At 39.1% G+C, this 62,595-nt stretch overlaps 1 long non-coding RNA gene across 1 annotated transcript; it reads left to right on the forward strand.

Annotated features, from left to right (window-relative positions):
- The first annotated feature begins 15,113 nt into the window (after positions 1 to 15,113).
- On the forward strand, positions 15,114 to 54,081 carry LOC136701821 (uncharacterized). The gene is made up of 3 exons (XR_010803869.1): positions 15,114 to 15,164; positions 19,931 to 20,091; positions 53,948 to 54,081. It is a non-coding gene; the product is annotated as an uncharacterized lncRNA (long non-coding RNA).
- The last annotated feature ends 8,514 nt before the right edge of the window (positions 54,082 to 62,595 follow it).

Below are 62,595 nucleotides of genomic sequence, written 5' to 3' on the forward strand. Positions count from 1 at the left end.
TCCCAGTAGACGGACACTTGCAGTTACCTCCCCTGCTCCCCAGAGGCTCCCTCACTCTTTGTCGGAAATGCTTGCGAGTGTCACAAAGAGCATGTGGGGTGAATGTAGGCATTGATTCACTGGGTGTGAAGCCTGGGTGCTAATCAGGTTTTGGGTGATATGATTCTGACCTTTTCCCTTAATAACAAATTTATGCACAGCTTAATCCCCTAACTTCCCTCCCTCTCTCTCCTTCCCTCTCACTTCCACAGACACACTATAATCCTTTGTTTCTGATTGCATTAATTATGATAGATAGCTCTGCTCTAATTTGAGGTTAGTGGGGAGGGGGAGGGGTTCTTGCTCTGATATTCTGTTGTGTCTGACTATGGCAGGGTTTTACAAAGCCATGAGAATCTCAGCTGCAGTTTACTGTATTTTTTCTTTTTTTTAACATGTGAAGTGGAAAACGCTAACATTAAGCACACATACTCCACATATGCATTTCATTTCAATTCGTCTAAGCTGTTCTGGCACCTACAAGCGTTCCCTTAATTTCAGTAATTACATTAATCATGCCTTTAATTTGAATATGAATCACGCTCAGAAGTGCTTCAGTTCCGTTCCCTTTTTCAGACTGCAGCCTGCGTTTTACCACAAACCTGCTGTCGTGTCCGCTCGTTACCGTGGTTACAGGCTTGGAAAATTGTTTTCCATTCAAAAAGGCCCTTTGCTGCTCTGACCAGTGATTATTGATCAGCAATGGAACCAAAGCCTTTCTTGTCCCACCCCCAATCCTTCACACTCAAAAACCTCAATACACCTGCGCACAGCACCAGCATTCCTCCATCCCTTCCACATTCCTAGAACTGTCTAGAACACAGCTACCCAAAAACAACAGCGGCCCAATTACAACAATAACAAATAGTATATTCATGAGCCCCCCCCCCCCCCCTTATTCATAATGGATCATTCAATAATTCATCTGTGATTAAAGTCTGATTAGCATTGGAGCGGAGCAGGATAAAGAGAAAATGCGAAGGTCAGAGAGGACCTGAAGGAGAGCGGTTGGGTCTAGAGTTGCTCTCATCGGAAGGCAGTGCAGTGTCTCGTGAAGTCTGCACATGCTCCTAATGAGGATATAATGCAATCGGAAAGTGCCTGAAGGTCAACATGGGGCTTAGAAAAAAATATATTTTTCTTCACATAGCTATTGTTCCTACTGCCAAACAGAGTGAAATCCAATTAGATGTGCTGTAATCAGAGGTCAGTTAAAGGCCTTAGATGGAAAAGCCATGCAGGAATGAGAAAAATAAAACGGAGGTGGAAGCATCTGGGTAAAGAATACAACTGAATGTACAGAGTTCTAGTCTTTTAACAAATTCACTCCAGGGCTATGAAGTGAGAGAATCTGACCTGCTGAACCATGAAGACGACTGACTGTGAAGGAAAATATCCTGTGTTATGTGGCAAGTTGGTGGGAACACATTCGATAATAGTGAACATTCGTTGTTACAGATTTCCAATGACTGGATTTACAACTCATGTTTGGTTTCCGGGAGGGGTTAAAAGTGTTTTTACATCTTCCAACATGGCAAAGGAAAATATCAAATGAACCAAACTCAGGGTACATGAGCTCGTTTATAATTGTGTGCATGATAGAAGTGGGGAGATGAAGAAAAGTGAGAAACTGCACGAGCGATGTTATACAAAGGAGAAATGCCTCAAAACTGGTAATAAATCCTGCAGCAGAGTGCAGGGAAAATGAAAGATTTAGCCTGATGCTGCTGGTCTGATAGAGGTCAACACAAATCCTGTAGCAGAGACAGATACAGTATCAACCAGCAATCGCCCAGCACCCAGGCCAATATTACTGTGTAATAGAACGTTCTACACTACAGGAGCATGTTCTCATAGGCAATGCAGAGATGTAGAGATACATACAATTACACTGTTTAACAACAAAAACAAGGTGGTACAAATGGTTCTTTGGTATGAAGAGTACTTGTTTATTTATTAAGACGTTTATTTCGAAGAGTGTAATGCAGAATTCTGAAAATGTAAGAAGCTATTCTTTATTAATTGACTTGGGGAAACTCCATATTTCAATGCTCCATGAACATACATATTCACCCATGACTGCTGAGGGAAGAGCATAGAAAGTGCATCTACTTTTTGTTACTCTCCCAGCCACTAATTTTCCTACTGGTCCAAAGGAATCGAACTCTTATTACACGACCTGTAACATGTACACAAAGTTAGACCTAAATGACCAATTCCTTCAAACTTGTTTCTAAGTTACAGTATGTACATATCAGGTAATAATACCAGTAATGAGGGCAACTGCTGTAGTGTGTGGTTGGTGTATTAGGTAAAGCCACTGCCACTGGTTGGTGTATTAGGTAAACAATAAGAAAGTGGTTCAGTTAAAGTAGGGTGACCAGACGTCTTCTTTTCGCGGGACCTACAAAATGCGTCTGGCCGGGATTTCTCCAAAACTGTCCGGAATTTTTGGCGTCCACAGTCTTCCCCCTGTCCCAATTATTACAATAAGCCCTAATCCATTTCTTGAAGTGTGCACTTCGATGACGTATGATGACGTTGTTATATGTGATCAATTGTTTAAGGGGTTGGAGCTCAGAGCAGATATGGGACACACTTCGCTGCGCGCACCCTCATGTGCTTACGTCACTTTCAGCCGACATCACAGTGTTTTATTGGAGCCTCGAACATAAATGTATTGAAAATTGTTAAGGTAATTTATCAGTCTTTTCTTCGTATTTGGAAGCGTTTCTGTGTCACACGAGCCTTTCACTTTCTGCTCTTTATTTTACAAAGCTGAAAATCGTCACTTCTGTCCCTGTAACGACACAAATACACGGACACTCCTGACCGTTACTCAGCTCCTGACGAGTTAATCAAGTTACATCTGCGCAGTTTTTCTGTTTAACATTAACTTTAGAAGAAAACAGGCCAACTCTCCGGATCATTAAAGCAGGGACTAAATTACAGCTCTCACATACAGCACGTTTTATCAGCCACACCTTATAAAATATGAAATATAGCTAAGTATTTTTACACAATGTCTGGATCCCAGCGATGTTCTAATCATTTATCAAGTCTGTATTACTTCTGGTTGATCAAATGTGGTGCTTGCTTTTAGTAAAATTTTAATTACATAGTTAAAAAATAAACTCGTCAGTTTCTGTCACGATCATGAGTTTTCTGCTGTAAAAAAAGTCGCTTTAATACAGGGCTTCAGTTTTGAAGTTTGGTATTAACAGAAAATAACAGGTTTTCAATGATAATAAACTGTCTAGAAATGAAAGAAATGACAAAAATATAATTTTTTTATTTTTCCTTAGGACCAAATGTTGAATGGAAAGTAATCTGTCCAAAAGGCATTTGTTATTTATCTTGTTAAAAGGTATCTGTTTATGTATTAAATTTCAGCAGCATAATTGCATGGTTATGGAAGGATTTGTGCTGCCAACCCGCCCCATGTGTCCTCTTTTTTAAAAACTCAAATATGGTCGCCCTAGGTAAAGCACAGCACAAAATCATGCCCAGATCAGTAAGTACTCACACTGTAAAATCTAATTAGTTAACCTTACTTAAAAAAAGCATTCGGTTTTTTTAAGCAAAAACCGATTGCCTTAAAAAAACTAAGTAAATTGAAATAGGGACTGTATCTTGTATTAACAAATGCTTATTTAGTATGGTTTACTTACACTTCGGTTTAATTAACTTAAAAAAAACTGAATATACTACTTAATAATATGTTTCATATGTACTTCAGATTTAGTATAGCCTACTCAGAATTACTATTTCAAACAGCTAAATAACTTCAATTAAAATGTACTATGTGTATATTCAAAATAACTCATTAATCAAAGTTGGGCTAACTACAGTGACATTTTCTGCAACTTAGAATTTGTCAGTTGTGTTTACTTGAACAGCAATCTGAATTACTTATTAAAACCATGCAAACCGATTGCCTTAAAAAGACCAAGTAAGTATTACTTGTGTAACTTAAGTACTTTACACATACATAAAACATGAATGAAAAGCAGATTCCGTACACTTTAAAATAAGCCCATTTACACAATAAATCAAGGTACTGAGATTTTAAAGTTCAATTATACATGTTTTTATTTGTTTTTGTTTTTTTAGAATAAGAACAAAGGCTTAAAATAGGATTGGCATTGTTTTACAAGATGACAAGATGTGTACATACATGCCAGCAATTCAATAAATAAAATAAAACTACAAAATTAACATATACAGACATAAACATAAATTGCTGGTAAACCCAGGGCTGTTTATTTGAAAGGAGAGCCTTAATTTAGTTTAAACATTAGAAAAAAAAGAATCCACTTAAGTGAGCTGTCCTAGACTCACACTTGATTAGCCATTTAACTCAAGAGGAGATTTTTAAGAGTTTGCAGCTTAGGTGGAAGTTTGTTCTCTCCCAAGCCAAGCATCACTCTTTGAATGAAATTGAACGTGTTTTTCATGGCTTTAGGGTAATCTAAGTGCAAAGCATATGCCAACCCAAACAAGAGGCACATGGCTTGAGGCAGATTTTGTAAATTGTCCATTACAATATCTCCCTCAACAATGATGGCAGTAGACACTGAGTCAAGGTGGAGATGATTTGGAGAGGGAGGCATATCTTCACTGATGACAGTCAGCACCCCAACAGACACTTGTGCCTAGGCCTCATCACTGTCAGAATCCTGTATAAAAAAAACCAAACAAAAAATAACATTACATCAGGGAAATGTTGATAGGCATAGCCATTTCTCAAAATATAAACTGCCCTGCCTATACAGCCTTCCAGCCTTTCCCATGAAGTTGTCATAAGCAACAAAAAACAAATGTGAGGAAAGTATACCTGGTCATTTGTTTATTAAAGAAATTGATCCAATATATATTTAACATAAAGTGGCAACTGTATTTGAGCATTTATTTTCAGTGGTATGACCCCCTTGTGCAAATCTGATGGTAGTTTAGGTGAAATTTTTGTCCGGAAATTCTAAAAGGTTCAATCTTACCTTCAGTGTGATATGGCCAACTTCAAACCAGCTTTTCAGTGAATAGCTCACCAACAACTGCCACATCCACTTCTGAGAAGGACAGAAAATGTTTTGGTTAAAACACACCACTTGTAGTGTTGTAATTTGTAGATTAGTAGAAATTTGTAGAAACATTCCTTGATATGTGCATGTTTTAAAAGTGATAGTGAAAAATAAATGTTTTGATATGAATGTATATTTTTTAAAATATCTATTCATGGTCATAAAAAAATTTAAAGTAGCATTTCACTTGTTTCACCAGTACACAAAAGTAACAGTTCAGGGAAAAAAGCAACATAAAAGTTAAAAATTAAACTTTTTATTTACATTTCAGATGCTAATTACGACCTTGCGACGCAGGTCGTAGATTACAGGAGAACTTTGGAAGTGTGGCTAACCAGTTTTAAGGTGGAACCCCCCGTACAGTAACTATTCGGGACGAATACACGTTGCGTTGTGAATAACTCTGAATACGTTGTGAAAAAACATTGCACCTCCCCATGGAAAACTCATTGAGCTTAAGCCTTACAGGTCTTCTCAGTCTATTTCCCTTGGCATATCTATAAGACCTGCTGTTGAAACTAAATTCAATACTGAAACTAAAATGTTTTTCATAGCTAAACGTACTCTAATCAGTGGCGGAGGGCGGCGGGTAAACAAGTTATAGGCGGCTAACGTTTAGTCAATTTACTATCACTAAGTCGCATATGTGACAGCTTAAATTGTTTCGCTTTATAATGTACAATATTCAATAATTTCCTAAAATATAGTAGATCTTATGTGAATAAGCGGATGTTGGAATCTAGTCTGTAAAGAATTTTAAAACAGTTAAAAAAATGACCAACTTCACACAGTCTGGGGGAAGTTTTCCTTTAAATTTGGCTAAATTTATTCTCCGACTAGACTCCAGCATCTTCTTATTCACAGGCAATCTACTATACTTAACTTTAAAATGTGTATTTTCCGTTTTATATTCTAAAGTGCGACGATATGCTAGCTAACACATCCACGACTAGCTAGATAGAGCTATGGGAGTATTCAGAAATAAAGTCACACAATTTTATTTCATTAAATAAATGAAAATAAAATACATTTAAATTCGTTGCTTGCTTGACAACTTACCTTACTTCAAAAGACAAAAGCAGGCTCCACCGAAGTCATCCACCGGCCATTAAACCAGTTCTGGGCGGGAGACTGAACGTTGAGTCCTGCGCATGCTCACATCGCAGACTTTATTACTACTTGATTGTTTTAAGCTGTCTGCACTCAATAAATTAATTGTTTTTTTGTCTCTACAATTAACGGTAACTTACAAAAAACTAGTAAGAAGTGCATTATCTTCATAACCAAGTAAAGTTAACTAATTAATTTAAGTCATCACGGCTATTACATTTTACAGTGCAGGATTAAGGTTTGATTCCCTGCTCAGGAAATAACTATGATCACGTGATGTGAGATGCAGTAGCTATTAGTGTATCACACTGTATAATTTACAGAAAAAAACAGGCCAAAAACAAAGCAGAAACAAGTGAATGTTATTCTAGTACCATTAAAGCCCAGCTGAACTACAGCACTTCTTTTGGGAAAAGGCTGACATTACAACAATTGTTGCATGTGCAATAAATAAATGATTATTATTTACACCAGGAAATCTAAAAATTACCACGGCTCATGAAATTGGGTCTTCCTCAAACCTTCATGCCTTGAAGGTTTCATTAAACTACTCACTCAAAGGAAATTTATAAAAAGCAGTCTTTTAAGAACAACTCAAACTTTTCACAAAACCACATTTAATAGCATCACTCCAAAGGACCTTCTTGGACCTTTAAGTGTGTACCAAGCTTCATTTCCAGTAAATGTAATGCAGAGTCTCAGTTTGAGATAAGACTGGCTAATTTGGACACATACTGAAGACATTAGAAGCTAAAAGCATTTCTACAGCATAAAGATATATTAAAAAGCAAGAGCAGTGCAAGAAAAAATTGAGTTAGAAAAAGTTTTCACTGATTCATGCACGCATGCAGAAGCGCACACACTCACCCACCTACACATAAGCACACACTCGCACACAAACATCCCAGTTCTCCCAGCCTAATTATGAGGCCATGTAAATGCACTCCTTGGGGAGATTATATTGCTTGATTTCTGACAGGTAGAAATTAGATGCCTAATGGAATGGAAGCTTTCTATGGAGGGTGAAAAAATGAAATGCACTTTTTAATTTAGCAGCCCCTTAAATTAGATTTTAATTTGGAGAGCACCATGAAGGAGCTAATAGACTAAATCCGCTTGGTTTTAGCTCAGTTTGAATGTGTTTGTGTGGAGGATGGAGGGGAAGGGGTTAGAGTGTAATACCACCACTGTGAGCCCATTTAGGTTTGTAATTTAGGCATAATTACAATGAGTTCGCGATAGTAATCATCAGCCTCAACCATTAAACCAACTTTCAGATTACTTACAGAGCACAGAGGTCAAATGTCATCCTGTGGCCTTAGAGCATGAAGTAATTTCTTCTGGTAACCAGTGACATTTTATGCTCAACCCCTTGGTTATTTCTATTAAATGAATTACAGTTTTATTAATATGTAACTACATCAGTATAGTTTAACTGTATTTTTGTAAAGGTCAGATATGACCTGTTAAAACTGAAGCCAAAATGTGGCTGAAAATGCAGATTTATCATAGTCATAAAAAGGGGTGGTTAGTTCCTTAGGGCTATGGCGTAACACACCACCAAAAGGAAAATGGGGGACTTTTTATTTCTTTCATTCTATTACAGTAAAAACCCATAGCTCTGTATTGACCAAGCTCTGCCAGACAGTTTGTCCTCTAAGGATCACAGTCCAATCAGCATTAGTTTTTGTTCCGTACAGTCCCACCTCTTTTTTGCGCAATTTCAAAATTGCCCCATACTCCTCTCATAACCTTTCATGTTCAAACTCTAAAAAGGCCAAATACCAAATCAGCCAAAATACAATTTTTTACATATCTTTATTGTAAAATATACATTATTTCACTGTTGAACACACAAACCATTAGGGACGGTACAAGTGTCCAAGGACTGGGAGGAGCTGAGACTCATTAAGGAGCTCCCAGCATCCTTTGCTTCTCCATATTTTCTGTGATTTTCAGAGTTTCTATGTTTTTTTCTGTCTTTGAGACTTATTGATTTTGGGTTGCATTGGGGTGATCACTGCGTGTGTTTGTGTTTTTGTGCATATTATGTCGAGACGTGTGTTGGTCAGGAAAGTTCACCATCAGCCTGTGTTCTGTGTGTGGCACCCAGATACCGAACATTTCTTTAGTGCTTTCAGCAATATCTCCTTTTAAGGTCTGAATACAGGATGCAGTTTGGCTATATCTAAATATATCTGTCTCCTTTCTCTAATTTGTCACACAATTTACAAGTTAATTTTTTAGCAAAACAATGTTTCTTTGTTTTTACAGTGTATATCTGTTTTTTTAACAGAAATGTACTGTAACAAATAGTCCTTAAATGTAAAATTTATGATTGCCAAAAACGTGACCGTATATTTTCTGGCAAATTCTGGCAAACACAGCTGCCAGTGTTTTACCGTAAATTTTACGGATTTTTTCTACAGTGTGGAGCAGCCAGGGCTGTGTAGAGAGCAGCTAGTGATCTGGTCAGTGTGACTTCCATAATCTTCAATATACTCTTTATTCTGGAACTCCTGCACCGAAAGTAAAATATATGAAGAGAGAAAATTCTTTAGAATTTTGTGATAATTTATAGATTAGTGATAAAGCTAGTCTTTCTTCAAAACATCTGTGAGTGTGACTCAATGGCAATTTACTTGTTTATGACCACAATTGATTGTCACTAATTCAATGTAGAGGCAAGGTAACTTTAATAAAGAAGACCTTTATAATGAACTCCTCAAATACTGCACAGTATGTAGATAAAGAGAAAGCTTTATGAATCTAGTGATTACTGGTGGTATTTGTACATGAGGTGACCACAGAAATAAAACTCTTCAACATTAGATGACACTTTCAAGTTAAATTCTTGATTCATTTGTACAGTGAAATGTTCCAACTGTCTAGATGGCTAGCTCTTGAGTTTTGGCAGGAACTGGTTGTAAATATACAGTGGATTTCAACCTGTGGGCCACGGGCCCCCAGTCAGCCTCTGTAGTACTGCAAGGGGCCATTGGCCGATTTTTTCCAGTGTTTACAAAGTAAAAGTCCTTCTAATACACCTCATCAAACATATAATAAGAAACATTAATTCAATCATTAGCAAAAATAAAAGTCATGGGTAAAACTCCTTGATTGGTCTGGCATAGTACACACACACATGGCAGACAAAGCTAGTAATAGTATAGTGAGTAATAGTAGTAAGTGAGAATAAAAATTTCTTATTGTGTTTTACACTCTTAAAAATAAAGGTGCTACAAAGAGTTCTTTGAGTGATGCCATAGCAGAACCACTTTTGGGTCAATCAAAAACATTTTTGCTAATAACTTTAATGGGTAAAAAACCTTTAGATCGTTAAACCTTTAAACATTTCTTCACACTTACATCTCAAACAAACAAGCTTCTTAAATTGGGTTGCTATGGTTGTAGGAAAATGCTGTTTTCTGGTGTATGTTGAGAAGCTCTGTATCTTAAGGAGGAACGGTATGTTTAAGGGGAAAAAAATACGTTACATTTAATTTGTCTGTAAGTTTTTATTCACTGTTTAAATCACCACAGAAACATATTTGTAACTTGAGTTGAGTAAGCTGAGTTTTTCAGCAATTTCAGTAATGCAGTTTGCTGTCTCGTTTTGGAGACATTTCCTCTTTAAGCAATTTGAAGAAACAAAAATAAGTCAATATTTGTCACACTTTTGTTCTGTCTAGTGTGTTCCTGCTTTGTCTGTGTCCCCCTTGTTCCCTTGTTAACGCTTTGTCTCTCTGTCTTTTGATCCTCATGTGATGTTTTGCCACAACTCCTTCTTGGTCATGCGACTGATTTTCACAGGCGTCTCTTCTGATCTCCTGATGCTCCCCCTCGTTTGTGTCATGTGACTCTTCTTCTTAGGTGTATCTCCTTTCCCTGTATGTGTATATAAGCCCTGTTCCTTAGCCTTTGCCTCATTGGTCATTTTATGCATTTATCTTTCTCTCTGTTTCTATCTAGAGTCTTGTTTATGTGTATCTTGATCTGATTCCTGCTTAGTCTTGTTTAGAGTTTATTCTCTGCCTTAGTCCTCTGTTTGTTTCTAGTTTCTCCTCTGTCTTTTGTTTAGTGTTTTTTTTATTATCTCTGTTTGGTAGTAGTTTAATGTTGTTGTATCATGTCCCTTCATTCCACACCACTTATTGTGACAATATTACCCACATACGTAGCAGAAATGGAGCAATATCCTCATCCCACTTTGTACTTTTCAAAGTTCTCTTCATTGTCTAAAACCTCTACATGCCACCACCATGAGGAGAGAGAAACCCATTTAGACACTGGAGCTTTGTAAACAAATTAAAGCACTTTTTGAGCACACAAACTGACTGGAGAGCAGCAAATGGTGAGGAATTGTATAAGAAGTATTTTTTTCGCCCCCTCCAGGGTGTATTCCTGCCTTGCGCCCAATGATTCCAGGTAGGCTCTGGACCCACCACGACCCCGAACTGGATAAGCGGTTACAGATAATGATGATGAAGATGATCAGTATTTTTTTCATTAAAATTGTGAATGACATCTTTAATGGAACCAAAAGTGCTTCTATGGCTTTGCTCAAAGAGACTTTTGTAGCACCTTTATTGTTATGACTGTAGCTAAATAGTTAAGATCCTATCATATCCAGTCATAACAAAAACGAAATAAAAACAGCAGCGGATACCTAGGGCTAGGGTTCACATGCACTGGAACAGAAATTAACAACCACCCCTTGTGTGCTCAGATGATGTGTTGAATAACGATTTGAAGCCAAATCTGTTAGTTTCCCCTTGGAGACTGAATGCAGCAAGTATGCATCTAACCCTAAAAAGGTTACATTGCTTTCGATTATATTTTCACATAAGCAGTGGAATGCTTGGTTGGGGGTTAAGTGGGGTGCCAGTTGCAAAAGTTTGGGAAACTCTGAACTACACAGAGCCAAAACTTCAGTGACTTCTGCTCATCCAACATTTCTTGTGAAATGAAGGGTCTTAAAGAGTCACCCCTCCACCCCATCACTGCATTAGACTGTATTAACAGCAGAAATTTAACTATATTCAGTTACGTAAACAAAGACGTAGGGCTGAATGATTATTCATTCATTCATTCATTGTCTGTAACTACATATCCAGTTAATTGTCGCAGTGGGTCCACAGCCTACCCGGAATCATTGGGCACAAAGCAGGAACACACCTTGGAGGGGGCTCCAGTCCTTCAAAGGGCAACACAACAACACACACACAATCACAACAACACCAACGCGTGTTTTTGGACTGTGGGAGGAAACCAGAGCACCCGGAGGAAACCCATGCTGACACGGGGAGAACACCTGGATGATCAGCTCCAGCTTATCACATACTTGTTTGCTGGAACTCAAATACTCCAGAGAATACAGTTTCGCATTCCAGTGCTGCGGTGTTTTGTACTCTAGCCTGACATTGGGTGTGGTAACGTATGGCTCACATGAGGCTCCAGCAGTTTATTCCTGAGATTACACAAGCTGCTGTAGCAGTATTTACAAATCCACCTGAAGACCTATGCTAAAAGTTTACAAAGAATTAGGCTATAGGTTGAATGTTTGGAATCTTGCTTTCCAGTAGAAGAATTACATATTTTGTTTATTTTTTCCCCAAAAATACCAAGAAATTGCAACATGTTTTTCAACTGAATCAATAAAAAGGCCTTGAGGAGATATGAGAGCAGAAGGCAATTGTGTGGCCAGTATCTGTGAAAAGGGGAGAAAAGAAAGGATCTGAGAAGAGGAAGTAATAGGAGGGAAGTGGAGAGTCATAATATCAAGAACTTTGTGTCTGCGGTCAAACTCACATTATTCCACTCAGAAAATAACTACAAGACAATCACACAGACACAGTTCAATAAAGGACAAAGCAATTGCTTGCTTGTGTGATGTTTGTGTATTACTGTCTCTTGTGTAATGATGTGTGTGTTTATCTGTCCAATGTTTTACAAACAAGCAGTGTGATACTTATTCGAATGAGTAAAAAACATCCAATTACTTTGTGAGAGAATGCCATGTTCATTCACTCCAATCAGCAAACCCAAACACTCTGCCCTGTCTCAATCCATCCTGTAAAACTTTTTTTATTTTAACCAGGCAAGCCATTAAGAATATATTCTTATTTTCAGTGACAACCTGGCACGACAGATAAAATATAAAACATTTGCAATTTGTACAACAAATTTGTGAAACAAATGGAACAGAATTAAGACAAAGCATCAAGACAACATAATTTAAAGGAACAAACAAATTTTCACCAGTGATTCATCTTCATGATGTGAACACTTAAGCTCTGAATTGAACCTGTGCCAGCAACACATTGACGCAAAATCTACGCCATAGGCTACGGTATAGCCTGACATGCACATCTCCAGAAATGAACAGGTGCTATCTCAATAAATTAGAATATCATCAAAAACTCCATTTATTTCAGTAATTCAATTCAAAAAGTGAAACTCACATATTTTATAGATTCTTTACAAATAGAGTGATCTATTTAAAGTTTTTATTGATTTTATTGTTTATGATTATGGCTTACAGCCAGTGAAAACCCAGAAGTCATTATCTCTGAAAATTAGAATAATCAACACACAACACCTGCAAAGGTTTCTGAAGTCTGGTTCAGTATGCTACACAATCAGGACACTGCTGACTTGACAGATGTCCAGAAGGCAATTATTGACACCCTCCTGCTCTATCCAAGCATATTAATGGAAAGTTAAGTGGAAGAAAAATGAGTGGTAGAAAAGCATGCACAAGCAACAGGGATAACCACAGCATTGAAAGGACTGTCTAGAAAAGTCCATTCAAAAATTTGTGGGAGATTCACAAGGAGTGGACTGCTGCTGGAGTCAGTGCTTCAAGAGCCACCACACAGATGTATCCAGGACACAGGCTACAACTGTTGCATTCCTTGTGTCAGGCCACTCATGACCTAGAGACAATGCCAGAAGCATCTTACCTAGGCCAAGGAGAAAAAGACTGGACTGTTGCTCAGTGGTCTAAAGTCTTGTTTTCAGGTGAAAGTCAATTTTGCATTTAATTTAGAAATCAAAGTCCCATAGTCTGAAGGAAGAGTGGAAAGGCACCTGAGTCTAGTGTGTCTAGTCAAGTTTCCACAATCAGTGATGGTTTGGGAAACCATATCATCAGCTGGTGTTGGGCCACTGTGTCATATCAAGTCCAAAGTCAGTACAGCCATCTACCAGGAAATTTTAGAGTATTTCATGCTTCCTTCTGCTGACCCCCGCCCCCGCCCCAATTGGATAAATGAATATGAGAAAAGGGTTTCATCGCTAATGAAATGAGTCCATCATAATAACAGCAGGCTAAAATTATCTGTAGCTATTAATAACTTGGCTTGGAAATTAACTGCACAACCAACTGTACTCAGTTTTCTTACATTGATGTTTTATCACAGAGCAAGGCGGGTAGATTCATACCTACGGACACTTTTGAGTCACCAATCTACCTACCAACGTGTGTTTTTTTGGTCTGTGGGAGGAAACTCATGCGGACACTGGGAGAACACACCAAACTCCTCACAGACAGTCACCAAGAGCAGGATTGAACCCACAACCTCCAGGTCCCTGGAGCTGTGTGACTGCGACACTGCTGCACCACTACTACTGCTAATACAAATCTTTCCACAAAATGATGAGATAAGGACTTAAAATGAATACACACAATGAAAAACTAGTGAAGAATTTTAGATTAATTTTAACTAGCTGCCTGTTCAGTTTAGAGTTGTGGTGGGTCTGTAACTAGAATTACTGGACACAAGGATGGACACTCTACTGGAGCACCCAGAGGAACACACCAACTAGAACTATCTATCTAGCACTATTACACACACAGCTGTGTCTGTTGCTCAGCGTCTGTTGAGAAGGATGCCACAATATCCTTGAGTTTCATAAAGTGTGACACTACTAACTAGCCTAATTTATTTGGACTGGCTGACAAAGAAAAATTATATGAAGACAAATCCTGTTCACAATATGAAAGGAGAAGCCCCTCTGGGGTCACTGATGTATGTGTGGTGTGTGTGTGTGTGTATGTGTTTGTATATGTGTGTGTGTGATGTTTTATGATAGGAGAAGGGGGGATGCACTCTAATAGTTTTAAAAGCCCAGCAATTAAAAGTGTAGCAGCATGGTGCCTGTTTACACAGTAAAAGAGAAATTTTAATGCAGTGTCTGACTGTGTTTGAAAGTAGACTTCAGGACAATAGAGCAATGAGGAAAAGACAATAGTCTGATCTGTCAATCCAGCCAAAAAAACATAGATATAGACAGATTCACACACAGCATGACACCCCAGTCACACGCCACACTCATTCAGCCAACACTCAATGACCATTTACAGATCCACTTACCCTGTACACACACTTTGCTGTTCCACAAATCCCTGCATACTTTATCCCTTTATCACCATGTTCTTAAAATGACCCACTACCAGAAAACCACAGGAGAAGTATCACTTTGATCATAGTGTTAGTTTAAGTTCTGGTATAATGGGGTGGGTCTGACAGTGCTGCTGGATTCTAGAGGGGCCAGTCTTCATTCCCCAAGCACATTAAGGCACCCCCTGTCGGCAGTTCACCGACTATGTTTCTTTGGCCTAGTTATTTTTAAGGTAGTAAGCCCTGCGCACTGAGAACACCCACAAGATCTGCATTTTTATGGAAATTCTCTGACTCAATCAGTATGGCCATCACAATTTGGCCCTTGGCTGTGTTGCTCAGAGCCGTACACTTGCTTTCTGCATAACAGTCCACATATTCACATATGCCACTGTAACAAGACAGGTTCAGTTTATTTATGTAATATATATATTTTCATTCATTCATTCATTCATTCATTGTCTGTGTCTGCTCGTCCAGTTCAGGGTCGCCGTGGGTCCCGAGACTACCCAGAATCACTGGGTGCAAGGTGGGATTATATATTTTTTTTAATCTAAAATATATCAAAACAAATAATAAATCAATAATTTCAAACTTTTGACCAGTAATTCTAAATGATCCTGTTATAGTGCGCATTAGAATGTTATGTATGTTTTCTGAATATAGTAATATCCTCTAAACTAGTCTTGTACATTTCTTGTGTACTTCAGGATTATGTTTTGAATTTGTTTTCACCAGATAACTTTCTGGTTAACTCAGTACCTCAGCTAATACTCAGTAAATTAAAAAGAATCTGTTGTGTAGCACATATGAAAGTTCAGATCAGTTTGTCTTATGAGGCAAGCTGCAAAGTTGATGTCTAGCTGCTATTGTATTTCCCAACCACATGCACAGAGGGATTCATTATTTATAGAAATCACAACACAACTATAACACAGGTTATTTGCAGGTTATTCAGGCAGGTAACTATCTATTCTTCCATTCATCAAGATCCATTGTATGTATGTATTTATGTATGTACAAACCAGATTCCAAAAAAGTCGGGACACTAAACAAATTGTGAATAAAAACTGAATGCAATGATGTGGAGGTCCCAACATCTATTATTTTATTCAGAATAGAACACAATTCACAGATCAAAAGTTTAAACTGAGAGAATGTATCATTTTAAGGGAAAAATATGTTGTTTCAAAATTTCATGGCATCAACAAATCCTAAAAAAGTTGGTACAAAGCCATGTTTTACCACTGTGTGGCATCCCCCCTTCTTCTTACAACACTCAACAGATGTCTGGGGACAGAGGAGACCAGTTTCTCAAGTTTAGAAATAGGAATGCTCTTCCATTCATGTCTAATACAGGCCTCTAACTGTTCAATCGTCTTGGGCCTTCTTTGTCGCACCTTCCTCTTTATGATGCGCCAAATGTTCTCTGTAGGTGAAAGATCTGGACTGCAGGCTGCCATTTCAGTACCCGGATCCTTCTCCTACGTAGCCATGATGTTGTGATTGCTGCAGAATGTGGTCTGGCATCATCTTGTTGAAAAATGCAGGGTCTTCCCTGAAAGAGATGACGTCTAGATGGGAGCATATGTTGTTCTAGAACCTGAACATAGTTCTCTGCATTAATGGTGCCTTTCCAGACATGCAAGCTGCTCATGCCACAAGCACTCATGCAACCCCATACCATCAGTGATGCAGGCTTCTGAACGGAGCGTTGATAACAACTTGGGTTATCCTTGTCCTCTCTGGTCCGGATGACATGGTGTCCCAGTGTTCCATAAAGAACTTCAAATCGTGACTCATCTGACCACAGAACAGTCTTCCATTTTGCCACACTTCATTTTAAAAGACCCCTGTCCCAGTGCAAACGTCTGAGCTTGTGGAGCTTGCTTAGAAATGGCTTCCTCTTTACACTGTAGAGTTTCAGCTGGCAACGGCGGATGGCACGGTGGATTGTGTTCACTGACAATGCTTTCTGGAAGTATTCCTGAGCCCATTCTGTTATCTCCTTGACAGTGGCATTCCTGTTTGAGGTGCAGTGACGTTTAAGGGCCCGGAGATCACGAGCATCCAGTAGAGTTTTACGGCCTTGAACCTTACACACAGCAATTGTTCCAGATTCTCTGAATCTTTTGATGATGTTATGCACGGTTGATGATGATAACTTAAAAGTCTTTGCTATTTTACGCTGGGTAACACCATTCTGGTATTGCACTATCTTTCTGCACAACAATGGTGGAATTGATGATCCTCTTATCATCTTGGCTTCAGAGAGACACTGACACTCTGAGAAGCTCTTTTTATACCCAATCATGTTGTCAATTGACCTAATTAGTGTTAATTGGTCTTCCAGCTGTTCGTTATATGCTCAATTTTCTTTTTCCAGCCACTTATTGCTACTTGTCCCAACTTTTTGGGGATTTGTTGACACTGTGAAATTTTAAATCAACATATTTTTCCTTTAAAATGTTACATTTACTCAGATTAAACTTTTGATCTGTCATCTATGTTCTATTATGAATAAAATATTGACATTTGCCATCTCCACATCATTGCATTCAGTTTTTATTCACAATTTGTTTAGTGTCCCAGCTTTTTTGGAATCCGGTTTGTATATGCACATGTGTATTTCAAACACACCTATATCTTTTTCTTAGCCTTATACAATCACTGCACACCATGTCCATGTTACTACATTGCTAAGAATCCACCACCCAAAACCTGCTCTGTGGGGGTTCTGACCATTGAAGATTCATGATTGTACCTTTAATTGCAGTTAATCAACATCAGTGTTGAGAACAGTTATCTGTGATGAGCATGCACTATATACAATAATGAACCAGAGAGGAAGACAGTTGTCAGTCGTTAGTGTGGATGAGCTGCCTATGTCAAATCAGCAATCTTCATTTGTTCTGCAAACTTCATAAATGTATTCATTTAATTTAATGAGCATATAGTCATTTATCATTCAATTATATAAAGTTGCAAAGTTAAACTTCATAAACATCAATGTACACTAGCGTTCAAAAGTTGGAAATCATGGCTCATTAATAATTGCTTTTCAGTCATAACTTTGTAGATTGAAATGTTATAAACTAGACAACAAAACATAATGCAGAGGTTTATTCACAGTTTACAAGGGTTTTGGGAGGCAATATGTTTTCAGCCAAATTAATTCATGCAGTAAAGCAAACAAGAATGAGCAAGAGAGAAACAGGGAATGTGACTAAGCAAATTTAGACAGGAGAAAATAGAATAGAGAGAAGAAGAAAAAACAAAAGAGCAGGGAAAGAAAGAATGAGAGTGTAAGGGGGGTGGGGGGACAGTACAAGAGACAGAGCAACAAGGTCTTAGAGCTCAGAGCCAGAAAGAGTGGGTGAGAACAAAGCTTGGATTTCTTTGTAGTTCCACAGCTCTGACATCCCTCAGGAAGAACTATGAGCTTTGCTTAGTAGAATATTGCTTCAGTAGAGGCCCGCTGCCACTGGCCAGTCAAAAGTGACCACAGACAAAAACCCACTTCTATGCAGCTGTCTTGCAAACAATACCAAACAGAGCAGGGCTTTAGCAGCCTCAGAATACCAGAGTCAGTGAGTCTTAACGTAAAAGAACTTGATAAATCATCCATTCATTATCTGTAACCGCTTATCCAGTTCAGACGGGAATACACTCTGGAGGGGGCGCCAGTCTTTCACAGGGCAACACACACACACACGCACTTTTGAGTCACCAATCCACCTACAAACGTGTGTTTTTGGACAGTGGGAGGAAACTGGAGCACCCGGAGGAAACCCACGCGGACAACACACCAACTCTGAAGCAGGACTCGAACCCACAACCTCCAGGCCCCTGGAGCTGTGGGACTATGACACTACCTGCTGCGCCACCATGCCACCCCTGCATTACTCAGGTGTCATTAATTTTCTCCAAAGATTCTCCTTATACTGAAAATTAGGCTTTGCCCAGGCTGCTGACAAATGGGATCTGTTTCTCAAATCTGATCTTTTTCACAACTGCCCACACTTTCGCAAGGGATCAGAATGGACATGTGTGTCTAGACATCAAACGACCAGAGCAACTTATGCTAATGATAGGCATCAGTACATAACTAAGCTGGTAATTTGGGAGGGGAAAGGTTGAGGCACATCATCCCACACTAGAATCAAGTCCAGACCATCAAATAAATCTGGATACAACCTAGATGTAACAAAATCAGATTTAACTGACTTATGTTCTCCTCCAAGTGTGTAGACCTATGCAGTAACATTATGCTAGCAGATGTTTGAAAAGTGCTAATCGGCTTCATGTGTCTTTGAGAAAGCATGTCCTCACCCACCCAGCCTGTGTGACTGGGGCAACCTTAGCTAATGGGTGGAACTGGTAATGAGTAAACTGAGTAAAATAATAAAATAAAAAGCTCCTTTAACAATAGACTTTCTCCCACTGAACATCCTTAATGCTTCCATTACAGTAAAGTACATATTAAACAGCAGCATGCAGCTCAGCTAATGAAAACGGAAAGTGAATCTGTGTGAAATGGATTATCATCTCCTCATAAATATGAGAAGTGTGTCCTTTTACAACAGTGCAGGAAAATATTAATATCCTGATTACAAGACAGCACTAGTTACATTCTAATGCTGCTATTTTTAAATCCTGACATATTCTAGATTTTCTATTTTTTTTTTAACTATTTTTAATATTCTGAAACCTGACTTATGACAAAAATATTTCACATATACACCATTCCTAAAGTATTTATATTCATTTTTCTAGATTAATGGTATTTATTTAAAAAAATATTTGGCATCTAATGCTGTTATTCCTTTCAAATATTTCATTTTAACTCTTTTTCTAAGTCTTTTTAGGCATTTAATTATATTGAAATTGCTATAAAGCGTGGCATGGTGGTGCAGCAGGTGGTGTCACAGTCACACAGCTCCAGGGACCTGGAGGTTCTGGTTTCAAGCGCCGCTCCTGGTGACTGTCTGGGAGAGTTTGGTGTGTTCTCCCAGTGTCCGCGTGGGTTTCCTCCAGGTGCTCCGGTGTCCTCCCACGGTCCAAAAACACATGTTGGTAGGTGGATTGGCGACTCAAATGTGTCCGTGTGTGAGTGAATGTGTGAGTGTGCGTGTCGCTCTGTGAAGGACTGGCACCCCCTCCAGGGTGTATTCCCGCCTTACGCCCAGTGATTCCGGATAGGCTTCTGGACCCACCATGACCCTGAATCGGATCATTTCAGACAATGAATGAATAAATTGCTATAAAAATGAAGTTTGTTTTCTTTATTCACAGATTGTTCATGCAAGCAGCCTTTAAGCCCGCCACCATTCACCACACTCCTTCATGATTCTGTGGCCTAAATTCTGCTGGTTTTCAAAATGATGGGCATAGTATTTGAAGGTTCAGTAACTGCAGACTGGACATTTATGGATACATGTAATGGATACAGATGGGTAAGTTACAGATAAGTTCATTCATTCCTCCATTTTCAGTAACCACTATCCTATTCAAGGTCATTGTGGGTCCAGAGCTTAACTGGAATCATTGGGAGCAAGGCAGGAACACACCCTGGACAGTGTGCCAGTTCATCACAGGCATTCACTTAAAGGCATTCTAGCCAAGTTTGAATGAACAGTTTAGTGAGTGGACACCCACTTGAAAGAAAGATCAAGGTATTGAAACACTGATGTGAGTATGTTATAGCAAAGAGTGAGGTGAGATACTGATTTAGGGTGACCACTCCAGTTCCATTGGATAAAGCTCCAACACTCCAAAGAGAAATTTTTGTGAGGTGCCCCTGTGTCCCACAGATCCTCTGATCCCTATCCCAGTGTTGAGCTTTATACCTAACTTGCTGACAATTGGCATTAGGCATGAGGAACTGAGGCTCCTCATCTGCAGCTGTCCTCATTTCACTGGCAACGTAAACTGTGTACACATCATAATAGCTGTGTCAGCAATTGCTGTGTATTAAAGTATCAGATATTACTCAATAGATGCAGTGTTGACAGATAATTGTCCTCAATATATGACAAAACACAGACTAATCATCTGAGATCTGTCTGGGTGTGACTTAATATTCTAATGAGCAGGCTTGATTGATATCTGTCCAACACTGGACACAAAGGCACACATACAAAGATAGGGAGTGTATATAAAACAGACAAGCCCAAAAAAAAAAGAAGCTTAGTTATGCTTGCTTTGTTCAGAGAGTGAAGCTTATGCAGCTTTAACCAAGATTAGGGAGCCCCCTCCCTCAAGCCCCACAAATTTACATTGAAAGGCGAGAAATTCTTGCAATCTGTCATTGGACAGTGAAAAGTTATTCATAAAAGCTACTTACGTTGTAAGTATACAAATTGATGGCAAGGTTTGAGGCACCTCTGATTCAGGGTTGTGGTGGGTCTGGAGCCTACTTGGAATCACTGGGTGCAAGGCAGGAGGACCACAGCACCTGGAGGAAACCCACACAGACACAGGGAGAACACACCAAACTCTTCACAGACACTGACCCAAGGCAGGGATTAAACCCAGAACCCTAGAGGTGTGTGACAGTGACTACCTGTTATCCACCATGCTGCCTCACATTGTGTTTAATTCAAAATAAGCAATCACTGCTTGTTAAAGCATGCAGATTTCTGTTATATATTCACTCAGAAAATCAACAAATCAATATAAGTTATAAATGTTTCAAACGGTGCATGAACTGACTGCACTGTGCCCACAAGACAGATTAAACTGATTAGAAAGAAGCCATGTGATTGGCTTCATCTGGGGCTTAAATTCAGCAGTGTTGTTCCTCAGTGAAAAGTGTTGTAACGTGGTAAAAGGTAGTCAGAAGTGAAGTTTTTTACATTTTTAGATTTATTTTTATAAAGGCACTAGAATGCATGTGCACTCTGTTGCTTGAGAGTGAAAGAGTGTGTGTGTGTGTGTGTGTGGGGGGGGGGGGGGTCAGGATAAAAGGACTGAACACTAATTCACAGAAATAGCAGCAGTGAGCCTGCAGTTAATTAAACTGATAAAAGTGTCTGCTTCATTACTGAAAAACACCATGTCGTGCTCCTGGTGCTATTGATCAGCCCTGCCACCAGCCCCACACAAATATGTAACCACACCTTAAACACTCTCAAACCTGCTCCCACACTTCCTGCATTGTCCCTCCAAAACATCCCGCATCTCACATGGCCTTTGCCTCTCACTCTCTCCTCCGTGGGCACCCTCTCTTTCTTAGCCACAAACTTTTGACAGCACATTCATCACCTCCTCTATTTTTAGAGCTTTAATTAGCTCTGCACTTAAATCTGCTGTCACTGGGCCTTGGCTGTGCACGGTGCTCATGTCAAGAGGCGCTCATGCGTAAGAGCAGATCCGAGTGGGGTGGGTGGGCAAGTATGTGGGCCTGTATGTATGTGTGTGCATGAGAGAGAGAGAGAGAGAGAGAGAGAGAGAGAGAGAGAGGGTAACTTTCAGCAGGATTGGGGGCAAGGGTGAAACCTACTTAACTTTTCTATCCCCAACATTCTTTCCTGCCTCACACAATGGGACACAGGGGCACCTCACAAAATTTCTCAGTAAATTGGAAATTCAAACCTTCTTTGATACTTTTCCTGGAAAGTCAGTTATCATTAGGCAAATGTGCCAAAATGTGCAATTTGCCCTCTTTACCCAGGAAAGCCTGGTTAACCTGGACATCATAGCAATAAGCAGAGACTAACTGCCATAAACATGTCATTATCATCAAACTCTGACAAAGCATCAGTGAGAAATCTACCACATTACCCAAAATTATGGACATGATACATATTATAGAAACAAACACTCTTAAATCAGTGTAACCGCCCCCGGCAAATTAGCCAGTTATGCAATTTAATAAAAGTGACACAATTGCTCTCAAAACCAGGCTTCATAAGTCAGGACAGGGTTAGAGAACACAAAGTCAGAGTGAGTGGAACTTATACAGATGGAGAGAGAGAGAGAGAGAGAGAGAGAGAGAGAGAGAGAGAGAGAAAGTGAACATGAGCAAGAGAGAAAAGCTCCCTTCACACTTTACCTGGAGTGCTGCATCCCAAACGTAACCCAGATTTTATCTTATAGCCCTAGTACATATCTGGCTAAAGTCCAAGTGTGTGCATGTTTGAATATAACAACTAAAGTTCTGGAGAGTCCTGCCATATCTCATGCACAGATGTGGCCCCATGCCTAAAGAATATATCTAACATGGAACATTTCCAGCAATAAACTACATGTGTGAATGGACCTGTGAATGGACTATTCCAGAGATCATATGAAAAGAGGTAATGGGAAACATGCTTTAATTAGGGAGTTATCAGGAGTTTAGTGACTTGCTCAAGGCCAATTCAGCCATGGGTATTAAAGGAGCAATCTGTAAAATATTTACTGTACTTAGTTATACAGTGTCCAGGGTGTATGATCATAGATTAAAAAAAACAGGCAAATGTAAAACACAGCTGCCTCTAATAGCATTACTGAAGCAGTATATTCTCTTTGAGAAGTGCCCAGTCCAGAGCAGAGCTCCTGTGAGCCGCCCTCCGAGGTCCTGCCTGTCATCCCGCCCTCTGTCCAATCATTTACAGTCCAAACCAACAGTGTGGCCAGGTCTACAAACAGTGTCTTGCAGCCATGAAATGACCAAGTAAATACAGTTAATGTTATATTTTACCGGACTCAAAAAGCCCCACTGCCCTTCTAAAAATCTCCATGACCAGAGACGGAGTAAAATGAGAGGGAATATTGGCCCTGTGTTTGAAAAGTGGAGACAGACAAGCAGCAACACTACAGAACAGAGCCAGAGCTGGTTAATTTCCTCCTAAGCAGGTAACAGCGAATAATTTCTGAAAAAATATAGAAGTACATAGATTAAACATACATATTACATATATAGTTTATAGATTCAAAGTAGTAAACGCCATAGGTTGTGTCTTATATAAAATGAAGCATGGCGACGTTTGAAAGGTTTGAAAACAGGACTGTGTTTAGTGCTTTATACGAAGAAGGTGAGTAACAACATGATTGAAAAGTGTAAATACCATTTTTGTTTGTTTTAAAGAATTTGAAGCAGATTCATGCGTTTCTCTGTGGTGTGTGTGTGTTTTAAACAAATTAAGGAGTAAAAATTGTGTTTGAAAAGCTTCGCGTATGCACTTATTTAAGGTGGAATGAAGAAATCAAGCTTGGTAGTACACAGCAAATATAAGCGTTTCTCTAGTAGGTAGATGTTTTAGTGACATGATGTACAATTGGGCGTGTGTTTTAAATGGAGAAAATGGGAATAAGATGTGATTCAAAACGTGTTTTTTTTTAATACGAAAATTATGAATAAAAAGCAAGGATCTTGTAAAATGACATTTATTCATTCATTCATTATCTGTAACCGCTTATCCAGTTCAGGGTTGCGGTGGGTCCAGAGCCTACCTGGAATCACTGGGCACAAGGCGGGAATACACCCTGGAGGGGGCACCAGTCCTTCACAGGGCATCACACACTCACACAATCACTCACATACTCACACCTACATACACACACTTTTTTTTTTAAATCGCCAATCCACCTACCAATGTGTGTTTTTGGACTGTGGGAGGAAACCGACACTCCTGGAGGAAACCCACGAGGACACGGGGAGAACACACCGTGCTGCCTTAAATGACATTTATGGTTGAATGGAAAATAACATCGGCCTTGTGTAATCTAACATTTTAAGGTGGTTTAGACAGTACCTTCTTGTAAATGCAGGGGAAACCGTGGTGGCTTTTCCCATTTACGCCTTTCACTGAAGTAGGCAAAAGTTTAGTGAAATCACATATAATTGGTTAAAGTGGAATAACAGAGGTGGAACAGAGAATTCAGTAAGCTGGCAAATAATGCTAATGAATGCTCGTGAACTGACAATTAAGGTGGAGTGAAATGTTTGACTATGAAAAATGTGAATAAGAAGCAAATATCAGCCTCCTAAATGACATTTATGGTGAAAGGGAAAATCCATATGTAACACCAGCTTTGTCTAGTTGAAATATTTAAAATGGGTTTAATCAGTAAAGACTTGTAAATGCAGGGAAATGCTGACTGCTCATTCGCTCTTTTGTCTTTTTCTTGTGTAAGTAAATGTTTTAGTGAAACAATGAACACTTTTCTTTGTAAATATGTTTATTATGGTACATTCCTCTTAGTTATTGTGGTCCAGGTTCTTAAACTCATCTCTTGCTTGTTTGTTCAGTTTTCCTCAAACTGGCAACCTGTTCGAGCTTCACGTCTGGGGAGGAGGCAGACAGCTCTGTCCACTGTTTTGAAACTGTATTATAGTTTTGATTTTAAACACTTGGTGTCAGTGTTACAGATTGCTTCTTTAAGGGAGGAGAAAACTGTTAATTCACTGCTTTCAGCCGTATTGTTCATGGTCCAAGCTGTTTCCCATCAAATCTGGTGGAAATGTGGACCAGATCATCGCTAAAGAACACAAGTTCCAAAAGTCCTGAATTAAACCAGTTCAAGATCAAGGTTTTTTTTTGTTTTTGTTTTGTTTTTACAATTTTACCTCATGGAAGGTTGATAAATGATATTTCAGTAATATTCATTCATTCATTATCAATAACCGCTTATCCAATTCAGGGTCGCAGGGGTCCAGAGCCTACCTGGAAGCATTGGGCGCAAGGCGGGAATACACCCTGGAGGGGGCGCCAGTCCTTCACAGGGCAACACAGACACACACATTCACACCTACGGACACTTTTGAGTCACCAATCCACCTACCAGCGTGTGTTTTTGGACTGTGGGAGGAAACCGGAGCACCCGGAGGAAACCCACACAGACACGGGGAGAACACACCAACTCCTCACAGACAGTCACCCGGAGTGGGAATCGAACCCACAACCTCCAGGTCCCTGGAGCTGTGTGACTGCGACACTACCTGCTGAAAAATATAACATGAGATATCTGCACTTGGGTACTAATTACTTCATCATTTAATCACTGTAGTAATGTAGTAACAGTGTGAAAACTATATCTCACTGTTCATAGTTAAAGGATCAGGTGAACTAAACTTCTGGATGATAGAAAGACAGATGGACAGTGATGTGAATGAGAAGGGCAGCTAGAATTCACCATCTGAATGGCTACATTCGGCTATATGTGAAGTTTCAGTTTTGTACTTTATACAGTTAATCCTTTAAGCCATCTGGCTGTCTGAGAAACATTGATTTATGACAGAGATACATGTAGTGAACAACTTTAGTGCCTATGCTAGACCCCTGAGTTTCTCTCCTTTTAATTATTACTCTCCCTCTCATCCCTCACTCAAGCCCATAAACTCTGACATGTCTCCTCATGTCTGACTATGCAAAAGCAAGCTGACTGGTGGACGGTGAGGATGGTTTGTTTGTGTGCACAAGGCGAGAACAGAACTGGAGCGTCCCGCTGTGCCTGCGAGCTGGAGAGGAACAGCAGAAGAAAAGAAAAAGGAAAGGAATGAAAAGCTGAGTGGAGCTTGTTTACGCAGCTGGCATATGCCTCCTTTACAAGACCAGAGCAAGACTGGAAATTCAGACACTGCTGCGCAGTTCCACTGACACATTCACAGCTACAGAGCCACTCGACTGGAGCTTTGCAGATGCAATTTAATTAACTTAAGTTTGGACAGCAACTTGTTTTTCTTAGCTTTTAGTTCATTACGGGATTAATCTGTCACCCACCCACACAGACAATATGAGCAAACCTGTAATCACAACCTACATTGTGTAAGATCAGCTAGAACAACCATTTATAAGCTTCATGCAATATGCATTGATCAGCCACAAAATTATACCACTTCCTTGTTTCTATATTCCTGTCCATTTTATCTGCTTCACTTACCATACGGGTGCACTTTGTAGTTCTACAATTAAACTGTACTCCATCTGTTGCTATGCATTCTTGGTTACCTTCCTTTCACCTTGTTCTTCATGGCCAGTATCATTTGTGTGGTGGATCATTCTTAGCACTGCAGTAACACTGATAGTGTAGTGGGGCGTTAGTGTATCTGACACAGTAGTGCTGCTGAAGTTTTTAAACCCCTCGGTGTCACTCCTGGACTGAGAAAAATCCACCAACCAAGGAAACCCAGCCAATGACATCCTGTGACCAGACTATAGACAAATGGACAGCTAAAACACTGCAGAAACAGAAGGGCTGTTGTCTGACTTTATAGCTACAAGGTGGACCAACAAAGTAGGTATGTTTATTGAGGGGCAGTTAGTGGATACAGTGTTTGAGACTCCAGCAGCACTACTGTGACTGATCCACTCATACCAGCAAAACACTCCAATCACATTTGTGTCAATGCAGCGCTGAAGAACAGGGTAAAAAAGGGGCTATCAAAGCATACAGAGTAATAGATTCGCTACTGTGCTCATTGACATTTAGCCTGGTGACATGAGCTTGAAGGACAGGGTAAAAGGGGACTAACAAAGTATGCAGAGCAACAGATTGACTTCAGTGTAATTGTAGAATTATGAGGTTCACACATACTGACAGATGGAAAAATAAGTGTAGAAACAAGGAGGTGGCTTTAATGATTTGGCTGATGAGTGTATGTCCAAAAATATTAAATCACCAGTTGAAGCAGATGAATTCACTGCTACCCACCTTGTATATTCTACCAACTGAATGGGACACTGTCGAGCCTAAATTCACTGTGAACAATGGAAAAAGTTTTCGACATGAATATAAAGCCCTCTATGGAGTGATGAGGCTCTGTTCAACTAACCACTGGGATGAGCTGGAGTGACATGTGTGATCAAGAAACATCAATCAACATCAGCACTTGACCCTCTGTGACTTAATTAAATGACAGCAATGCTCCCCCATTTAAGGAATATCGTCCATGATTCCATGGCCTGAAAATCATAAATTTAAGCAGTTAAAAAAAATAATAAAATTAAAAAATTGTGCATTTATAAAAAGAAAAGCCATTAATGAAACCACCTTAAAGGAGCCGTTTCAATGCAGTGGAGTGTAGAAAGATCCCACAGTCCTGTATCTGTATCTACCATGAATAGTAAAACAGTGATGAAGCCTGGATTTTGGCAGCAACAAATAGGTCAATTGCATACAAAAGAGCTGTATTAATTGCCGGGGCTGAAAGTGTTTGATCAGCCAGTGAATCATTTTCTCCATATCACCTGACTATCACCCTCCTCTAGAATAAAAGAGTCCACCAATCAGCTTTTATCATGGAATGATGAAGTTTTTAAAAATTATTATTAATGTATGCACTCATTTTCCTAAATGAGATTCTCAGACTTGCACTAAACACACAATTGGGCCCCACACACACACACAAACACACAATGGATGGGACTGAACGCATGACTCACTGCCGCGGTGTAATTAATCTCTGCATTGTGCCTAATTGGTTGGCGTGCTCGTTAAGCATGAATGGAGGGCGAACCATTATCAGATCGCATTGGGATTGGAGTGTAAATAAGTCCTCTCAGATCCACTCTAATTGTTCTAGAAATTACTTGATTGTTTTTTCCTTATGTCCTTTACCGCTGAATCTCCCCCTAAATGCCATGTTTGAAATACCAACCATATCATACTTGCTTAACACGAAGAGAAATCAAATCCACTTCTGTCTCAATTGATTCAATGCACTTCTGTAAATTAAGGCCACCACTTTCAAAAAAGTTAAGAGAACTGAGAACTGACAGAGATTATTTTAACCACTGAGCTATGTATCAGCATCTTTAAAAAAAAGTACAAAAATTAAATGTTAACACTTTTTATATCCAATGGGACCATATGCAGTGCTGCAGTTCAGTCACTCACTATCATAGTTCATGACCTACAGACTAGATTCTGAGCAGATTTTGAATGGCAAGTTGTAAGGTGACTCAAGTTAGAATACGGAGTATGGAATTTTAGTTTGTTTAGTTTGTTTGTTATCCCTTTTTTAAATTAAACTAATTAAAACATATTTGTGTTTCTCTCAAAGTGTCACATGTTTTTAATAAATAATCCAACTACCTATAGGTTACTCAATCTCATAACACATAAAAGGAAACCCATAAAATAATTTGTTGCTGTCAGAAATAAATTCACTACATGTCCAAAAGTATGTAAACACCACAGCTGCACAATATATATTATTTCAGCCTCCCCACTGAAATGTGCAGGGCTCAATGTTATGTAAGGCAAATCAAACAAATCATACTACTACTCTTTGCTTCTTGATAGTAAATTAAATCTTGCATCATTCTCATTTTTCAAAATATTAAAGAAAAGTCTGTCTGATATTTTCTTAGAATTAATCCTTCTTTGATATACTGCGGATATGTGTTAAAAGCCTTAAAATAAGTTAATTTTTTGTTGCAGAAGCATAATCTCACTCTGGAAAAATTTAGAAAAAAGCAACCTTCAACTCAGGCAAAAAAATAAAAAATAAAGAAAAAAATCCTGACTAAGAAATTATTATTTCCCATAAAATGACCTGTTCCACAATTACTGGCACCCTTAACAATTTCTTGGAAATAAATGTATTTGAACCATTTATGTTGTTTCTATTGTAGTGTATAAAGTGGATCAAAGTATCTAAGAACCTGTAATTAGTAATTCAGCACATCCTGTTTCCCTGAGGACATTCATAAATCAGGGAATGGTTACAAGAAAATAGCCACTCACCTGCAGATGCCCTTATTTACATTCAGAGCAATCATCAAAAAGTTCAAAACAACTTTTGTGACGAACAAGCCTGGAAGAGGACGCAAGTGTATCTTGCTACCACACACAGTGAGAAAGATGGTAAGAGAAGTCCTCTAAAGCTCACTGTAAGAGAATTTAATCAAATGGTAGCATCTTGGGGTTACGAGGTCTCCCAAACAACCATCAGGTGGTATCTACATGCCAACATGCTGTTTGGGAGGCATGCACGGAGAAAGTCTTTTCTGAGTTATACTCATAAGCGTAAACGGGTGGAGTTTGCAGAGAGGTACTGGATTTTAATTGGGACCGTGTGCTTTGGTCATAAGTGGGTCTGGCATAACACCAAGGATGAGTACGCAGAAAATCTCCTTATGCCCACTGTTAAGTATGGGGGAGGATTGGTGATGCTGTGGGTCTGTTTCTCCTCCAAAGGATCTGGGAACCTTGTAAGGATACATGGGATCATGAACTCTTTGAAATATCAGGACATTTTGAATCAGAATCTGGTGACCTCTGCCCGAAAGCTGAAGATGGGTCGTCACTGGGACTTTCAGCAAGATAATGACCATAAACATGTAGCCAAATCTACTCAAAAATGGTTCACAAGGCACAAAATCAAGCTCCTCTCATGGCCATCTCAGTCCCCAGACCTCAACCCAAAAGAAAACCTGTGGGGCGAGCTGAAGAGGAGAGTGCATAGGAGAAGACCCAGGACTGTGGAAGATTTAGAGAGGTTGTGCAAAGAGGAACTCAACGCATAGCAAATGCCCAATCATGATAATTCTTGATTAGTTGTCATTAGCTTGGGTTGATTCCCACATGGCTTCCCACTCACACCAGTGGACACTTTCACACAGCCAATACACATACCATGTCTTACACCCAGAGAGAACAAACTCCTCACAGGCAGTTACCTAAAGCAGTGATTGAATCCACAACCCCAGGACCCTGGAGCTGTGTAATAGTGACTTTACCTGTTACATCACTGTGCCACCCTCATTTCATTTCCCAGTCATTCTATAATGCTTCAACATTTCCAAGTAAAGCTATTCAGGGGCAGAAATCTTATATATTTTTCATATTGCAATATATACTGCTATGGCACCCTCAGTTTGTTCCAGCATTGTTCAGCAGTAAACAACAATTATATTGAGTGAATTCAGCTGGTGAACCCATTGTGACAGACATTCAGCTGTGTACACAGTCTGTATAATCCCCATAGAATGTTTAATTACCTCTGTTCAAAAGAATTGTAGCTGCTCTAAACAGTGTTTTATTGGTTCAAAACCTTTGTCCCACATCTTCCACACTGCCAGTGCTACAGCAATACCAACAATTTCTTTTCTAATCACCTTCAACTAGTAAGAAACGTCTACTTGAAACCATGAACCTACAACTATGCACCTACACATTCTTTACAGTATTATAGATCCTCTGTAACATAATGCTGATTGACATAGTTGCAAAATTGTACAGTATTATGTTTCATCCATTTTGTCCAAGCCTGGTTTATTTAAAAAATCTCTTTGGTTCCAAGTGAAATTTGTGTTCTATGTCCATTCATAAATATAAGTTTTAACTTTAACTTTAAATTAACTTAACTAATAACTTTTGGCACTGTGGCGCAGCAGGTAGTGTCGCAGTCACACAGCTCCAGGGACCTGGAGGTTGTGGGTTAAATTCCTGCTCCGGGTGACTGTCTGTGAGGAGTTGGTGTGTTCTCCCCGTGTCCACGTGGGTTTCCTCCAGGTGCTCTGATTTCCTCCCACAGTCCAAAAACACATGTTGGTAGGTGGATTGGCAACTCAAAAGTGTCCGTAGGTGTGTGTGAATGTGTGTCTGTGTTGCCCTGTGAAGGACTGGTGCCCCCTCCAGGGTGTATTCCAATGTGACTATATATACAGGGTCAAAATTGTATGTATTTAATATGCTACATGACCACCTTAACCATTGGAAAACTTGCCCTTGAACTAATATGGCGGATTTCAAAATGGCAAAATGTTCCAGACATAACCTAAAAGACATAATCCTCTCACCCATTACTTGCTGGGATATTCCGATAAAAGTGTGTCTTGCGACTCAGGCTCAACTTACTACAGAATATCCCCCAGTGAAAGTCAAAGAAAGTGGCTGAAACAAAGTAAAAACTCAGGAGTTGTCTCTCAGAATATTTCTCAGTGTTTACATAGTCAGGACTTTAGCACTCAGGTTTAGCTGATAATACAGACACTGCTCATTATAAAGTGTGAAAACATCAACATTATTTTAAACTCTGTCTTGATTAAATGCCTCAATGGCTGATAACATTTGAGGAAACACCTTTTGTTTTTATTACAGGTAGGCTTTAATAAAAAGGTTTACACCAGAATTACCTGACTTTCCTAAACCTCGTCAGGCTGAATTTAATCAAACCTGCAAAGAAACGTTACCAATGAAGTTCAAATTCTTCCCAGAAGAGTAGAGTAGAATAGAGCTATTAAGGCAACAAAGGTGAAATACTTAATACCATTGATTTCAGAGGAATATTTAATAAGCAGGTGACCACATGTTTGACTGTACACCTTACCAGAGGAAAAACTTGACTCAGTGAAGTGCTCAGTAATGAACATGGAAGGAATAAATGACAATGACTTGGTGAGTGTAATGTGACAATTATAGAGATTGCAGATATGGCTAAATAGTCCATGAGTTAGCTGACGTCCAGTCTAACTGTGTAGAGTCAGTAGAAACTAGAGTATTCTATTTTGGAATGACTGCTTAAACAAATCCTATTTTGAGTCATCTGACCATAACTGCCATGAAGTTGGAATGAGTGGCAGGTCATATTCTGGAAAAAGGAAAGAAAAACGTGGGATCCCCAAGCAGTCTGTTTTATATTCATAAATCCTGTGATTCATTAGACTCAATGGTTTCACCCAAATGCTCCGTCACAAAGGATGTATAGATGTTATATAGTGATATAAACAGCACAAAATAAGATCCTACAGTATAAACACACTTAACAGCAGAGAACAAAAGCATGTCAAGATCTTTTGTGACGAATATTTCAGACAACAGCTGTAGAAATACAGCTGTTAAAATTATTGCTTTGGTGTTGCAACTTGGAAGTGGACAGAGGTAACATTTGATTGTGCTGTTGTGAAACACACTTATCAATATTTTTCCAATGTTTGTGCTATTTTACCACATACATTTAAATGTATCATTGCTTTCACTGCTGGCTAGTGATAATCACTGTAACCTCCTACTTCCACCACCAACCACCATTAACACTCATTACAAAAAAACATTAGAATGTCTGGAAGGAGGTTTAGGGCCGCAGTAGGACCCAAATCTTTCAGTGGCATAGAATTGCAGGCAAATGTTCAGACAACTCTATTTATATTACATATTCTGTTAAAGTACAGACAAATGTAAAACATATTCAATGAACAAATTTAAAAAGGCATGATATGTCAGCTATTTTTAAAGAAAGTTAATGATTTTGCTGAGATTAACACTAGGAAAAAATGTGAACAAGTCTGTACTCGAGATGCTGCTTGGATGAAATCAGCCTGCATGGTTTTGTGTCACCAGCTAATTATCTTTCAAGCCTTCATTTAGGAATTATTCTCCAATGTCCTTTGCAGAATGCTACAGACATGAAGATGTGGGTTGCTACTGGAAAAGATGCAGCAGTGCTGGCCCAATGTAAGTAACAGCAAACTATATGTAAACCAAAGGAGCCCCATGTATTTTTTTTAAAAAGGCAAATTTTGCCCACATGTCAAAAAAATAAGGTCTGGCCCACTTCTGGCAAACGTATGCCTGTGCTGGCCATGACAAACCAAAAGTAAGCTAAAGAAGGCCCAAGAAGTGACTTTTAGCAACACTGTGGCAAGCAGAAGCGGTGGCAACCGCTTATCCAGTCCAGGGTCACAGTGGGTACAGAGCCTACTTGGAATCATTGGGCACAAGGCGGGATCACACCCTGGTGGGTACGCCAGTCCTTCACAGGGCAACACACATGCACACATTCATTCACACCTACGGATGCTTTTGAGTTGCCAGTCCACCTACCAATGTAAGTTTTTGGACCGTGGGAGGAAGCCAGTGCACACGGTGGAAACCCACACAGACACGGGGAGAACACACCAAACACCTAAACACTTAAACCCACAACCTCCAGGTCCCATGTACAACATTTGAATACTTTCACTAATATTCAAGTATGAGGACAGTGGGCAATCCAAATCTTATATTTTATTTCTTTTTATGTTGATAGGTTACTTAGATATTTATATCAAATATCTTTAGTTTTTTTTAAAATGAGAGAATATTAGCATTTCAGGTTTGCTGACTTTTAGCACAATTCTCCTTGATGACCACGATCCTTCAATCCTTTTGTCAGGATTAGTAACTTCTGTAGTGGTACACAAATCTCAGTTTAATGTCTAATTAGACGCTAATGAGCCCTCACACACAGCTGAAAGGATCTGAAAACTCATGCACACTTCACATGTGAAGTATAATTTGACAATAATTTCACTTAAGACTTATTTAAATCAACATAAATTAAATAGATTCATTCTGGCACATTTTTTTAAACAACAACAAGAAGCTCAAAAATGAGAAAAGGAAACATTGCACTGTATTACAATACCTCCTACCACTCTGTATTGAATTGTATTTTCCTACACATTTCCCTGTATTCCTCTAGTTGGTGAACCTTCAGTGCATGAACTACCAAGGTCCTGAGATGATTGACAGGTAACAAAAAACTATTATCCTGCAACCCTGTATCACAGTAATACTGTCCAGACCCCACTGAAAACAAATTACCCCCAAATTAATATGAATGTCTGTCAAAACAGTGTAGTGGAAGGGAAGTAGTTAGTGATATTCAGAGAAAAAGACCAGAAGGGTAAAGCAACTCGGAGAGTGGGGGAGAATATGATAACCAGAACAAGAAAGAGAAACAAAGGAGGACAGAAAAGGGGAGAAATTGGAGGAGGGGCAGAGTAAGATGGAGAGAGGACAGACAAATATATAGGCAGAGAAAGTGAGACAAAATAAAAAAACTATGAGAAAGGGAAAGAGGTGGGAACTGGAGAAAGAAAGTTGAAGGGATTGATACTGAAACATCTATATAAACAAAAATAAAGAGAATATTTATGGGAAAAATATTCAGCTATAGGGCGGCACGGTGGCGCAGCAGGTAGTGTCGCAGTCACACAGCTCCAGGGACCTGGAGGTTGTGGGTTCGAGTCCTGCTCCGGGTGACTGTCTGTGAGGAGTTGGTGTGTTCTCCCCGTGTCCGCGTGGGTTTCCTCCGGGTGTTCCAGTTTCCTCCTACAGTCCAAAAACACACGTTGGTAGGTGGATTGGTGACTCAAAAGTGTCTGTAGGTGTGAGTGAATGTGTGTGTGTCTGTGTTTCCCTGTGAAGGACTGGCGCCCCCTCCAGGGTGTATTCCTGCCTTGTGCCCAATGATTCCAAGTAGGCTCTGGACCCACCACGACCCTGAACTGGATAAGCGGTTACAGATAATGAATGAATATTCAGCTATAGATCAAAGTTGAAAAAGCATTTTTCCTTTTTTCTACATCTGTAAAGTTTTGGATCAGGAAACAAACATCCCCAACCCTTTCTGCTTTCTCCTAAATTCATACAATTAAGGCTATGCTCACATCACCTGGTTGAAGTGACTCATTTTGGCACAGATCTGATTTCTGCAAAAACAATCTTTCCAAATCAGATTTGACTTGGATATGAATTCACTTTAATATGTGGCCCTAGATTAGATATATATCTGATTTGTGGGCATATGCCATGAGTGTGAACAGATAGATTGGATTCTGTGCATCTTTTTGCCTGTACACATGCGCTTAGTGCTGTCATCAGCCAGCACCAGCAGAACGATGCAGGCTGTGTCTCAATTGGCTCTATGTTTCCTGAATAGATTACTGTGCAGATGATGAATCTATGGCTTCTGCACCAAAATAATGCACTGAATTTTAGGAGTCATGCAGGTGAGAGCTTAATATAAATAGCTCTCCAGTCTGTCTGCACATTTGAAACTGGTCTAATGTGTTACAAAACCCCAGTGTCTGTAAATGGTTTAAAAAATCGGCCCCGGTACAAACTGAGTTACAAATGAGTTTCTGTGCCAATTCAAACAGTTAAAAAAACTTACACAAGTTAAACTTCAGCCACATACAGACAGTTGCCCCTCCCTCACCCCCTTAAATATACCATTCTTCACCAAAGGTGAGCAGATTCTAAAGAGAAACAATCCATCCAGAGAGAAACAATCCACAATGGCAGACATCTATACAAACATCTGATTATGACACCTGCAGCACAATGTAGGGATGTGTACGTGGTTTTTGCAGATAACTGAACAACCCTTTACCCACTCACATCTCACACAATGTAAGCATGAAGTTTTCTACAAGCTGGCATTACAAAATAACATGTGACCAAGTATGTGGCACATCTTGTCTTCCTGCCCTTATCATTCTCATACCTGTAACTTTAATATGATTACGCATGTCACGATAGCAATTTGTGGTCATTCTGTCATTTTAAGACCATTTTATGCCACTAATATATTGATATTATAATAGCATAATAATTGAATTATACCATTTTGAAGAGCAATTAAATTATAGAGAATAAGTCTTGTAATTAATATTGACCATTGAAATATAAACAATTTAAAGAACACAAAATTACAATTTAACAATTTAACTATTTTAAATACAATTAAACCACTTTTTTAAAAAAATATTGGTATTAGTCATTCTTATGTAAACAAATACACAAGTAAACACAATGGGCAACACTGAGGACAGAAAAAATACTGATTCGTATTGTACGATAAGTCAATAATGTAATTATTGCGCCAGGCCTAACTATCATTCAATCATTCAATCATTGTAGTCACACTAACAAACTGTATAACCCTACAATCTCAAACTCCGATTTAACAAATGAAACTTGGCTTGAGGTTTGAACAAAGCTTTATGCCATGCAAGGCACAGATTAGTGTTGAAAATCTCACTGAATCACCACTCACACACTTGAGTTATTACTCTGTAATGCAGCTGAAACCCTACACTATCAGAAAACATTTCACTGTGGTGGTACACTCAAGGGTACATTTCAGTACATTTAATAAGAGCGTAATTGTACAATATTTTAAAATATTTGCATTTTAAAGTTATTTTGATTTCATATGAGGGCAGCACGGTGGCGGAGCAGATAGCGTTGCGGTCACACAGCTCCAGGGACCTGGAGGTTGTGGGTTAAAGTCCCGCTTCGGGTGACTGTCTGAGAGGAGTGTTGTGTGTTCTCCCAGTGTCAGTGTGGGTTTCGTCCCATGGTCCAAAACACGTTAGTAGGTGGATTATCGACTCAAAAAAGTGTCCATAGGTATGAGTGAGAGTGTGAATGTACCCTGTGAAGGACTGGTGACCCCCTCCAGGGTGTGTTCCTGCCTTGTGCCCAATGATTCCTGGTAGGCTCCAGACTCATCGCGACCCACAGCTGGATATCGGTTACAGACAATGAATGAATGAATATGCTGGTTATGCCCTACCCTCTCCTTTGTAAGATGACATTGTGGGTTTCAAGGGGTGGATGTAACATGGAGCATGTGGTGAATGTGGAAGTGAGGGAACCAGACAACAGAATGCTCTTTTCAGCTTATCTAAATAAATAAAGAGAAGTACAAAGTACAACTAGAGGGGGAAAGTTCGTGAACGAACTTTGAATTTGGCTTGTCACGTATTACTAATATCGTTGCCACATTATCTTATATGCTGGTTAATAGCTATGACGTTAAAATTTATAGAAACTGTCACATAAGAATAAATACCACATTAAAAAAGATTCCCATTACATTTTGCAGAACACCTTGAAAAATTCCACCTTAAAAAAACAGCCTTTATATTTAGACTTCCACATTAAGTAGATGACTTTGGCAAATAAATGGTCACCTTAAAAAGACCCTACCATCTTAAAAAGACTTTCATTAGACTACTTTGTTCAATAAACTGCTGCTGGAATTTTAAATTCCACCTTAAGAATCAATCCACATTTATCTGTGACGTCCTTAAGTGAGTGAGATATGCTGTTATTCCTGTATGAAAATTAACCATGTAGCAATTGATTTGGTGCAGGAACTGTGTAGATTGAGCAAGAATTGTTGGTGTTATGGCAGTGTAAAAACACAAAAATATTTTAAAGAAAAGTGTGGGTACCCAGTCAAGAAATATACTGATGTCTATGGGGGCCTGGGACACTCTCTACTGCGGAACAAACACTCAGAACTCAAAATCTGTACCGTGAAATGATTTCATATTTATAGGTGTTAGAAAGGTGAAAGAAAAAAAAAGTCCACCTTAAAAAAAGTCCACCTTAAAAAAATTCCTATTTAAATTAGACCTCCACATTAAATAAATGACCACTTCAAATAACTCTTAAAACCTTAAAAAGACCACCAATACATTTTTATTGCCACCTTAAAAAATTCCACCTTAAGAAACCCTGGATAATTAAGACGTCTCCCTTAAAAATGACCTTTAAAGTGTTAGAGACTGGCTGTGTCCTTCACAGCTCTCCCCCTCAGTCTCTGCCTCTGCCCCTCCCCCCTCTGTCTGTCTCTCACACGCATGCTCACAGAACACAACTGACAGACTCAGGATTCAATGAATTTCGACTGGTGGGGCACCCTCCAAAAAACCTCAAATATCTCAAAAACTTTTCCAGGTCCAAAAATGAACGAAACATACCGTAGCGACAAGGAGAGTCTGGTGCTCGAGATGGTGTAAAAATTTTTGCACTTTGAGCGAGAATTGATGGTGTAATGACGAGTTAAAAACATGCAAAGTTTTGAAAATCTGCGTGCCGAGCCGCTCTTAAAATACATTGAGCTCTATGGGAGTAAAACCCTCCCAAGTGTCAAACAAAAACTCATAACTCAAAAATGGTATTCTCAAATGGTCTGATACTTACAAGTTTGAGAAAGGGGAAATTTCTCTAGCATTTAAAATTTAAATGAAGTCTGTTGGTGAAAGTATAAGGAAGTTATGGTGAAATGTTCGGCAGAAAATTGAAAAAGAAAAATAAATAATTTGAATGGGTTCCTATGGGAGCGTACCCACCCTCCGAACAAATGCTTATAGCTCGGAAAGATTTCCCAACATCACTTAACCGTATATACCGTTGCGACAAGGAGAGTCTGGGGATCAATATGGTATAAAAAATATGCAGATTAAGTAAGAATTGAGCATGTTATGACGAGTTAAATACAGGAGAAAAATTATTTTCCGTATTTTCAAATGTTGTCATATTAACAGGGGCTAAAAAGTGGAAATTTCCCTACCATTTATAATTTAAATGAAGTCTCTAGGTGAAAGTATAAGGAAGTTATGGGGAAATGTTCGGCTGAAAACTGAAAAAAAGGCTTTCCTGGCCAGAGCTAGAGTGACGATGATGTCACGCACTCTAACCATCTCCCATTCAAGTGAATGGAGGGATATTGAAGGAGTGATTAAACGGAACGGATGAGTGCGAGAGGTCCGATGTTCGATGTGGTGGGTCTCGGTGGGCCTGGGTCCGACCGTGTGAAATCCCGTGTCCGTAGCTTCAAAATTGACCGAGTTAGAGCAGGTTGAAATTTTGGCCAATGCATTCCTATGGGAAAAATTCCCACTTTGGAAGCTCGTATTCCGGAATCCGTAAGTCGGATCGCTCCAAAAAGCACAAGCAACCCGAGTTGGCATAGGATCTATGACCGTGTGAAGTTTCACGGTTGTAGCATGAAAACCCTAGGAGGAGTAGCATTTTACATTTTGCGAATAGAATAATAATAATAATAATAATAATAATAATAATAATAAGATTTCGAAGAACAGTAATTTGGCTTTGACAAGCCAAATTAATAAAGCAGCAGTGGTAGTATGGTAACGGTTTAAGAATGCAACAGTGCAAATATAGTTTTAGCAGTAACATAGAAATATAAGTCATTGGAAACTATTGCAAATGCTAAAACCAGCCAACTAATAATGGATGAACAATGGATGGTGCCAAAGAAAATAAACAAAACATATTATCTAACAAATAAAGCTAACCTACCCAAAAATGCTAATGTGGCACTCACCACCTTACCTAGTGTATATATACATAGGATTTCTACTACCATGGATAGGCGCCTGTAATTGCCTGTCCACACCACTATTGGTGGTAAAACAAAGAGATTAACGAGAGAAGAACAATCTGGCAGTTTAAAATGGCTAAAGTGAGGCTAGGATAAAGCTAAGCTAGCAGCAGTACAACTAGGCCTCTAACACAAGCTAGCAGGATCAACTTCAACAAACATAACAGCAACTGTAATATCTCAACCTAAACTAGCAGCAAAGATCATTAAACCAACTAGCAGCAACATCTGTAAACATAAGCTAGCAACTACAAGACTCAAACCATAAGCTATCAGCATCCAGACATCACACAACCAAAAAGCTCCCCTTGGTTCCACTTGGTGACTTTATATTCAAGAAGTCCTGCCCCTTCCAGGTGAACAGCTCATCCTGTTGGAGGATCACGACAGCAGTCTGGGGCAACAAACCTCCCATTGGCTGAACAGGCAACAAGCTAGAGAGAGAGGAAGTGAAAGAAAGAAAGAAAAAAGTGCCTCTCGGGCACAAAATTATACACAAAATAATTCACCAGTGAATGTTAAATTATTACACTAATGGTGTTAATTTAACACTAATAGTGTTGATTTAACACTGGTGAATTTACTGTGTACCCTGTTTCATCTCCAGGACTTATATAGTGTTATTTTACATTTCTGGAGAAGAGAATGTAATGAACTATTAAAGAACACAACTGGATTTTAAAACCAATGGCACATTTACACTGTAACTTTAGTGACAATGTACCTCTACTGTTCCTTTTTTCTGAGAGTGTAAGCCTGTGGTATTTGGTATTGTAACTACTATAAACAAGTTATAATGTTTCTGACTAGTGTTTTAACTTCTACTTTCACTTAAATAAAACATTTCTTATACAGACATTTAATATTTAGTTTGAAACTGCCACAAAACTCAACATCCTATTGTAAAGTGGCATTACTCTACCCCCCTCATATAAAACAAGTCCCATGTGTATTAGGTTTTAGTCATGTTGTTTAGCTGTTTGATGTTTTCCTCAAAATTCCCTGAAGAATGAAGTATGTGGTGTTACTCCATGTGAAAGTCTGAGGTGTCAAGGAAGAAGTGTGACCCCTCTGCAGGTAAAACACTGTATGTAGTCAGTTTAAATCCTTTTGTGTAGAAATTTCCCCATCGTGCCTGCACCAGCTCTTATTATCAACTCAGTGACAGGATCTCATTTATTTATAGAGATGTTATTTTACACCTCTCTCTTTGTCTCTTTCCATGTCTCACTATTTCTGGAAAGTTAAAAGCCCAAACAACAGATACAAAGAAATGCCTTGCCTACCTGACGAGGGTGTTTTGCCACATTGTTTGAGAGGAACCAAACCTGGAGATTTTATGGGATGTTTGTTCATTGTAGGTGTTGAAGAATTTTTATATTTGTTTTTTCCCTCTCTTCCTGTTACTAGCATTCACTCCATCTCACACTGGAAAATGTCCAGCTTCATATTTGCTTTGCAGGTGGTTCACGTCTTGTAGTATCTCAAACAAAATAAGTGACCACACATTTTGAAGCCAGAATTTTGTCATGCATTGTTTGACTTCAGTGTCTGTGGTTCAGAGAAAGTCTTTGGCCCAAATGTACAAAGACAAAGCGGCAATATTCCTGCAGAAAATTAAGCAGTCTGCCTTATCATTTATACATTTGGCCTCCGAAGAATGGTGACATGGTCAAACAAGGAACAACTTGAGCAAAAATGTTTAATATAACTAAAGCTAATTTTACATTAATGCTTAATAAGTTAATATATGGCCAAATAATGTTTGAGTTTAAACATCTAGAAGTTTAAAATCTTGCATAAGGTGATGATGCAGACAACTGCTTAATTTACATAATTCCTAAGCATCTCTCACAAAATGCAATAAACACTATATCAAGCCAAAATTAGATTAAATTCAAGGCAGCTATGGTCAGGCCAAAAGTCACACTATAATCTAAAAATATGCAGATGCAGCTCTAGGTACCAATGCAAAATCAACTGGAAAATTGGGGTACCCTTGTCGCAGTAAAATTAAGCCATTTGGTGCTCATTATTAAAATGTTTGACTAATTGACTTGCACGGAAGCCCTGAAGGTCAACCTGAATAAAAAAGTTTAATGTATGTTCCTTGTTCGTGAGACTAAGTTCCACATTATTATTATTATTTATTTATTTATTTTTTTGTTATACACTCCAAAAACAGTTGAAAAAAATATTTCTATCATCGCTTGTACGCTAATATTTTTTCTTCCACAAATTTTTACAAGCAAACAGGCCATCCTACAGCCAAAGGAGAGACAAATAACTATACAGAGCTGGAACAGCAACCCCTTTTTTTATTTAATCTGGTTAAATCTTTTTTTAATCCACATCTTGCTGGTCAGAGCTGGAAGAGCATGCTAAATGCCATTTTAAGAGCCTAAATGGCTCTGATTTGATTCCAGAACTCTCCATTTCTTACTTTTGAGCCATTGCTTGTGAATTTACTGGAATGTTTTGGGTCATGGTCATGTTGCATGGTCCATGTCCATTTCAGCTTCAGTTTTTGGACTGATAATTTCACATTTTTCTCAAGCACCCTCTGATACAGGGAAGAATTCATAGTAGATTCTATGATGGAGAGCTTCCCAGGCCCTGCTGCAGCAAAGCAGCCAAAAACTATGACATTTCCACCTCCCTGCTTCACAGTTGGTAAGGGGTTCTTGTGCTCAAATATTGTGCTGGTCATCTTCTGTTACTGTGCCCAAATGGATTTGGATTTGGATTAATCTGTCCACCGCACATTCTTCCAGAAGTCCTGGTCTTTGTCTATGTGCTTTCTGGCAAACTTTAGTCTTGCCCTGATGTCTTTTTGACAGCAAGGGTTTCCTCCTTGTGCAGTCATTTCCTGATGGTAGATGCATGTACCTTGACATCAACTGTTGTAAGAGCTACTTGTAGGTCCCGTGATAACATTTTAGGATTGTTGGAGAATTCTTTATGCATCTTGCCTAACCTCGCCATGTTGGCAGGTGGTTTAAATGTTCTCCACTTAGAAATCAGCCATTCTATTGTCCGGAACATAATTTAAAATTGTTTTGAGATAATTTTTACATCCTTTCTCAGACTCATATACATCTATATCCTTCTATCTGATGGCCTCAGTGATCTCTTTAAATATCAAGGGCAAATCAAACTAATGTCTGAGGTTTAAATAAGAGCATTCTGCAATGTCCTCTTTAACAATGGTCTAATCATTTGCAGCTGATGTGGTGCATCTGATTCTAAATATAGACATTTTAAATAGTAATAAATGTAGGCGCGTCCTATATTTTCCTCACAAGAAATGGACATTTTTGTTCATTAAATTTTACAACTTGTGTTTGTAATTTGTGCAGTTTTTTTTTTTTGTTTATTATGAGCTCCATCTCTCAGTACTGTTCAAATGAAGCTCATATGTCCATATGTTCAAAAAGACAAAGGTTTTCATGGGGTGTCCTAACTTTTTCACATGACTGTAAGTAATTGCACAATTTGCTGCAATTTCTGACATTGTCCCCTTTTTAAATAAACACTAGGGAATATTTCAACCCTAATTTTGGTAACTTTGTTAGTAAATCTTACATTGCAGGAATTTTAATATTCAGGAAACCCAACCATAAATTATTGTACCAAGAATTCTGATTTCTACCAGACAATTCTGCAGGGAACTGCTCCATCAGCCTGATGAACAGTTTGAGCACAAGACAAATTCCACTTCTGAATGGCTCAAAACAAATATTTAGGTTTAGAATGGCCCAGTGTCAAAACACTTGAACCCCACTCAGATAAAGTGGAATCATGATGGGATGATAATGGGAATCATGATGTTCAGGCTTGAAATCCCTACTAATTTCTCTTCGAGGATCTGAAAGACTCCACTTAAATGCAGAGTTTGTAGCTGTTAGGGCTTAACATTAGGCAGGAAAATAATTTCAGGGGCAAATACACAGGGCTGAATAAAAAGTTGAAAGAAATCTGTCCTTCAAAAAATTAAATGATCATTTTAAAAGTTGTGTTCTCACGTGCTTTTCTTATTAACTTTTGAAATGAAACCATTTAATATGACGCATGCAAAAATGAAATGTGGAAAGTCTTCCACAGGACTGTAGCTAGCACGTTGTTATGATCTAAAGTCACGTTTGTTCAATGGTAATTCTGAAAGGAGTGCAGTTCTGAGAGTCAAGGCCACTGGAGATGCAAGTGAGTGAGTGTGTGGTGTGTTCTGCTGGTACAGCGGCGGATGTTCAGAGGCGTAGATCACGTTTTAGTGTTTGATTTCTTTTCTCGAAGCTCTTACAATCATGTCTTTGCTGTTCTCCTGTTATGAGTTTAGACACAAAATGCCATGAGATTAATAAACAGTTGAGCATGCTCAGTGCTGTGAGTGATAGCCTCCTCTGCTCTCAGCACAAGCCATCAATCAAAATGTGTCACTAATGACAACACACTTTTCCTGACACAGGAAGTGGCTGAGCCTGCTGAAGAATAGCTCGGCCCTTCCAGCTCCGATTAAAGCTCCTTTAGCTCTGACATTGATGCCTGTGGTTCAAAGAAATATGGTTTGACCCACCACTATTTACACCATTGATATCTTATGCTTTAACTCCATTTAGACATTCCACAGACAAATATATCGGCCTCCACTGAATGGCACACCTGCCTGAAATCATATGCAAAGGCTGAACACTCACGGGGAGGGGGATATTGAGATGTCCTTAAACTCCCTATAGGACAGGCATTCTTTTGGACTTAAGTCACATGGCAGATATCCTATTTTGTGGGATACCTATATCTGGACATATAAAATGCTTTGTTTTTTCCCTATATATCCTAAATAGATATACATCAAGGGTGTAATAGTGTGATTAACAAAATAACCTTTGTCAAGAGTTAAGCTAAAATAAACTATTTAAAGTTTTGCTTGACTATATGTGTAAGGTACACACAAGCATGAGAATACAGAATAGAGAAGTTCACTAAAGTAGCCAATATTTTAAGCTCAGTGATGCAAGGTAGTGGAGTGAAATGATTTAGAATGCCATCAAATGCAGAAACAGGGAAAAATTACCACCTGTCCACACCACACTCCATTATTTACCATATTTAACTGTGAACCTACACAAGAAACACCCTAATCTTGCTTACACCTAGCAACATCTCTCTTAACGCCCCCTCCAGGTACATATTTTACCCTGTTAACATGTGCATATAGCGTATTTTAATAAATGCTAGACGATGCATCATGCACAATAGGTGGTCAGTGCTATGACAGCCTTTTCACTTTGAAACTACTGTGTGCACAGCCAGGTTAACCAAACAGTTTAATTTAAACTGAGTCTCTGATAACAAAAGCTTTAGAAACCAATCCCATCAACTTGCAGGGAAGGAACTCAGACTTCAGGAGAGCAGCTGAGGAGTGGAGGGACAGAAGAAAGGACTAATAGATCAAGTTCTGAATGAAAGTCACTTTTAAGGCCTAAGGGGTACTCCCCCATCACCCCCCCCCCCCCAACACACACACACACACACAACTTCTAAATGTACAATTTAATTGAGGAGGGATGTGTTTTTAGGGGTTTAATCAATGACTGGATGAATTTAATGATCTACTCAGGATTCACTGGCATGTACGGCGCTACAGAATGCATTAGATTTCGAACATTTGTGTTTACAGCAGAAGAGCAATAGAAGTAATTTTCAACCCCACAGGGAAAAATCATGAGGGCCCAGAGTTCATTAGTTGGGCAAGTTGCTGACTCAAATGATGAACAGCCTCATAGGTCTATTAGAAGTTCAATTAACTCAAACTTAATTCAGCTTCTGCTTTCTGGAATTTTAGACAATTAAGTGCATTCACTTTCAGACAAAGGGGAATTCAACATATACAATTTTAGAAAAATTACAGAAAAATCCCAAATGTAAAGTTCATTTCAGACACCACACAGATGTAAACAGACGTGTCATCCAGCCTTCTCTGTTGTAACTGTCAAAAAACAACCAAAAAAAAAAAAACCCATATATATATATATATATATATATATATATATATATATATATATATATATTGTATTCATTATAGTGGCTATGGCAGCTGTTCATAGAAACTAATCTTTGGCATCTTGATTGTAGTGGACGGATTACAAAAAAAAAAGCCCTCCAGGCACAATTAAACTTTTGCAGTTTTACTCAAGCTCAAGAGCAAATTTCCAATTACTGTAGCACTGAGCATTCAGAGTTTACAAAGAACATTAATTAGCCTAGTTTTATGGAAACATGTAACTATTACAGCCATAGGACTTTGTGCAAGACACAAAGAAGTGCTAAATTGACAGACTAATGGGAATTGAAACAGAAAGTGCTCAGGAACTCAACTTTTAAAAGTGGGAAATCATACTACCACCAAAATGCAGCAAACAATATTTAGAAAAGTAATTATTAAAATGTCCTTGTTTTATTAAGTGTAACATTCTCTTGAGCAAAATATGTATTGCCTAAATAAGAGGTGCACATCTCTAGTCCTGGAGTACTGCTATGCAGCATGCTGTGTTTATATTTCTGATTGTTATATTTCAGCTGATAAATGTTAAATGACCAGCTTTAGTGAGTGTCAGTGGAATCACCAAACCCTTGTATATACCAATACTCGCACCTTTCTGTTGGGTGTGCCAGCTGAAGTGTACAAGGCTCTAGGGTATCCCAATTCTATCATTTCTCCCAAGAACTGTGCTCACGAGTACCCCCATGCACCTAACACACCCCTCTCCTTCTCAAAAGTCCGCAACAGACGACACTCATGAATGGATCTATGAAGGGTACATAAACAGCCAATACAGGAATGTTTATCCTGTTATTGTCTGTTCAAAAACAACCAAACTGAAGATACTGTATTGAACATTCAAGTGACTCATTTACATGGGAAAACTTGTGTGATCATGAAAGGTATGGCATGCAAATAGGGCCAATTTCATCTTCACTTTAATGCCTGTAGATGACCTTGTACAGTTTGTTTACTTGCTCTGCAAATTGGCTCTTCATAATTGTCTTTTAAACTGTAGGAAGATACCTCTACAGATGCAAAAATGTAGCATCTGTACACATAAAAGAAATGCATCTCACTCCAACACATAGACATTTTACATCTGGACACGTAATATTTTTACATGTACAGACATTAGAATTAAGACATTTTGGCCCAAAATGTATGCCATAAAAAGGCACTGAAAAGTTTACATTTTTATGAAAACATTTAAATGTTAAACGCATAATACTTACAAGTCCCCGGCTGGCGCCTGTACAGCTGGAGTTTGTCCCAGTAAACGAGAGGGTCGCCTCAATGCGACTCCAGCTTGCAGAGAGGAAAACTTTAACTGTTGTGTATGCGTATGCACCGAACAGCAGCTCAGAGTATTCGGCCTTCTTGGAGGCAGTGAGTGGAGTTCTAGAGGGGATTCCATGCACTGACTCTATTGTTTTACTGGGGGACTTCAATGCTCACGTTGGCAATGACTGGGAAACCTGGAGAGGAGTGATTGGGAGGAACGGACTGCCTGATCTAAACCCGAGTGGTGTGATGTTGTTGGACTTCTGTGCTAGCCATGGTTTGTCCATAACGAACACCATGTTCGAACATAAGATTGCTCATAAGTGTACTTGATACCAGAGCACTCTGGGCCAAAGGTCAATGATCGACTTTGTGGTTGTGTCTTCTGTCCTGAGGCCGTATGTTTTGGACACTCGGATAAAGAGAGGGGCTGAGCTGTCAACCGATCACCATCTGGTGGTGAGTTGGATCCGATGGCGGAGAAAGCTGCCAGACAGACCTGGTAAACCCAAACGTATAGTGAGGGTGTGCTGGGAAAAGCTGGCAGATGACTGTCCGGATGGACAGCTCGGGGAACCTCCGATTCTGCGGATGGGTACAGGCAGGCAAAAAAGGCTGCAGCTGTGGCAGTTGCTGAAGCAAAATCCAGAGCATGGGAGGAGTTTGGAGAGGCCATGGAGAATGACTTCCGGGCGGCCCCAAAGAGGTTCTAGAAAACACTCCGACAACTCAGGAGGGGGAGGGCGGACACGGTCTAAACTGTGCTCAGCAAGGATGGTGAAACTCTGAACTCGACTGAGCGTATTGTTGGGCGTTGGAAGGAGCACTTTGAGGAACTCCTTAACCAGAGAGACATGCCTCCTGTGCAGGAGGTAGGGCCAGAAGTGTCTGGGGGGTCAGATTCCATTTCCTTGGCTGAAGTCACTGAGGTGGTGAAAAAGCTTCACAGTGGCAAAGCTCCAGCAGTGGATGAGATTCGCCCAGAGTTACTGAAGGCACTCGATACTGTGGGGCTGTCTTGGATGACATGCCTATACAATATTGCATGGACCTTGGGAATGGTGCCTTTGGATTGGCAAACCGGGGTGGTGGTTCCTATTTTCAAAAAAGGGGACCAGAGAAAGTGTGCCAATTATCGTGACATTACACTTCTCAGCCTCCCGGGGAAAGTCTATGCCAAAATGCTGGAAAGGAGAACAATGCGGATTTCGTCCTGGCCGTGGATCTATGGACCAACTCTTTACTTTTTCACAGATGATTGAGGGGGCGTGGGAATTTGCTACTCCACTCTACACATGCTTTGTGGATTTGGAGAAGGCATATGACCGTGTTCCCCAAGAGATTCTGTAGGAGGTGCTCCAGGAGTATGGGGTGCCAGGGTCGCTCCTTACGATCCTTGTACTCTCAGAGTTTGAGTTGTGTTCGCATCCTTGGTAGTAAGTCAAGCTTGTTCAGTGTGGGCATTGGACTCCGTCAGGGCTGTGCCTTATCTCCACTCCTGTTCCTGATATTCAAGGACAGGGTGGCGCTGCGTAGCTTGAGGCAGGAGGGCTTCCATCGAGGAGCTCAGGAGGTGGCATCTCTGCTTTTTGCGGACGATGCTGTTCTTCTGGCTTCTTCGCACAGAGGCCTCCATCATTCACTTGAGCAGTTTGCAGCCGAGTGTGAAGCGGTCGGTATGCGGATCAGCACCTCCAAGTCTGAGGCCATGGTTATCTCCCAGAAACAGATAGCATGCTCCCTTCAGGTAAGGGGTGAGAACCTGCCCCAAGTGAAGGAGTTCAAGTATCTCGGGTTCTTGTTCACGAGTGACGGGAAGAGGGATAGTGAGATTGACCATAGGATAGGTGCAGCGTCTGCAGTAATGCGGTCACTGTACCGCACCATTGTGGTGAAGAGAGAGCTGAGCCATAAAGCAAAGCTCTCAATTTACCGGTCAGTCTACATCCCCACTCTCACCTATGGTCACGAGCTCTGGGTAATGACCGAAAGAACAAGATCGCGGATACAAGCGGCCAAAATTAGCTTTCTCCGACAGGTCGCTGGGCGTACTCTCTGTGATCGGGTGAGGAGCTCAGTGACTAGGGAGGAGCTTGGAGTAGAGTCGCTGCTCCTTTGCATTGAGAGAAGTCAGTTGAGGTGGTTTGGGCATCTGATCAGGATGCCTTCTGGACGCCTCCCACTGGAGATATACCAGGCACGTCCAACTGGAAGGAGGCTCCAGGGTAGACCCAGGACACGCTGGAGGGATTATATCTCCCGGCTGTCCTGGGAACACCTTGGGATCCCCCAGGAGGAATTGGTGGATGTTGCAAGGGACAGAGACGTCTGGGCTTCTTTGCTCGCCCTGTTGCCACCACGACCCTGAAATGGAAAAGCGGAAAAGAAGATGTATGTATGTATGTATGTATATTTTAGACCTTGTAATAAAACACTAATGTTTAGTGCATAATGTTAAGCAGATATTAAGCGGACAGAGTTGAAAGGGCTGAGGTGTGTCCCAATTCTGCTCTCAAAACTACACCCCTACACCAAAGTGTTGAACCCCTGACCTAAACGAACCTGGAGCTTGAGGGGAAAGCCCAGGTGCTTAAAACTGTCCCCACTGTCAGCCTTCTGTTTATGTTAGCTACCAAACAAAATGTAAATTAAAAATCAAATATATTCAAAAGTAAGAAAAGCCTGGAGGGGTAGGTGGAATTAAATTTTTTTTTATCACTGCTGGTCAAATCTGAAACAGCATGTTAATTTTTAGCACCTAGCTCATTAGATTTTTTCCCCCTCTTGTTTCAATGAATCCCTGAGGGGTAACCGAAAAACATACTGGTCAAAACAGGTAAAACATGCAAAGTGTTGGCCATTAAAGAAATATTCCCGCTCCGGGTGACTGTCTGTAAGGAGTTTGGTGTGTTCTCCCCGTGTCGGCATGGGTTTCCTCCAGGTGTCCGTAGGTGTGAGCGTGAGTGTGTGTGTTGCCCTATGAAGGACTGGATCCCCCTCCAAGGTGTATTCCTGCCTTGCAAACAATGATTCCAGGCTCTGGACCCACCGTTACCCTGAACTGGATAAGCAGTTACAGATAATGGATGGATGGCTAAAATTGTACAAATTATGCTAGAAATATTTTTTCAATTGTTTTTAGTGTATATAACAGGAAGAAAAAAATTATGTGGGAAATACTTTGTGTAAACAGGAACAATTTGATACAAAACAAGAATTTGGTCAAATTTGTGAATATATGCTTCTGTCTATTACACATGCAGTATGACTTAGGGGATATATTGGGCCACAAGAGTCACTGCCCAGAAAAATATACCAAATAAGCCAAAAAACTTTATTCAGATTTAACACAGCTTAATCACTTAATCATGCTCTGGCAATAAACAATAAACTGGCCATTTGTAATACTGACAATCAAACATTTAAAATGGCTACCACAGTCCAATTACAAAACACTAGAGAGAGTTCTCTGCCAGAGCACACAAAGGATGCCAGGGTGAGAAAACTGAACCTACACAAATGAGCAAGAGACAAATTCAAGAACTCTGCAGCTTAATAAGCTAAAAAAATGTGCCATAGTCAAACTGTTTACACATGAGTGTTCATTTCACAAAACCATCTATCTCAGCTAGCGAAAGGCAAAGAGCCACCATTGTTTTTCCTGCATACCAGTTTGATGTTTGACTGTCCATTTCCAACTTAAATGTTTCACTAGACGAGGCTGATGTCATCGTTCTTATTGATTTTTCCCTTACACCTAAAAGTTACATTTTATTGGGAAAAATGTTTACTTTTATAAGCAATTTTTGTATTTAAAGTTCCATTTTAAATGGGTTAACTTATGAGCCGGTATTGACGTTATTCACAAGCTTCTTATTTGAATTTTCTGTTCCACTTTAAATGTCCAATTAAACATGCAAACATGATTTTTGCCTATGCCACCAGTGGACCATTAATGGAGTGTTGTCAATGTCAAATCAGATAACATCAAACATTATTAATACACTTGTGAAACAGTGACAGCACTAAACTTGGGTAAATACAAGCACAGTAAAATGATTCCACAAAGATAAACTCAGCAAGGAGACTAGCGGCTGTTTCTTGGATAAATGATAAACTTACGAATATTGCTTCCTATGACAAGAGCATAAAGTTGGAGACCTGAAGGTATATGGCTACTTCTAAACTCACTGATATTATAAACATCTTGTCTAGGGTACAAGTGTGTTCCCAAACTGTAAATCCCCTGAATTCCACAGATTTGTTTACATTTCGCCAAAAGGACTGCAACAAAACAGTCCTGCATCAAAGCTGTCTGTAATCATGAGTCCTTCAGCTTTCTCTCATAAAAGCAGGCTCATTCAGTGTTTTGTACAAAGGGCAGGTGTGGATGCAGGTTGCAGCATGCCGGATGCAGGAACTCAAGTGATCAGTTGTTTAAAGACTATGACTGATTAAACAAGTGGAATCAGGTGTGCTGCTCTTGTTTGGTATGAAAACTTGAACCCACTCTGACTTTTTGAGATTAAGATTGAGTACCCAGGAAATAACGCAAAAATTTAGCTTGTAACGGTGCTGACAAATTCATTTTAGTGTATAATACCAGAGCTTGACAAAGTCTTACATATATGTAAGCATGCCAGCTTAATAAAACAAGTCAACCTCTGAAAGTACAGAATTACTTTTTTCTTTCTTGAATTTATTCATTCATTCATTATCTGTAACCGCTTATCCAGTTCAGGGTCGCAGTGGGTCACTTCCAGCTGCGCCACCATGCTGCCCTTCTTGAATTTAAAATCATTATATTTTCAATTGGGTGGCACAGTGTTGCAGCAGGTAGTATTGCAGTCACACAGCTCCAGGAACCTGGAGGTTGTGGGTTCAAGTCCCGCTCCGGGTGACTGTCTGTGAGGAGTTTGGTGTGTTCTCCCTGTATCTGCATGAGCTTCCTCCAGGTTTGCTCCAGTTTCTCCCCATGGTCCAAAAACACACGTTGGTAGGTGGATTGGTGAGTGATTGGTGTATAAATTTAAAAAAAAGCCTCTGTCACTATTTAATACATATTTCTGTGACTTGTACATCCTAACAGTAAGATATATATATATATATATATATATATATATATATATATATATATATATATATATGCATGACTGGGGTATTTACCATGTAAATGCAGGAAACACAAAAACCACAGTCCCAGTTTAGAAGCACAGTTGCCAACAATAATGTTATGTTTTGTTTTTATTTATTTATTTGAAAAAATGATCTTCATAAATGCTTATATAAATAAATAAATAAATAAATAAGAAATTGCCGGGATACTAAGTGACCTGCTGTATCAGTGTCATGCACTGGCCCAACCAATTGTGGGAATATAGCTCTGCACACTTAATTCACCATGAATCAGTGTGTATTAATGGTTTGTTTGTTATGATCAAAGTCATCAGTATTATCATAGTGCTGTTAAAATGTACTGAAAAGGTCAAAAAGTACTGCTACTTTTATTTTAGCAGCACCATGTACTCATTTAAATAGAGTTCACAAAAATGGACCTAAATGAACAATAAAATCTGGAGTCTTGTTCTGTTTGCCTTATGTAAAGATATAAATCATGTGAGATTAAGGTAGTAATCATTAATTGTATTAGGTTTTGTTTAACTCGTAAACACTAAACTGTATAAACCTCAATTTTATTGTTTTTGTGGAAATACATTCAGTACAGAGTCAAAAACTGAGGGCCACTTTTTTAAGAGACATTTTTATTTCAGACAGCTCCTAGAGGAAAGGGTGAGTTTGTGGCTAGAATGCAATTTATTTATTTTATTTATTTTTTTTTTGATATCTTGTTTGTTTTTAAAAATAAACCAGCACATTTGTACAGCCGTGCATATTAAGAGGACATAACCTGCACATTAGCTTACTGATCATATTCACTCACTCCGGTGTGGTCCATAATCTCACCTCCCAATCCTTATTTAATTACCCCTGGTTTTGAGGGTCCTTGGGGAGTGAAATGACAGGGAGTTGAGTTTGGGACTGGGGTTCTTTCACTGTGCCATATACCCCATAGTGTCAGCCAAAGACGCTCCACCCAGAAGCAGACAGAGTCTGAAACCTTCAGTGCGCTGATCTGACCTCACTGTCAAGATTCTGCCAAATTGCATTCTGGTTGGCTCTCTGTACATCTGCATTTACACACATCTGTGTATTTTTTGCACTGGCTTTAATACTGGATTGATGTGACAGGCTGCCATTGTTAAAAATTTAAAAATGTCATTAAAATGATCGTAACTGGTAAAGTTTATCTCAGGAGAGTGATTATGGGTACAGTTTAAGCATCCAATGAGCTAACTAGCCAGTTAGCATCAGCTGAAAACAACAGCATAAATACTGACATAACCTAAAATGCTTTAAAAGGATATCTGTTCATTTATAGCTAAGGAGAGAGGAATGGTCATGAAATCACTCTTCTTGTTTTTAGAAAATTTGTGGATTTTAAGAGTTAAATTTTCTTCAGTATCAGTATTATAGGTCCTATTATAAATTGTTATGAATTCAATGCCAAAGAGGTCGTTTAACAAAGTTTTGGGATACAGTTTTGGTATTTGTTTGGTAGAAATATACAGATATTTCAGATTTACCACCATTTTAATATTACAAAAATTATATGAAACATATCAACGCTATGTATCATTTTAACATGGCTGTCCCCCACATCGTGTGAAAAGTCATGATGAATGGTTCGATAGAAATGCTCCAAAATTATTTGAAATAAAATATTGTTACAGTGACTTCCACTGAAGGTAAAGGTTTTTCCTCTCTGTTGTACAGATACTATTTTGGAATTCGTTGGTCAGTGACAATATGTATGTTCACTAGTGGTAAATATCACTTGGAGCAAAATAACATGCAGCAGAAAATCTCTGCATATTATCAGAAAGAATTAATAAACCAAAGGAGATTAAGACAAATCCTACACATATGCATAAAGCATAAGATTATATTCTGCATTAGTAATTATTTTATGAAATCTCTGAAAGTGTTGAGTTCTAAGGAATTAAATCATGCTTTCCTTTTTTCCCAGGTGCCCATGTCCTGGATGTCGCCAGGCTGCTTCCCTCAGAGCTGCAGCAGCGTGATTACTTTGTGGCAATCTTTCGCCACATGGGGACAAACATCTCTGCTGATGCAGTGAAGTTCTCAAGGACCACTACCGCTTCCTTATGTACACTGTTCAGATGAAGATGTGTACAGCAGGCTCTTCAGATTTCAGAAGTTTCAGTGAGACACAGAACATCAAATATCAGACCTCCAAGGACCTGGAGGTTGTGGGTTTGAGTCCTGCTCCGGGTGACTGTCTGTGAGGAGTTTAGTGTGTTCTCCCTGTGTCTGAGTGGGTTTCTTCCCATGGTCCAAAAACACATGTTGGTAGGTGGATTGGCAATTCAAAAGTGTCCGTAGGTGTGAGTGAGTGTGTGTGTTGCCATGTGAAGGGCCCTGTGTGTGTGTGCACTAATAAGTCCAGGAAGGCTCTGGACCAACCGCAACCCTGAACTGGATAAGCGATTTCAGATAATGAATGATAACATTATCTGCTTTCAAATTAAAGGAACAATAGGTAGGATTTGTTGTTTTTGCTTGTGGGCTCCCCTTACAGCTGCAGAGGACAATTCATCATAACTTTGGAAGGGGTTATTAGTTAACTCTTTAGTTGCATTAGGTGTGCTGGTAGTAGAAGAATCTTTGAGCAATGCAGGGCAGAGTCCCACCAGGACCAGCATTGAGATTAACTGCCCTGGCTTAGTTTTGAAACTAGGTTGTAGCATAGAAAACCTACATATCATTCCTCAAACCTCAGCAATCTCAGAACACCACCTGCCTACATATGATTTAAATCTCAGTCATAATATAGGTACATCCTCTTGTTTTTGTGTGAAGCACATATCAGCCACACCTGATTACAAGCTTATATTAAATAATGTGAAATGCTGGATGTCACATAACTAACTTCTTCTAAGTTGTGACAGAACAGAGGTTCTCCTTTTGGGTCCAAATGCCTAAAATGTAAAATTCATTCATTATCTGTAACCGCTTATCCAGTTCTGGGTCATAGTGGGTCCAGAGCCTACCTGGAATCATTTGGCACAAGCCGGGAATACACCCTGGAGGGGGCGCCAGTCCTTCACAGGGCAACACACACACTCACACATTCACTCACCTACAGACACTATTTGAGTCTCAAATCCACCTACCAACGTGTGTTTTTGGACTGTGGGAGGAAACCGGAGCACCTGGAGGAAACCCATGTGGATACAGGGAGAACACACCAAACTCTTCACAGACAGTCACCTGGAGCGGGAATACCCATAACGTCCAGGTCCCTGGAGCTGTGTGACTGCAACACTACCTTCTGCAAACCCTAGTGCCTGTCGACTTATAGGTAATATTACTACATTTTCTACATCTTTGTAACATTGCCAAGCTAAGAAATGCCTTATCCCTGTATGGCACACAAAAATTAGTACATGCCTTTTATTACTTCAAGGCTAGACTATTGAAATGCACTATTGTCAGAATTTTCCAGCAGAATCCTCAACTGGTTCAGAATACTGCAATTTGAGTCCTTACTAAAACCAGAACATGTGTCACATCAGCACAGTACTATCAACATTCAGAAGGCTTCAGCAGGGTGAAGATCTTTATTTTATAATGCTCTCAAACTCTGAAATGATCTTCTAGAAACTGTTTGGAACTCAGACACACTATCTTCAATTCTAGGCTGAAAATTCACTTGTTTACTATAGCTGTAGTAATGTTCCTCTTTAGATAAAGGTTTAGATGCTTGTGCTGTCATCCAGCCACTTGCATGTGATCACTCAGGTTTATGGATGGTGGAGCGGATGGATGCCAGTGTTTCAGTGTGCTCCCATGTCTGTGTCCCCTTCTGGTTCAATCCGTTTTTATAGCCTGTTCTTGACAAATATTCTGGAGTTGCTCACCACTGTGAACATTCTGCATTCCATAAATCCAAAACCAATTCTATCACTTTACTCTTTTCAGAGTAAATGACTGCTCACCACAGGATGCCAGTAGAGGATGGGTAGTGCATGACGGGGGAAATGTGATGAGTACCATTTGGAGTTTGGGTACGTGTCATAGATGTTACTACCAACAAGTAGGTAGTTACAGTAGTCCAGGCAGTCATGTGGTTCTTGTCAAAGTGTAGAAGGGGTCAAATTTAATTAAAATTAAAAAATAATTATACTACACAATTGATATGTGCACTGAATGAAAGTGTAGAGTCAAAGATTATCCTGGCTTTTGTACCTGAGATGAATGGGACATCGATTGTCAATATAGATATAAAGAGATAGAGAGGGAGTTTTGGTGAGGGCAAATTTGGCTGCTGTAAGAATTTGATTTGTTTTAACACATTTTAACATGAGGTAAAATACCAATCTTGTTTTCTCCCAAGGTTTCTTCCTCCTGCTTCTTTGAGTGTGTTTTTACTTGATATTTTTGCCTTTGGCTTGTTCACCTGGGGGTTTATTTTATATGTTGTTCATCTTTTGTTTCATTACCGGATTTCTGTAAAGCCACTTTGTGACTAAATCTGTTGTAAAAAAGTTCTATACAAATAAATTTTGACTGAGGGATTACTAATAGCAGACAGACAGCATGTTATTGTGCGCTTGTAATAAATTTAATTACAAAATAATGTAGGAGAATTGGGGGCACAATCTAATGTAGAGCAAAATGTAATAAATTTTTGTTAAACAGGTGATCGTGGTATTAATAATTTTCACTTTCCCACAGCAACAAAGTACAGCTTCCATGGCGAGGTTAGATGTAACATGCTGTTGGAACAAAAAGTTCCTCTTGAAATGTTTAAATATTCATTAATTTAATATATATATATTATAGACCAGGGAACATGTGACAGAATAGAGGGCACCAGACACCACTGTCCTGGGGCCAGTAAATATAGCCTAAGGGTATGTGTTAAAAGCTCTTTTGGGACACTTTCAGGATGACAGTTTATGTGAGTTAAAACCTGGAACTTTAATAAGAAGGAAACGTATGCCGATTGAAATATTCTCATAACGCTGAACATGGATTCTGTTTATGGATAAAGTCCCATCCTTCAGCATAAAGAGCCAATTAGCTTGCTGGTAAAATGGTTTTTCAAAGTGTTTCATTAATTTTTGTCACCTTTCCACCACTGCATGAGTGAAATAGGATAAATGTACTTTTGTCTTGGTTTTCAAAGAGAAAAGATTATTAAACTGTTATTCTAAAATATTTATTGTATACTGAACATTTTTAGCATTCAAGCAGATATTCCAACAAAATACAAAATGAATAATAATAAATTATTATAAAAAAAACATATAGCGTTTAATATTAATATCCAAATATTAATCTCTTTCCTTACTGTACCTAATGATGTCATGTGACCAAATGTTATCAAAACAACTTAGAAAATTACAGATATATATATTCTTTACACATTACAAGGCTTATTTATAATGTTTATAAATAATATATGTTAATAAATATGTTTATAACATATTTAATTAATATATATGTATAAATATGTTTATAAATTATTATAAATATGTTAATATTTATAATAATTTATAATGATTAAAATTAATATAAATCTATTATCACTTTATTAAACGCTATGTAATTTTTGACAGTCCCTAACGCTGTGTTTCTGGCTTAATCTCAGCAAGTACAGTTTAGTAAATAAAGGCTATGGATGTAATTTTTTTGGTTTCTTTTGTTACATCAGGAATCTGCAACTGTACCGGTGAATATACATTGGGTAACTGGCTTTTCATTGATTGTGACCTTTATTTAGCCAATCAGCAGCCAGAGGTATCTGTCCATCATTCAGTGCTACAGCCAATGGTGTCACAGTCCCTCCTACATGGGGTTGTTTTGCAGCCGCTGAGAGCAGCGGGTCAGAGCTGAAACACTGGGAACTACAGCTCTGCTTTTAGATAGAAATAATGTTAGCACTGTGTCCTGGAGAAACTACATTTCATTCTCCCTCAACACATTACAGATGAATCCTTGAATCAAAGTAATTCTTTATATATTAAAATCACAGTGGATATTTTTATATAGATTAACATTAATTACGAGTCCTAAATAAGCAATTTATTCTATGACATTTTGACTGGATATCTGATAATGTAATGAGGACAGAATTGCAATCTTATTGTAATTAATGAACAATTTAAAACAATACACATATTTTTTAACTGGTAATACAGTATTTGCAAAATACATGGAGAGATTCTGCTTTACCAATGTTCAAAAAGGCTACTGATAGGCACTGAGAGTCCTGATGGCAGTTGGCTTAATAAATGTCTGACACCAAAATGTTTATCTGATTTACTACAGTCGAAAATGATTTGCATTTCTTATTTTGATTTCAGAACCTTGGCAACCCTACGCACACGTGAAGGTGTAGTGAGTTTCCTGACAGTGAGTGTCATTTCAAGACCAAATTAAAGAAAAACATTAATTAAATGCCTGTTACAATCTTTAATTAACCAAATTAAAAAGCCACTAGTTGAAATAGCATTTTACTAGCAGAGAAAACCTGATTATTAATATATGTAAAGTAAGCCTGCTGAAAAAGTCAGTTAAAATGTTCATGCAGAGGGTTAAACACTGCAGTATTTAGGGCAGACTGAATTGATTATGTCCTTTCCTGATGTTATAACGGTATATAACGAGTTAAGAGTTTTGCTTTTCTACCAGTAGATTAATATTTTAAATGTTTTATTTTGTAAAGGCAGCAGCTTCTTGTGACTTTGCTTAATCTGTACCTCATCAAATAATTTGCTACTATGAGGTATTTACCTCAGACCCCCTGGTTAAAGCTTAGCCCCCTAATCATTTGTTTCTATGGACAGCTCTGGGACTGTGTTTTGAAAACGCCATTCTAGTTTTGTCATGCAATATTAGGATGCACAATAGGAAAAGGCAGGGGAGGATAGACTCTTTTTTAAGCAAACCAATGTAAGTAGAGTTGACAATTTGTTACCACAGGCTTGCAATGTGTAACCCCTTGTGTGTCTCCTTTATGGTTTTCACTCAAAGATTGAGGAGACGTGGGACCATGCAGTGGTTTTATTCACCTGGCTCAAACAATAAATTGTTGGGACTCAACACAAGGCAGCATAGGTTGAAATGCATCAGTAATGCTAGTATGGGGGGAGAGAAGTAAAAATTGTCTATCCTCATGTGTAATTTCAAAACGTAAACAAAAACCACAGTATTTCCATATTGTAGGCCTAGATGTACATAAAATATGGACATTTCAAAAGTTATAATTGGTCATAATTGTAATTATAATTTGGCTATGATAATTTCAGAGGGGATTTTACTTCCTCATCCCAGAACACCTCCACTTTTGAAAAGCTTGATAAACCCCGAGGTTTGGTCCTAAATTTTTTTATATTATTCTTTGCCAGAGCTACTTTTTTTTTTTTTTTAATAAAATCTTCCTAAAAAACCCAACCCTTATATATTTGCATCCACAGCATGCATTCATACTGCATAATTCATTTACCCAAATCTGTACTTGCCTTAAAATAAGCAATAACAGATTGTTCTATTCAGTAGTTATTACTGCTGACACTTATAACGTCAGAATTTTGAATCATCACATGCATCATAATTAATTTAAAAATAATGATTAAAGATTATACTGTTTCTATAATTCATAAATAAATTAAATAACAGCAGAATCAGTGATATAAAATGACTCAGGCAAAGATATTTATTCATTCATTCATTCATTATCTGTAGCCGCTTATCCAATTTAGGGTCGTAGTGGGTCCAGAGCCTACCTGGAATCATTGGGCACAAGGTGGGAATACACCCTGCAGGGGGCGCTAGTCCTTCACAGGGCAACACAGACACACACACATATTCACTCACACACTTTTGAGTCGCCAATCCACCTACCACAGTATTTTTGGACTGTGGGAGGAAACCGGAGCACCCAGAAGAAACCCACGCGGACATGGGGAGAACACACCAACTCCTCACAGACAGTCACCTGGAGCGGGAATCGAGCCCACCACCTCCAGGTCCCTGTAGCTGTGTGACTGCGACACTACCTGCTGCGCCACCGTGCCGCCCGATAATTATAGTGACACATTTGCAAAGTTATCTATTTGAACTAAAAACCAAAACTTGGCTTTATAGTATTATGTGTAATATGCACACAGAGTCAGCATATCAAAATACACGTCATTAGTGTGTATCAGTACTTCCCACTGTCCCATGTCCTTTGTGGTTTCTGGATTTTGCCCCACAAAAATGTACCTTAAGCTCCACCCCAATAGTCAATGAGACTACAAACACTATGTTGCGCTCTATACTACCAGGACTCGTTTTTTCTTGTGTGCTACGTGTGACTTTTGCGTCCATGTGAATAGAACTCTTTCTGGCTGCATAGGCTGTCCCTCTCTCTACCTCACATCACCCAGTATGATGTTAGCTATTGAAAATGTTTAAAAATGGTCCTCAGCATTGACATATCTGAGCAGTGATTTTTCTTATCCTGTGTTGAGCTGTCTATTGATGTGTTGTTAGCTGCAGTTAGAAAATAAGTGGTGTCTCTGAGAAAGCATTCACAAGTTCCCCCTCCCAGCTTGGGCACAAGTGTCTTGGGGTAAGACAGCAAGTGTTCAGTTGGCAGTGACTAAAACTGACTGCGAGGTGCTTCTCTAAACTGTCCAAACATTTTTTTCAACAAAGCAAATTTCCAGAAGTTAGTATGCTGTGAAAGATATAATATAAAACATAATGTAATGATGTCTAAATCATTTAAACACAATATTGAAAACAGTACAAGTGATGAGACTTTTCAAAAACATTGGGATGGGGCAATAAAAGATTACAGGTAAAATCGTGTAATGCTTTAAAAAATTAAATTAACTTAATTGGCAAAAGGTCAGTGATATGATTGGGCTTAAAAAGAGCACCTCAGAGAGACTGAGTAAGTCAAGTAAAGAGAGGGAGGGATTCATCTCTCTGAGAAGGATTGTGTGAGCATATAATGCAACATTTAACGAGTAATGTTTCTCAAGAATCATATCTACAGAACATATTAAAATATGCCTAGAATCTAGAGATATCTCTGTGTTCAAGGCCCAAAACAAATATTGACTGGCTGTGATCTTTGAGTCCTCAGGTGGCACTGCCAAAGAAAACAGATATGATTCTCTCATGGAAAACATTTCATTGGCTCAAAAACACATCCATAAATCATTGTTTGTGAACACTGTCACTGTATACACAAATTCAGGTTAAAACCCTATCATGCAAAAACAAGACCATATATAAACAGGATGCAGAATCGCCTCTAGTTTTCTGGGCCCAAGCTCATTTAAAGGTGACATTCCTGCAATGATATAAGATTAGAAGGAAGTTTTAACCATAAACCAAGATAGTGATATTGCTCTAATCCATGCTCCATAGGAGGGTAATATTGACTTATTTTTGCAGACTCTAAATTCAGATGACCACTAACTGCATGAAAGTAAATGCAGACCAAAAATGCTACAAAGGTAAACAACTCAAGTTACTAATGAATTTCTGTGGTATTTTAAACGCTGAATAATAATAATCATAACAATAATAATAATAATTTTTTGATTAACACCCAGAACTGCTGCCACCCAGACTTTGTGAGCCCTCACTCATTTTATTGGGTGGCACGGTGGTTAGTGGTTAGCATGTTCGCCTCCCAGCGCTGGGATCTTGGGTTCAAGTCCCATCTGGGTGGAGTTTCCATGTTCTCCCCGTGTCTGAGTGGGTTTCCTCCGGGGGCTCCAGTTCCCTCCCACAGTCCAAAAACATGGAGGGTAGGTGAATTGGCTTCTCTAATAAATGTCCTGGTGCGTGAGTGAATGTGTGTGAGCCCAGATATGGATTGGCGCTCTATCCTGGAGTGATCCGATGCAGTCCTCAAGGTGGACAGTCGTTCCTGGTCGAGAGTACGCTCTGCCGTTTGGCAGCCGCTTCTCACCAGTGTGGGTGTGGATTGAGTGTTCTGAGCAGCGTAGATTGTAAAGTGTCCTTGGGTGTCTAGAAAGGCACTATATAAGTGTAAAGATACATACATACATTTTAGCAAGACAAGTCCTACACACATTCTGCATGGATTATAGCATTGTCCTGTAGTAAAAGAGAAGTGCTAGTGCCTTTGAATGTATGTGGTGCATCAAAGATAGAAAAATGCTATAACAGTGTTCCAAACTGTTGAGAAATTGATGCCGTTTATCAGGCAAATATGGGGAAAACTACATCAATTGGTCTTCTCAGTTTACAGATGTTTACAGAGTGGTGTTAAATAGATCAGTGATACAATACAGTGGTTAACATGTGCACACATTTTTTAAAAATTCAATAAAATATATTTTAACATTTCTAAAGTTATAATTTGCACACACAGCAAATTCACCAGTGTTAAATCAACATTATTAGCGCTAACGTAAATTATTTGCTAGTATGGGCCACGCCCTATAGTTTGGAAGGGGGGGGCGAACTCAGAGGAATTTGGGATGGAGAACCAGGCCCCCCCCCCCGTTAGAAGATTAATTTTAGAAGAGGGAGGAGATGGGGAGGAGGTGGGAGCGACTTGATTGTCACGGAGATTAAGTGAGGTTGAAAGGTATAAATAGGCCTGGGGGGGGGGGG

This window comes from Hoplias malabaricus, chromosome 7 (assembly GCF_029633855.1).
Source record: "Hoplias malabaricus isolate fHopMal1 chromosome 7, fHopMal1.hap1, whole genome shotgun sequence".
Classification (NCBI taxonomy): domain Eukaryota; kingdom Metazoa; phylum Chordata; class Actinopteri; order Characiformes; family Erythrinidae; genus Hoplias; species Hoplias malabaricus.